General features: G+C 39.1%; 1 protein-coding gene across 3 annotated transcripts; it reads right to left on the bottom strand.

Annotated features, from left to right (window-relative positions):
* Window positions 1-24,410: 24,410 nt before the first annotated feature.
* On the bottom strand, window positions 24,411-63,951 carry COLEC10 (collectin subfamily member 10). Of its 3 annotated transcripts, XM_027617411.2 has the most exons (6): window positions 63,700-63,951; window positions 40,906-40,977; window positions 39,199-39,270; window positions 30,541-30,594; window positions 29,042-29,137; window positions 24,411-27,166 (listed from the first exon to the last, which is right to left on the bottom strand). In XM_027617411.2, the coding sequence occupies exons 1-6, from the start codon at window positions 63,845-63,847 to the stop codon at window positions 26,775-26,777; spliced, it is 834 nt and encodes a 277-aa protein (XP_027473212.1). In that variant the 5' UTR covers window positions 63,848-63,951; the 3' UTR covers window positions 24,411-26,774. The 3 variants fall into 3 exon arrangements, with proteins under 3 accessions (XP_027473212.1, XP_027473218.1, XP_027473225.1); XM_027617417.2 differs by lacking the exon at window positions 39,199-39,270; XM_027617424.2 differs by lacking the exons at window positions 39,199-39,270; window positions 40,906-40,977.
* Window positions 63,952-72,089: the final 8,138 nt, after the last annotated feature.

Raw genomic sequence — 72,089 nt, 5'->3', positions numbered from 1 at the left:
GCTGTCATCCATTGATTTATGAGTTTCCAGGCAATGCATATACTGAGTTATTTAATTCATTTTGATAATAGTCTCTCAGACTATCTCTCCTAAACAAGGAAACTTTTGCACTCCTTGCCTGTGTTGTTTTAAAAACAAAACCTTTGAGCAGTGGACTTACCCTGGTAATAAGACATTTAAAGGCTTAGGATAAAAGAACAAAGGTTCTGATCCAAGTTTACTCACACAATCAGAACGTACAAAGTAAATGAAACAAATTCAGGCACAAATTTCTCACCACTGAATAATACTCTGGAGAGATCAGTGCACTTAATGAATGAATAAATGAATTCAGTAAGCAGAATAGAAGTTTAATTATGAGTGTACAGTCCTGAAATACATTCTTTAATTTTAGATTTGTCACATATTGACTTTATAATCTTTGGCAAGTCATATTTTATCTCTTTCACTAAGATTTTGCTCTTTCAAAACAGAAAATAATTAGAAGCAAAATTATGCGCCTTAAAGTTTACAAACTACATCAACTATTTTGAATGAAATTAGGTAACAAATGTGAGAAATAAAATTATGAAATCTTATAAATTTCAGTTTTACTTGACATTTAAAATAGCTATGCTGCCAAATATTGAAGAAATAAACAATCCTTAGATATCATGCCATATATTATATTGTTCAAAGGAGCTACAATCCTCTTTAAGGCAGAGACTATCTTATTGGTCCATTTTACTTAAAGACAATAAATAAATATCTTTGCAAGGAATGAAGTGATTTTATTTATAGTTAATTGAATAACTAATGAAGGACTTTTTCCTAATACATTTATGTATGTATGTATGCATATATTCGTCTACATACCCAAGCGGCCCGCCATGTGTTTTGAGTTTACACAGAGTTGACAATCATTCTTTCAAAAGCTCTTTTTGAGCATCTGCTGTATGCAGTCCTAGGCTAGGTGTGGAGAGGAGGCAAAGATGAACAAGATTGGTCCCTGGTTTCAAGCAGTTTACACTGATTATCAATTATTATTACAATTAAGATCATTCTCTAAATATCATAAATTATGTGAGTCATTTGTTTGCTCAAAGACACTAAATTTTCATGGCTGAAACCATGTAATTCATGTAATTTCATGTAATTTAGACTACCATAGACTAGTGTGGGCCAAATATTTCTTCAAATAATTTTCAATATTTACATTGCAATTCTTTTATAGTTGAAATGTCAGAATTTGAATTGTAGTACTGCCATCAGTCTAATATTTCTCTATCAAAGTCTTTGTCTTGGTTTCTTTCTTAATCTCACTCACTTTACTATATGTTCAAGTATATAAATATAGTTATAATTGTTTATTATTAAATCATAAGCTACCACACTTCCCTTCTTTATAATATATACTTTATACCTTATACTATGAGTGTGTGTGTGCACAGCACACACACACACACACACACGGTGCACACACACACAAATATATTTCCACATCAAATATGAGGCTACCTCTCTACACAGGGCACAGTGAGATGCACAAAAATGAGTATGAGCAAACAAGTGCATAAGAGGGAGAGAGACAGAGAGAGAGATTTACTGAGAACCTAAAATAACTGGCAAATAACACAATCTAGAAAGCCAATGAACTTGACTACAAGGTGGCTTTAAGCTTTTAGTCTTTAATTCCAGCTTACACACAATTCCTCTTCCCTAGAAAATAAGGTCATGAAAGTGTACTGACCAGTCAGTGAGATCATAAAGTCACTAAACCAATAATAGGAAAGGATAACTGGTAACTCAGCATGAAGAAAGCTAATGATTATGATAATGATGACAATAATAATAATAATAATAATATCCTGATACAAAAATTCTGAAAGCACAGACATTTGGATTAGGGAAAAGCTCCAAATACTTTAGAAGTCCTCAAGACATTCTTATTTTGTAATACAATACCATAATTATATTCATAATATTCACTTCAACTATCAAAAATGTTTTTACATTACATGTGGCCTTTTGAAGAAGAAATGTGATTACAATAATTCAGTGTATAAAGTTGTCCTCCAAAATAGTTAACATTGTTTAAGTTTGATCACTGCATAGGGAAAGTTCCATCAATCTAGACACCCTTCTGTGAAATACTTCATTCCCTAATATCTGTGTAAATAAGACAATCACTCACTTTTCCTGGGCACTAATCCTACACATCTCTTTCTTTTTGAATCTTGGTAATGAGATTTATTTAAACAAATGTGGTATTCTAAGCATCAATAAACAGAAAGATTTGCCTCTGCTGTGCAATGGGGTATCACTTTAAGTTTGCCATACTTTGTGAATGACAAAGTCTTTAAAACTTCTTATCATACACATTGTATTTTGAAAGTTACTCCACAGTCAAGAGTATGAGTAGATCATATGATCTTCCATTTGTGGTGTGCAATTCCATTTACTCGAAATTCAAAAATGCAATTCCATTTTTACTCCATTACTTTTTTGTTAATGTATCCAGTTTCTCTGAATGACTATAACATTTCTTGGCTAGTGATACCACCAGTCCTTCTGGAACTCTGAAACTTAAAAGCATAAGAATTTATACATCTTTTTAAAAAAAAAACATTATCTGGGGGCGTCTGGGTGACTCAGTCGTTAAGCGTCTGCCTTCGGCTCAGGTCATGATCCCAGGGTCCTGGGATGGAGCCCCACATTGGGCTCCCTGCTCCGTGGGAAGCCTGCTTCTCCCTCTCCCACTCCCCTGCTTGTGTTTCCTCTCTTGCTGTGTCTCTGTCAAATAAATAAATAAAATCTTAAAAAAAATTATTTGTTAGCCATTTGTATATCTTCTTTGGAAAAGTGTCTGTTCATGTCTTCGGCCCATTTTTTGACTTGATTATTTGTTTTTTGGGTGTTGAGTTTGAGAAGTTCTTTATAGATCTTGGATATTGGCCCTTTATCTGTAGTGTCATTTGCAAATATCTTCTCCCATTACGTGGGTTGCCTCTTTGTTTTTGTTTTTTTTTAATTTTTTATTCTTATGTTAATAACCATACATTACATCATTAGTTCTTGATGTAGTGTTCCATGATTCATTGTTTGTGCATAACACCCAGTGCTCCACGCAGAATGTGCCCTCTTTAATACCCATCACCAGGCTAACCCATCCCCCCACCCTCCTCCCCTCTAGAACCCTCAGTTTGTTTTTCAGAGTCCATTGTCTCTCATGGTTCGTCTCCCACTCCGACTTACTCCCCTTCATTCTTCCCCTCCTGCTATCTTCTTCTTTTTCTTTTTTCTTAACGTATGTTGCATTATTTGTTTCAGAAGTACAGATCTGCGATTCAACAGGCTTGCACAATTCACAGTGCTCACCATAGCACATACTCTACCCAATGTCTGTCACCCAGCCACCCCATCCCTCCCACCCCCTCCAGCAACACTCAGTTTGTTTCCTGAGATTAAGAATTCCTCATATCAGTGAGGTCATATGATACATGTCTTTCTCTGATTGACTTATTTCACTCAGCATAACACCCTCCAGTTCCATCCACGTCGTTGCAAATGGCAAGATCTCATTCCTTTTGATGGCTGCATAATATTCCATTGTGTATATATACCACCTCTTCTTTATCCATTCATCAGTCGATGGACATCTTGGATCTTTCCACAGTTTGGCTATTGTGGACATTGCTGCTATAAACATTGGGGTGCACGTACTCCTTCGGATCCCTACATTTGTATCTTTGTGGTATATACCCAGTAGTGCAATTGCTGGATCGTACAGTAGCTCTATTTTCAACTGTTTGAGGAACCTCCATACTGTTTTCCAGAGTGGCTGCACCAGCTTGCATTCCCACCAACAGTGTAGGAGGGTTCCCCTTTCTCTGCATCCCCGCCAACATCTGTGGTTTCCTGACTTGTTAATTTTAGCCATTCTGACTGGTGTGAGGTGGTATCTTATTGAGGTTTTGATTTGGATTTCCCTGATGCCGAGCGATATTGAGCACTTTTTCATGTGTCTGCTGGCTATTTGGATGTCTTCTTTGGAAAAATGTCTCTTCATGTCTTCTGCCCATTTCTTGATTGGATTATTTGTTCTTTGGGTGTTGAGTTTGATAAGTTTTTTATAGATTTTGGATATACTAGCCCTTTATCTGATATGTCATTTGCAAATATTTTCTCCCATTCTGTCAGTTGTCTTTTGGTTTTGTGGACTGTTTCTTTTGCTGTGCAAAAGCTTTTTATCTTGATGAAATCCCAATAGTTCATTTTTGCCCTTGCTTCCCTTGCCTTTGGCGACATTTCTAGGAAGAAGTTGCTGCGGCTGAGGTCGAAGAGGTTGCTACCTGTGTTCTCCTTTAGGATTTTGATGGACTCCTGTCTCACGTTTAGGTCTTTCAACCATTTGGAGTCTATTTTTGTGTGTGGTGTAAGGAACTGGTCCAGTTTCATTCTTCTGCATGTGGCTGTCCAATTTTCCCAACACCATTTGTTGAAGAGACTGTCTTTTATCCACTGGACATTCTTTCCTTCTTTGTCGAAGATTAGTTGACCATAGAGTTGAGGGTCCATTTCTTGGCTCTCGATTCTGTTCCAGTGATCTATGTGTCTGTTTTTGTGCTAGTACCATACTGTCTTGATGATGACAGCTTTGTAATAGAGCTGGAAGTCCGGAATTGTGCTGCCGCCAGCTTTGCTTTTCTTTTTCAATGTTCCTCTGGCTATTCGGGGTCTCTTCTGGTTCCATACAATTAGGATTATTTGTTCCATTTCTTTGAAAAAAATGGATGGTATTTTGATGGGGATTGCATTGAATGTGTAGATTACTCTAGGTAGCACTGACATCTTCACAATGCTTGTTCTTCCAATTCATAAGCATGGAACATTTTTCCATTTCTTTGTGTCTTCTTCAATTTCTTTCATGAGTATTTTATAGTTTTCTGAGTACAGATCCTTTGCCTCTTTGGTTAGATTTATTCCTAGGTATTTTATGGTTTTGGGTGCAATTGTAAATGGGATCGACTCCTTGATTTGTCTCTCTTCTGTCTTGTTGTTGGTGTATAGGAATGCCACTGATTTCTGTGCATTGATTTTATAGCCTGCTACTTGACTGAATTCCTGTATGAGTTCTAGCAGTTTTGGGGTGGAGTCTATTGGGTTTTCCACATACAGTATCATATCATCTGCAAAGAGTGAGAGTTTGACTTCCTCTTTGCCGATTTGGATGCCTTTGATTTCTTTTTGTTGTCTGATTGCTGTGGCTAGGACTTCTAATACTATGTTGAATAGCAGTGATGATAGTGGACATCCCTGCTGCGTTCCTGACCTTAGGGGGAAAGCTCTCAGCGTTTCTCCATTGAGAATGATATTCGCTGTAGGTTTTTCATAGATGGCTTTTATGATATTGAGGTATGTCCCCTCTATCCCTATACTCTGAAGACTTTTGATCAAGAAAGGATGCTGTACTTTGTCAAATGCTTTTTCTGCATGTATTGAGAGGATCATATGATTCTTGTTCTTTCTTTTGTTAATGTATTGTATCACGTTGATTGATTTGCAGGTGTTGAACCAGCCTTGCAGCCCAGGGATAAATCCCACTTGGTCGTGGTGAATAATCCTTTTAATGTACTATTGGATCCTATTGGCTAGTATTTTGGTGAGAATTTTTGCATCTATGTTCATCAAGGATATTGGTCTGTAATTCTCCTTTTTAATGGGGTCTTTGTCTGGTTTGGGGATCAAGGTAATGGTGGCCTCATAAAATGAGTTTGGAAGTTTTCCTTCCATTCCTATTTTTTGGAACAGTTTCAGGAGAATAGGTATTAATTCTTCTTTAAATGTCTGATAGAATTCCCCTGGGAAGCCATCTGGCCCTGGGCTTTTGTTTCTTGGGAGATTTTTGATGACTGCTTCAATTTCCTTAGTGGTTATAGGTTTGTTCAGGTTTTCTATTTCTTCCTGGTTCAATTTTGGTAGTTGATACATCTCTAGGAATGCACCCATTTCTTCCAAGTTATCTAATTTGCTGGCATAGAGTTGCTCATAATATGTTCTTATAATTGTTTCTATTTCTTTGGTGTTGGTTGTGATCTCTCCTCTTTCATTCATGATTTTGTTGATTTGGGTCATTTCTCTTATCTTTTGGTAAGATTTTCTCTTTGTCTCTGAGACTCGTACGTTTTACTATTAGATGTCAGGGTGTTGACCTATGTTTATTGATTTTGAGAGGGGTTCTCTGTGCCTCCTGGATTTTGATGCCTGTTTCCTTCCTCACCTTAGGGAAGTTCTCTGCTATTATTTGCTCCAATATACCTTCTGCCCCTCTCTCTCTTTCTTCTTCTTCTGGGATCCCAATTATTCTAATGTTGTTTTGTCTTATCGTATCGCTTATCTCTTGAATTCTGCCCTCGTGATCCTGTAGTTGTTTCTCTCTCTTTTTCTCAGCCTCTTTATTTTCCACCATTTGGTCTTCTATATCGCTAATTCTCTCTTCTGCCTCATTTATCCTAGCAGTTAGTGCCCCATTTTTGATTGCACCTCATTAATAGCCTTTTTGATTTCGACTTGGTTAGATTTTAGTTCTTTTATTTCTCCAGAAAGGGTTTCTCTAATAACTTCCACGCTTTTTTCAAGCCCAGCTAGTATCTTTAAAGTCATGATTCGGAACTCTAGGTCCGACATCGTACTAATGTCCGTATTGAGTAGGTCCCTGGCTGACGGTACTATCTCTTGTTCTTTTTGCTGAGGTGATTTTTTTCATCTTGTCATTTTGTCCAGAGGAGAATAGATGAATGAGAGAACAAAATGCTAACAGTTTAACAACGTTGCCAGCAAATATACTCTATACAAATCAGAAAAGACCTGAAACCAGGGGAAAAGAAAGGGAAAGAAAGAAAAAAGAAAGAGAAAAGAAAGAGAAAAGAAAGAAAGAAAAGAAAAAGATAAAAACAAAAACAAAAACAGAACAATACAAAAAAACAGAATATGATCAAATATGATCAGGCTAGTGCATAGATCAGTGCTACACACTAGATTTTGGGTGTATTTTGGTCTGTTAGAAAAAAGTGCCTCCTAAAATTTTAAAGGAAGAAAGATTTATATATGTACAAAATAAGGGTTGATACAATGAAGGGATGGAAGATGACTGTAAAGATGAAAATTATAAGAGATTTTATAAAAGGAATTGATAAGAAGTTGTTTGAAGAAAGAAAGAAGATTTAAAAAAAAAGAAAAAAAATGGAGAGAATGTGATCAGGCAGGAGACTAGAACAAAGCCATACATTAGTGATTTAGGGTATATTTTGATCTGTTAGAAGAAACTGTATCTCAAAATTTTAAAGAGAGAACAACTTATATATATATATATGCCAAAAATAAGGGTAACTGCTATGAAGGGATAAAATATGACTCTAAAAATGAAAAATAAAAAATGTTTTTTTAAAAAAACGGATTGATAAGATGTTTGTTGAAAAAGGGAAAAAGAAAAAATTAAAAAAACAGTTAAAAAATTAACTTTGAAAAACTAATGAATCATGGTAAAAAAAAGCCATGAATTCTATGTGCAGTATTCCCCTAGCGAGGGAGTTCTCCCGTTCTCCTTGATCGGTAAACTTGGTCTTGGCTTGCTGGCTGTTCGTGCTGATCTTCTGGGGGAGGGGCCTGTTGCTGTGGTTCCCAAATGTCTTTGCCGGAGGCGGAATTGCCAAACCCTTGTTGTTCCGGGCTAAGCAAGCTCCTTGGGTTTGCTCTCAGGAGCTTTGGTTCCCTGCAAGCTCTGGTACAGCTTTGGAGGACCAGTGTGAAAATGGTGGCCTCCCAATCTCCACCCAGAGGAGCTGAGAACTCGGGGCTCCGCTCCTCAGTGCGCCCCCAGAGAAAAGCAGTCACTCCGGTGTCCCCAGTCTCCGGCCGCACTCCGTGCTCACCCGGCCTGTGACCGAGCATTTCTATCTCTGGCACCGGACCCCGTGTGGAGTCTCCAAACCCAGCAGATCCCTGTGGTGTGCTCCCGCGCCGCTCCTCCCGGGGGAGGGAGGGGAGTCTCCCCGGATCTGCTGCTTGTTGGGTCCCTGCTGGAGGAGCAGTGGCCCCACTGGGCCGCGGATCACAGTTTATGGCAACCCCGAGCTGAGAGCCTGCGCCTCGGCTCCGTCTCTGCAGCCGGCTTCCCCGTTCCGATACCTGGGAGCTCTGCCGCACTCAGGCACCCCCGGTCTTTCTTGACCCCGAGGGTCCTGAGACTACACTGTCCTGCGAGGGTTCCACCCCCCGCTTAGCCACTGGAGCGACATCCCTCAGCGGAACCGACTTCTAAAAGTTCCGATTTTGTGGCCCGCGGCTCTAGCACTTGCCAGAAGCAGCCAACGGAGGCCCCCTCCCCCGCCGTCTATCCTCCCGAATATCGCCTCGGATTCACTTCTCCGCACGTCTTACCTTCCAGTAAGTGGTTGCTTCTCTGTTCAGAGAGTTGTTGCTACTCTCTTCTTCGGTCTCCTGTTGAGTTTGTAGGTGTTCAGAATGGTTTGATCCCTATCCAGCTGAATTCCTGAGACCAGACAAAATCCAGGTCTCCTACTCCTCTGCCATCTTGCTCCGCCCCCTCCGAAAAAATGCGCCTCTTTGTTTTGTTGACTGTTTCCTTTGCTGTGCAGAAGCTTTTTATCTTGATGAAGTCCCAAAAGTTCATTTTTGCTTTTGTTTCCTTTGCCTTTGGAGACATGTCTTGAAAGAAGTTGCTGGAAATTTAAATCAAAACCACATTGAGATACCACCTTACACCAGTTAGAATGGCAAAAATTGACAAGGCAAGAAACAACAAATGTTGGAGAGGTTGTGGAGAAAGGGAAGCCAACCCTCTTACACTGTGGGTGGGAATGTACAGCCACTTTGGAAAACAGTGTGGAGGTTCCTCAAAAAGTTAAAAATAGAGCTACCCTACAACCCAGCAATTGCACTACTGGGCATTTACCCCACAGATACAGATGTAGTGAAAAGAAGGGCCACATGCACCCCAATGTTCATAACACCAACGTCCACAATAGCCAAACTATGGAAAGAGCTGAGATGCCCTTCAACAGATGAATGTTTAAAGAAGATGTGGTCCATATACACAATGGAATATTACTCAGCCATCAGAAAGGATGAATACCCAAATTTTGCATCAACATGGATGAAACTGGAGGAGATTATGCTAAGTGAAATAAGTCAAGCAGAGAAAGTCAATTATCATATGGTTTTACTTATATGTGGAATGTAAGGACTAGCAGGGAGGACATTAGGAGAAGGAAGGGAAAAATGAAGGGGTGTGGGGAGTCAGAGGGGGAGATGAACCATGAGAGACTATGGGCTCCAGGAAACAAACTGAGGGTTCTGGGGGGGGATGGGTTAGCCTGGTGATGGGTATTAAGGAGGGCACGTACTGCATGGTGCACTGGGTGTTATACACAAACAATGAATCATGGAACACTACATCAAAAACTAATGATGTACTGTATGGTGACTAACATAACATAATAAAAAATAAATAAAAGTTTGTTTTCCCACAAAAAAATTAAAAATTAAAAAATTTAAAAAATTATCTAATGTCTGTTTTTATTTTAATTCTTTACACAACCACCAAGTTTGATTATAACTTGGTGGCTTATTGCTTACGTTTTTTAAATTTTTCTTTTTCTGTACTTCTGAAACAAATAACGCAACATATTTTAAGAAAAAAGAAAAAGAAGATAACAGGAGAGGAAGAAAAGGGGAGTATGTCAGAGGGGGAGACGAACCATGAGAGATGATGGACTCTGAAAAACAAACTGAGGGTTCTAGAGGGGAGGGGGGTAGGGGGATGGGTTAGCCTGCTGATGGGTATTGAGGAGGGCACGTTCTGCATGGAGCACTGGGTGTTATGAACAAACAATGAATCATGGAACACTCCCCCAAAAACTAATGATGTAATATATGGTGATTAACATAACAATAAAAATTAAAAAAAAATTTTTTTCTTTTTTTCCTTTCTTCTACTTCTTTTTTTACCCTGGTCATTTACATCCATTCCTCCTTCTTCTGTGAACCCCAGCTGCGCTTGGTACAAACCACACTAAGGGTAATGGTGGTGGGATTCCATTAGAGTTCCTTGGCCTTCCTTAGCCAAGAGGGGGTCTAAAGCCTCAAAGACTGAAGTGTAAATTTGCATAAATGAGTCATATAGGAATGCAGAAGATACAGGGTTTATACTTTCCACAAGGGACACGATAGGTAATATTTTGTCCTTCATGTGCTAATTAGGTGATTATCTTTTATGAGTTATTCCTATTCTTCCCTAGGGCAGATGGCTTCCTTCATGCAAGAAGGAGAGATTTCTGTGAAAGCTCTTGTTTCCATAACTGTTATTGTTCCTAATCCCAGAGAAAATAGACTCATAATCTCTCCCATCATCCATATATTAAACCTTGAAAAAAAGTAATAGGCCTTGTGCTGGAGTCATATGGTTCTTTCTGAACCAATCACAGTAGTTGCAGAAAGAAGTTGATCTGATTGGCCAGTTTAGCGCTTGTCCCCACCCATGGCGAGAAAGAGGCTGATTAATGTTTGCTAGCTGGATCACAACCACATAGAAGTGTTGAGCTAATTACTGATGTCCATTATAGGGACTATATATACCAGGGCACTATTTTAGTATAGACCTGGCTTTGTTTGTAATATTAAACTCACAAATTCTACATTTAAAAAGTGCTATCTTGTGTCAAATGTCCATTGTTTAGACCTACAACTTTGTAGTAAATGCTTTTCTAAATGGAACATGGTATATTGTCACCTTGCATGCGGGTTGACTTTTTTAAAAATGGAAGCCTGTTGATAGTGCATAACAATGACTAGTAACAACACATAAACAAGGAACATGAAAATCAAGATCACATAAGAGCAGAATCATATTAACAGTAGTGAAATCTATTTTAAATCCATTAGAAAAGCTTCAGTAAGTACGAGTAATGAGTTTTAAAGCACCTGGGTCAGAAACACCAAACAAGCTGCTAGTTCACCACCCAGGATTCATTAATCATTTATGTTGCCTGCAAAACTGGTCTGTTAAAATGGGCCGTGCATGCAATGGAGGAGATGCTGATCCATGAACTTTTCAGACATGAATACTGCACAGATGTTAACTACCAATAACAGCTTCAATAAGAAACTGAAGATTTTTGATACGACCAGGAAGAAAAGATTCGGAAAAATGACTTCTAGAATATTCTAGATGGACACATATTTCTCCATTAAGGTTCCAAGCAAAATAGTCAGATGCTCAGCATAGAACTTCACGGAAGCTCTCTTTTCTGCCCTTTAACTCTGATTTGCTGGTTTTACAGATGTACTTCCTCACTTCGTAAACCACAATGACCCATTCCTCTGGCCACTAAATTCCTGCAGAGACTAGGCACCTGTGTTATGTCTGCATGCTTCAGCTATTAGCCGTTGATATCTGTGCTTACTGGGAGTCAAATGTGTAATGTGTTTGTGCCTGAACCTGGTTTCGCCAGTTCACCTATTACTATAATAAAATAATTAAATATTAACAGACTGAAGTAATATTCATAGTAAAGGAGAGTTGTTTATGTGAAAATTTGGTTAAAAACATTGTAAAATCTTGGCTAATACAGTTTTTTAAGTGCTGTATAATTACGTGCGTGCATGGATTTTAAAGTGGTTACTTTGGCCATCTTGTTTTCCACTCAGACTCATTTTCCTCCATTTTTCACTGTGATACCTTCTGGTGCCCCCCCTCAAATTCACTCATTTCTTTTTCCCATCTTCTTCAGTTCTTTGGGAGGCTGACTCATAAGGACTTATTTATCAATGGACTCCCCTGATCTCTGACTTCTGCTTGTTTTGGTCAGTGAGAATCACTGGCAGGAGATCAGAGTGAGGGGGGTATTGAGTATTTCTTGCCCTGGTTCCTTCCCGGTGGGATCAAATTAGGTTGAGTACACTCCTGGACCAAAATTCCCATTTTCTGACAGGTAGCCTTCTCTCTCTGGCTCCTGGTAACTACTCCTTCTCTTTTCCTGGCACACCTCCAGGTAGGAACTGTCATCAGATCTTACCAGCCCTTTTGTACTACATTATCCCTGGTGTCTCCTCGTACTTGGCCCACATTCTTATTTGTAGTCCCTTTTTAGAACTCACCTTGACTTACCCCATTTTGAACATACTGGCTGTTTCCTGCCAGTGTTCTGGCTAACATGCTGGAGGAGTGAAGAGAATGGCTCCTGACTCAGGACAGTCCTGGATGCAAATCTTAACTCTTTTCCTATAGTAAGTGGAGAATGTAGAGCACCATTGGTTCTTCAAACTCCACATTCTTCTTTATAAAAATGTAGATAATAATAAAAGCTACTCCAAAGACGCACAATCTCCTTCCACTGCCATAGCAAATATCCATTATTTACAGCTTTTTTGTTTAACTCAGTGTCTGGCACATACTAAATGCTTATTTAAGTTTTGATACATGAAAAAATTATTTTATGAATGAAAGACAATCTTTTCTCATACAGACTCACTTCTTGGTAAATTTGGCAGTCGTTAATGAGATAATTCCTCTAGAATGTTTAGAAAGAATATTCCTTGAGTGAGACCTTTCACTAATGTCTCATCCTATTGGTTTAGCACACAGTCTAAAATAAATCCTGCAAAACTGAAATGAGCTAAAGTAAAAGGACAAAAAATGGGTCATGAAGGTATGCACTATTTTGGCTTTAGAGCCATGTGGGCTAGGATTTTAAAATGTCTGGCTTCCTAATCAAATAGACTTTCTATAAAATGGCACATTTGCTAATTATCCCAGTGTGTCTGTAATGAATATTAACAATTTGCTATCTAACACTTATATAACCTTATACAGTGCTGTGTGCCAGGCTTATTCAGATTATTATATATATATATATATATATATATATATATATATATATATATATGTAAACTTATGACCCCCCCAATGTAGTTATCCTTTTATTATCCTCAGTTTACAGAGAAGGAAACGGAAGAACACCAAGGTTAAATAACTTGCTCAATGGCCAATACATGTTGAAGTCAGACCCTATACACTTAACTACCAGCTTGTAGTCGCCGATAGCAGAGAAAAAGTCATGTGTTTACTACACTTCCTCTTTTAGGTCACACAGAAAGGCTGCATTTCCTAGATTGTCCTGCAACTAGATGTGGCCCAATAACTGAGTTCTGACCTGAGGAATGTAGGCAATAATGATGTAACCCCTTTCCAGGCATGGCCTTTGAAATCACCCGATACAGTCCTCCAGCTCTTCTCTGACAGCTTAGGAAGCCAGGGCCTCCTCAGGGGACCACTACAAGATGGCAAAGGGCTGCCCGACCTATTTTCAACTGTGACATGAATAAGAAATAAATTTTGATGGCATTATGATTTAAGGGTATATTATCCACTAAGACGTAGCTTAGTGTGTGCTAACAAAGAATTGGTCTTTTGAATCAGACTGCTTTAAAGTAAAACAACAATATATGGCATTGGCCTCATTGTTAGGCAACAATAAGGTCAATATGAGAGATGAGGATATATAAGAAACTAGTTATCCGTTTTATAGTGTGGAAGAGCAGCTGGGAAAACTGTTGCCTTTAGTAGCTTGGGAGACAAAGTAAGTATCTTTAACTTGTACTTTTAGAAGAAGTGTCTGAATAGGATAAGAGAACTTGTGTCTATTAGCTGCCTTGGCAAGGTTATTACCAAAAAAAAAAAAAAAAAAAGTCAGAAAATAGCTGGCTAGCATGTAAATAAAATTGAAAGAGAATAGATTCTGGAAATTGGGGTCTTGCTGTGTTAGAAGATGCCAAATAATTAAAGATGAGATTTTAGAAAACACTCAAGAAAAGAATCAGACTTCAAAGGTTATAAAACTCCAAAAGAAGGCGTGGTCTCTAACACCCACATCAGATTGTGTCCAAGGAGCATAAGGAACAACGAGGAACTTCCCTGCAGAGAGAAGCAGGGGTGGTAGAAAAAAATGGTCAAATCCATACCCCCTAGGAGTGGAACAAGAGTGTGGGTCAGCAGAACAAAAGGGCACACACACTTATTCTTGCAGCCTTAACAACTTCACGTCCTCAAATTGGCTGCTGGCCCTGTTCTATGGCCAGGTACAATGTGTCAGTTTCACAGAAATATCTCCCCATAAGTCATTTAAAAAAGCTCTTTTCATCTCAAAAATGCCAACCTGATAAAAAGAATAATAGACAACAAGACCACCATGGACATCACAATAATTTCAAATATCTCATGGCCGTTGCTTTTTGAAAAACTATAATTGCTATTTCCTCATTTGGGAAATTTCTAATAATTGTCAAAACACTTAGGGAAACTGAAATTTCAATGAATATGAAAGTGACACTGGAACAATAGTATTGATTTCTGACTGGCAGTTATATCCCTATGGGCTTACCCAAGTTTAGTTTCTTTGTGAGAGAGTAAGCAGAACCTTGCCTGTTGGATTTAGGTATTCAGAGCAGTGTGCCGGGGATGGAGAGGTGCCCTGCAAAGAAGAAATATGGGGGGGTATTTCTCTACTACCAGTTTTACTTAAATGACTGGTAGATGCATTGTTTCACATTAGAACAAACACGTTGTACTGTGGATTAGATTGGAACATTTAGATGAATTTTTGAGATAAGATCTAGAACTACAAATAAATTTATTTTCGCCTCATCGACAGGCTTCACTTGCCCGGGGCTGAATCACTTGGCAGGGACGAGTTTGTGAGTCTGAGTTAGCCGAGAAGCTGGGAGGTGAGAGGGAACAGAAGGAAAGAAGGGGTGTAGGAGGCATCCTGCAATTTAACAAAATGGGTTTTCATGCTTCTTGATATTTAGATCTGAAATCCTGGTGGTCTTAGGCCACTGGAAAGAAGAGCAATTTCAGGTCTAGGACTTCTGAGGGGTGAATGTTCCAAGTAATTGGGATGTGTAATGTCTCTGGCAGAAAGAAGGTGGAGAAACAGGACTCCCTCTGCTCTTTATCCTTTTTCATTTATTTCCCTTTCTCTCATTAAGCCCTTCAATTCAATTCAAGTTAACATAATTCAAAACGCTACTACTCCAAACAAAGGTATATTTCTTTACAGGTAGATCAGTGGGTGGATGTATGGATAGAAAGATGGGAAGAAAAAGAGAGGCACAGAGAAAGAGATTCCATGAGTTCATGATATCCTTACTACCTCCAGCCTGCCCGCATCTCACGCATGCTCCTGCCACATTGGTGGCACCAGACCAAGACCGAGCTACTCGGGGACCACAACAGGACATTGTGTCACAGACAGAGGGGCACTCCATAATTTTTTTGGAGCTGGTGAAGTGGAAGAATGGGGATTTGGGTTGACTCTTTCCTATCCTGGGATGAGTCTGTAGAAAGGAGCCCAACAAAGAGAACCCAGGAAGGCCGAGCCTTTTCGGCGCCCAGATCTAGATGAGCCACAGTCCAGCTGCAGCCCTGTGTTTCCTCCTTTCTTTCCCTGCTTCAGTTAGTCTGAGTTGAGTTTCTGTTTCTTCCCATTAAAAGATTCTGGGCTAAAGCAGCACAAAAGGGAATCTACAAGAACCGGTGGTGCAGAGGGAACAAGGGAGATGTAGTTCTAAAGTAGCCATTACTTTTCCAAATGGCCTTTTTCTTGGTTGAGCTGACTGTGATTGAAAATAAAATCTTGAGTCATGTCCTAGGTGTTGAGATTTTATTAGAATGCGAATAGACTTTACAAAAACCCAACTTACTGGTAATTTTTTTGAGGTATATAAGAATATAATTACATATGTTATAATTATATTTAATGCTATACTTAATTATAATTATACTTATTTTATATTTATAAATATAGCATATAATCATATTATAATTAACACATAATTAATAATATCAATTAATGGTTATAATGGTGCGATTAATTAATTATTGATATATAATATTAATAATTTATTATGTTATTGTATTTTATGTTATATACGCACATATACATATATATCTCCACTTTATAAGCATGATGGCTGTGATGTCAAAGAATTTCAGAGTCTTGTGGATATCTTCAAAAATAGTTCTGAAGGATTTGGGTCGCAGGAGAGACCTAATAGGCCTGAGATGCCAGGATCTGCCAAGGCGGGGACAGCAGTCTTAGATTATGTCTGGCCCCTTTGGCTTTAGGAATTTAGAGAGTTCCTAAAGTTAGGAGTCGTATCTTAGTCCTCTTTTTACCTGCCAAAACAAGCTCTGCAGTCCTACCAGATCCTTCTTCACCTATGAATAAATCTGTATATATTTTGAAAAAAGGCGCTACAACCGTGTTGTTTTAGAGAATTTCTCCTGGTCACACCTTCTATTTTTCATTAAAACGCTCCTGTTCAATTCTGGGTTCTTGTCCCATTGCCTCATATCTGGTTTCCACCTTTCTGCCTGGCTCTTTACCCTGATACTTTATTAGGACCGCCCATATTAATCCTGGCTGTCCGCTGTTTGTTGCCTTTCTAACACTGAAGCTCTTCCAACTTCTTCATCGCATCCTCGTTCCCAGAATAAGCCATCATCAGACTCTGCTTGCTGAAGGAGAGAGTTTGGACTCCACTTTCTGTGCTGAATATCTTTGTTTGACCTTCAGTTCCATCTCTGTGTGGTTCCACCATGTTGGAAGCCTCAGGGGGCTGAATTTTACAGCTTCCAAAAACTGGATCCTTTCTTCTCCGGCTTCCAATTGGGATTGGCCAAGGGGAAGCCCTTGTGAGAGAACAGAGAGCAGTGGGAGACGTGAGTCAGATAATGACCTCCTGGCTTCTCTGGGGTCGCAGTAGCAGGTTGTTCCCTCACTGCTGAGGTCACAGGTCCCATCAGGTGGCTCTCACATGGGGCTCTCTCTGGGTCTGGTAACCTGTCCCTCCCACTGGCCCTACAGGCCCTGCACTTGCTGCCCTACATGCGTCAAGACCCCTTGATGGTTTCCCTTAATTCCACCTACACCTCTGTATAAGGTTTCCCTTTTGAGTCTTCTCAATTACCTCATTAATGTGCGTCATCTCTCTCCTGCAAGGACCTTGATTAAAACACCTCTGGTTCCTAGAGTGCTGCCCTGAACTTAGTAGGACCAGGGGGCACCAGGACACCTTGAATTCCATTCCTGGAATCGCCACTTATAAGGTAGTTATTGAACAAGCATGCCCTGGTTACTTGTTATATCCTGGACACGTTGCCTTTGTCTTTAATCCCTGTCCTCAACAGAAAATGCCGTGACAGGAATATGGAGAGCAGAGCCTATGGAACAGAGGGAGAAGCCCTGGGGGCCTTTGGGAGGCTGAGACCGTGAGCCACATTTCATTGGATGAATGAGAGGTTGCAGCACAGACAACAGGGAATTATACATACAGGCAAAATACACAAATCAGAGAGATGAACCTGTTGTGGAAATTTCTAGCACATGTGTAGACTTGGAGGTATGCACCTGGAAGTGGGTAGCAAAAGGAGGGGCTTAAAAAGGTGGGCCAAAGTCGTATTGCAAAGAGTGCATATTCATTCATCAAATATCTATGTTTGATAATACATTATATTATGAATTTGTGGCTCTATTCTATAGGACTCTAAGAGTGGGAGATAGGATTGGACACAAGACTTAAGTGACCGTATACCTGCAAAAGTTAAAAAATTGTTGCCATCATGGAATACATGATATTTCATTCTTAAAATTAACTAAACACAACATAGCCTGTTACATACTTCACAATAATAAGAGAGGAAAATAGGAGTCATTTAAAAGTTCTGGGGAGTTGCTTGTTCAGTCGAGAATACTATCTCTACAGCAGAGAGACATGAATGCTTTCATAATTCTAAACAGAGGACTTGACGTCCTTACCTCGTGGGACCCACAGGCCATGCTTGCCTCCAGAGGGATTGGCGGTGTCCTATAGGATGATCCTGTGCTCTGCATCTTCCTGTCACACTCCATCCCTGGATCACATCACTTTAGCCTAGCGGGCCCTAATTATGTCATTTTTCCTTCTCTCGGTCAGAGCAATTGCTCCTCAAGGTTCTTTTCAGAAACTTCATGTTTGACTTCAAGTGTTTTCAACCAGATCCCCCTGGAACACTCTATCTCCATTAGAATCTCCTCCTTTATGTGAAGCGATATTTTTCCTTGCCTTCTGAGGGACAGAAAAAAAAGAGTTGTCTTCAGAATTCTTGAAATTATCTATTTATTCCCTTTGGAGAATGGATGAAATATTCCTAAGCTTCCAACCTATTCATGACTGATAGAAGTGTTGTGAAACAGTCGTGTTTTTGTAGTTTTCCCTCTTTTCCATGCGTCCAACAATATGTGCATTTTACACAGATAACAAGCTTAGAAAAGTTAAGTGAGTTGTGAGCAGTCACATAGAACACGAGTAGCAAGACAGAAACTCTGGACCTTCCAAATATGCCCATGATCCCAAGGTGAGACGGACTAGTGCAGTGGTTAATAATGCAAACACTGGACTGGACTGCCTGCCTTGAAATCCCAGCAGGGTGACTTTAGGAACGTTACTTAGTCTTTGTGCCTCAATTTACTCATGGGCAAAACAGAGATTATAATAGTATGTACCACATAGGGGCGATTTGTGGATTAAATTAAAGCCACATGTCAAATGCTTAGCATTACACTCAAATTATATCAGTTATTACCAATATTTTGATTGACAATGTCTGACCACCACTCTTGATCTTGTTGCTTTAACTCTCCTTTACAGGAAAGCTTCCTGAAAATATTTCCCATCACAAGGTATGACTTTCCTCTTCTGTTAAATCCCATGGTTTTAAATTAAAACCTGCCTCTCACATGGCACTTTGAAAAATGATCTAGTTTCTGGAATTCGGTATATTGGGATGTTTTCTGTATATGCCATCTCTATCTTCTTACAGCCCATTTCCCCATCAACCCAACTGTACTTTGTCTTCTGCCTCCATCATACTCCGGAGACTTCTGCTAAGTTCCTGGATGACTTCATGCCGACAAATTCATCATCATTGGGTACCAGTGGAAAAAAACCACATTAAGAGTGAAGGAACTAAGGACCCATAATCCCAATAGCTATGCAGTAATTATATTTCAGCAAAGGATGAGGATGTTTTCCAACAATCATGGCTAGGAATTCCCAGGAAATAATGGGACATAAGGATTGTTAAATGCAGGGATGTTTTAGAAACCCAAGCATAGCAAATTATTTAGGAGTACTTGCAGACAATTTAACAGTAAGTATTTCCAGTATAAGGAGTTTGCATACTAGGACCCAAATATCATGGAATTTTTGTCCATTTGGATCTGAGGGCCTATTTGTGGTGATTAGAAGAGCACATTCCTTACTGTGTATAATTTCACTCTGTAAATACTATCTTGCTATTTCATAGTGGTATGAATCAATGAGGCAAGAGCACTAGTGCAGATCAAGCTACTGAAATTTTGAAAATGTAAGAATGAGGGAAACGTAACACAACATTTTGAAAGACAAGCAGTAGTATCATGTCCCATCCTGTTCCCAATAAGGGAGTATCCGAAAAAAGAAGAGTTTAGCTATTTTTCCTTTTGCACTTTCAAAGGTGGGGATACAAACATATATATTTACCTCCTTCCTTACTCTTTTTATAAAATCTCCCTATGTATAGCTGTTTGGTGTTAGGAAACCCAGAAGGAATATTTTCAAGCTTCTTTAAAAACTGTGCTCTTTGATGCTTTATTTTAGTGTCTCAGTATGTAGTTTTGGATCTATCAGCTTATCTCCTTGTTCTCAGATGTAGAGACCAAAATTGGAAATAGCCTCTTGTGTTTGCTCACTCTATTCTTTAAGTCCTAAGGTCCTTTAGGGCAAAGAGAATATCCCTATTCCGTGGAAGGGAGAATTATGGTGCTTGTAAGTGCCAGTACAGGAATCCTCATCCATCCTGGGGGTTGTGTCCCTGAGAAGCACCAAGATCCGCAAGTTCCAAGATAAGATCATACAAAATAGGGAATTGGGGAAAAAATGTTTTTCAACATAAACATCCCCAGAAAGCATCCACTTATAAAACACTTATGTTTCTCCTGGTAGCCTTCTCCAGAATCACCTTCTCCAAGTTGATTTAGGAAATATCCCTGTGAAATTGTGATCCGCTATGGGAAGAGTCTCCCATAATTCTATGTTATGCTGACCATACTGAGTAAAAATATCCATCTAGACTTTATTGGATTTAAGTTAAATGTGTTTGCGATTACATCTCTTCTTACCTTATTTTCTCAAGACAGAAAATGTCCCTGTGCCTGCCTGTGATTTTCACACATCGTGGGAAAGCTTATGAGTACTCTTCCCTGGGGCTGACATTCTATCAATATATGCAGGAGTTGATTGTACACAGTCCTCAGGTCCTTGTCTCCCTCCCCTCTCCCGCGGGCCCACCAACCAGGTTTACACAAAGAATAAGTGTTAACTATTGACAAATTAGTCTGCTTCAGGGTTATAATGTGAAAAGAAAAATACAAATGCCAAAGGGTTATATAGCTTTAAAATTGTATGGACACACATTAATCTCCATGATCTCCCAAATGCAGAGGCCGACATGGTGATTAATTTGGGGTTGCTGTACTCACATTTTAATAAATTGTAAAATGGCTGACTCACTTCTCCTCCCTTCCTCCTGTCTGTTCTTATTTTACGATGAAAGTGACAATCTGGGGGAAATCTGAGTTTCACTGAATGTCTGGTGTGGGTCGCCAGGAAAAAATAAGGCAAGAGGACATTTACCAGGTGTCAATGCTCATTTATGCACAACCACAAGGATATATTCTATCTTTGTTAGAAAATGGTGTGGCTGAGTATACACACTGGTGTAAGAACTTTTTGTTCACATCAAAATGAGCCAATGTGTACATGTATTCAAAGAGAGGCGTCTATGTTGCTCTTTGAGAAAGGGTAGTGTGGTACTATTACAAAAAAATTTCCTTGTTCAACTTATCTCAATACGTCTTTGAAGAGGTGTTATGTTGAAGAGAAAGTACATATAAAAATAGGACAGGTTTATGCATTCCATCCTTGATAATGGAATAAATCTTGGGCTTCAGTGTGGTAGGCTTGGTGTTCAGTGAGCCTGAGGGGAGTTCTGCCCATGAGTCTAGAAACCTGATTCAACTTATTTTCCAATGTGTCTCCAGCTCTTATCATGGTGCCACGTAACACATATCCAGTGCCCCACAAATATATTTAATGAATTAATGAACTCTCCTATCCACCCAAGCCAATTGCTCATCATGTAGGCTTGATGCACATGGACTCAGATTTTGACTTCATTCTCCCACTAGCACTGGACACCTGCCCTGAAGCCTTTCAAAGAGGGATTATCAAACCATCTACCTTTTAACAGCCTCCTCTCTGGGGGTTGAACCCTGTCCACCATATACTTTCCTAATAAATAGATTTTTTTTATGATTGAGATGCCCCAGATGACTTTGAATACCATTCATACTCTACATCTGTGCCTCTCATGCCTCATCAACAAAATTTGAATTCACTGGATGTGGGGCATACCATCTAGGTTTAGAGAAACGTATAAACTGGATGTCTGGGATGCCTGGATGGCTCAGTCGGTTAGGCGTCTGCCTTCAGCTCAGGTCATGATCCCGGGGTCCTGGGATGGAGCCCCGCAACAGGCTTCTTGCTCAATGGGGAGCCTGCCTCTCCCCCTACTTGTGCTCTCTCTCACTCTCTCTCTGACAAATAAATAAATAAAATCTTTTAAAAAAGCAAACAAAACAAAACAAAAAACCGGATATCCATCTTAGTAGTCAGTGCCGTAATGAGAACAGTTCTCCCTGCCTCGATCCGTACTTTCATTAAGAGCTGGTTCCAGCTTGTCTCTGGGCCAGAACTCTCAGAGTTATAAAGAGCAGAGAGCAGAAAAGGACAATGGCTGGGAATTAGAAGGAAGCATATTTTAGTTCACCATCAGGACAATCTCTCTAATGGGGTTAACAAATTACCAAAAACCTTCAAATATAAATTGCATGACTATGTATTAGGAGTGCAGTGAAAAAAATTCCTATATTCATAACAAGATTTGTGTATACAATATCAGTGGCAAATGGTTCCTCTCCTTTCATCTTCCTTCTTCTTTTTTTCCCCTCAAATTTTACCAGCTAGATTATGAAGGTCTTACAACCTCAGGGTGGTGCAAGTTGATGGTTTAATTTTTAAGCTTAAAAAAATAGTTACTTTTTATGTGTTAAGCATGAGTTCAGATGAACTGCATCTTAGAAAAAGTAGGAATGGTTTTAAAGTCACTCTCAACGCTAATTCTAACCAGCAGCGCATCTTTTGGCAGATTTATTCACTGCCCTGAACATGAAGATTTTATCTAGAAATGGGGATAAAAAAAGTGACCTGTCTGTGTATACACACAGAGAGACACATATACAGCCTATTCATATATACATACATATAGTGTATATGCTAGATACGTATAGTTTCTCACTTAAGGACGTTTTTGTATGTAAGTTCACATTACGCCACTTTGCTTTTACAGAAGACCTGCACTGGTACCTGCTTTCACTAACTGAAAGACATCTGAAGAGAATTTTCACTTTTATGGGAAAATAGACTGAAAGTGAATATAGGGTTCAGGGTTGGTTTGGCAGCAGCTGTGTTAGAGGTAGCTCCACCCCAAGTAGCCACAGTCGCCCCACCAAGCTCCTTCCCCAGGACCTACACTCAGCATCCCAGCATCAACTGCCAGAGTTCTGACCTGTGTCTGTGAGCATCTGTGCTTTACCTCGATTTATTTCGTGCATCATTAGCAAGATGTGTCCTAAGGTATCAGAAAAGCCTAAGAGAGGTGATTTTGGGGGGGCGGGGTGGGAACGCTCAAAAATGTTCCATATAAATTCATGGTAATTGTTTCTTTGCTTCACATCATTTCAGTTTGCAAAAGGTTTCATAGGAATGCTCTACTTTTGGAGAGTAGGGGGAACCCTATATCTTAAAATATGACGTTTCTTTTCAACAGGTAGCTGGTAGTAATGGTTAAGTTTTATTGTCCCCATATAATGTGTCTGGCTGGTACCCTGTTTCTTACCTCATTACACATTACCTCTTTAATTGTCACCGTACTCTGTGAGGAGGAACTATACAGATTAGGAAAACAAGGTTTAGAGCATGGAAATTTTCCCCTAATAGGGCTAATAAGTGGCACAGTTGACATTGGACTTGACAACATCATGACACGAGATCTAGATTTTTTACTTTTAAAGTGATACACTTGAAGTTGCAGGCTACTACATGGAATGCTATCATCATGATTTTCTTCTTAGAAAAAATACCCACAGATGTTCATTCTCAATCTATTAATGATGCCGTGGGTGCTGTTATTTAATTAATCTTTCCTATTCAATAAATATCTTATTGTCTCAAATTATGCAATCCAGAAAGGTGAAAATTAGTTGGTTAATAACAAATCAGCCCATATGGTTATGGTTTATGGTTAACATAAATCTAAGCAGGACTCTCTCTCTCTCTCTCTCTATATATATATATAATTTTAGTGCCAACAGTTTTTATGGGTGAGTTGTGCAAAGTGTGATCAATGTCTGTTATATCTGTCTCAATACTGGGTATACACCTGTCCACAGTGTTTGGGCAAGAACTCTGGACATAAGATATTTCTTCTTACCTAGGTATGGAATGTGTTGCTTTGGGAAGGCAGGGCTGTGAGGTTGTAAATGTATTGATTTTCTTCCCCTGAAAACTTTATGTAGTCCTTGAGAGGTACACCGCTGTATCCCTGAAAAGTTGAGTTTAAATTTAACTTTTTGAGAATAAAATTGATTTTAAATGCTAATCATTCAAGGGAATTCTCATGAATTTCACGGGGCAAATAAATTATGTCCTTATTTTTATTTTGAGCAAACCTTCATTTTCATATATCTGCTTTGCTTTCCCTGTATCTGTAGCCACCTGCTGAACTAGAGTGAGGCGCTACCGAGTCACCTCCCCAACACTCATGCCAGGTAGAGACATGTATGATTTCAAAAATAAACCAGGGAACACCAAATTTGTAAGGTAAGTTTCCAAAGCCCCAGTATCTCTGTTAATTACCTCTACTGTTGAGCTTTGGAAAGTAATCAAGAGAGATGAGTTGAGTTCCTGCTATCACGAGAGAATCGTGGATGAGCTTCCATTTCATACGAGCAGTAAACAGGCTGGAAAGAACACTGGCTTGGCAGTTTTGATCAGCAGGCTGGAGTCTGCTTTTCTCCCAAAGGAGTTGACTTTGGTAAATTGCTTAGCTTCCTTGGGCCTCAGTAGGCTCACTGGGAAAATGGCAGTAAAAACGTCTTCCCTTCTTACCGCACAAAGTTCATCAGGATCAAATGAGAAATGATGTGTGAGGGTATTTATAAAGCACAAAGGGCTTCACAAATTTAAGTAAGTTTTACAGTAAATCTAATTAGGTGTGTGGTGCCTTAGATACTCTGTCGTCTTCTTTCGGAAGCACTGGCAGCAAAGATGAGTCATTAAAAGAAATGCTTTAATAATAGTAGTAGTCTAGAACAAATCGGAACGCAGATCCCACTGCCACTTGCCTGTAAGCAATGCTTGCTGTGCATCCCCTCTCTTTTCGGCTTATCCCTTTCTTTTCCTCCAGCCGTTCCTAGGTTCTTATGCCTCATGCATTTGACTGGTTGGCATTCCACCCAAGGTTACTGGTTTTGATATCGTGTCCTGCTTTATAATTTTTATTAAACTGACTTGCCTTCAAAATATCATATGCCACATTCTCAAAACTCTGAATACGTAACTAGTTTATTAACCTGACAAATAGCAAACATTGAACAAATTCCTGTAATTGAGCTGAACTGACTGAAGTATAAATGGGAGACCTTGACTTTGATGTCACTGTATCCTAATGACATTTGGCATGGTTAGAATCTTCAGAACTTTTCCCCAGAGATGAGAAATGAAAATTTCACTTTTTTTTTTTTTTTTTTTTTTTGGCTAATAGACTGTTTTGTGTAACTTAAAACTTGGGCTAAAAATTGACTAGTTGCCAATATTTAAAAATATGAAAATATATCATAAAGTTCCATGTTTCTGACTTCTCCTGAAATATCAGAGCATGCCGTGATATTGGATCCTCTGTAGCAAACATAGCAGTGCATTGTGGGGCGCGGGGGGGGATAGGGAGGGGAGTGTAGAGGAGGGAAGCTGGTTCCTTTAGAAGAATAAGCTGTATTCAGTACTAGGATCCCCACCAGTTCCACTGGATTTATTTGTGTCATCTTGTACAGCCCCTGTAGGACCTGAGTTTGTGACTCTCGATAAACCCACAGAAATAACCTAATTTAATCTTATCTCATAACCAGTTAGTCATGGGTGAAATCATGGACAGATGGTTTAAGGTGAACATATGTTGTTGATCCATTTCTCTTATTTCATTAACCATTTGCCAGCATTTTAAACAGTCTAATCATATGTCACAAACTATAACTGGAGCAGCAGTTTATAAGGAGAAAATCTAGAGTTTTGTTGAACTATATTATTTTCAAATTTGAAACGAAAGCTGCTTTGAGTTTTGATTGGCAGATCAAAGTAGAATTTTACCAGCTCAATAAATGTGAGTCATAGGCATGTTCCAAACTCCACACCTACCACATTCCTGTGATGTCAGAGTACCTCAAAGGGCATCTCTGGTATGGGGTTTTTACAAAATACGGTTACGGAAAGTAAAATGCCTCCCATGAAATGTCACCATAAGTGATATATTAAAGACAGGGAGGAGAGGACTTGGCGACTTGACACTGGTAGCACCTTGAAACTTCTAGAGTTTTCTGAAAGCTTCACGAACTCCTTCCTTCATTCCCCATGCATAAGGGGAGAAAAGTTGATATGGCTAAACCCAAGACAAGGAAAAATGGGGCCATATTAGTAGCAGGGGGCAATTTAACAGGAGGATTATAAATAATATTATTCGGAAAAAATCCTCTCTCTCTTTTTTTTCTTTTCAATTTCTAAAGCTCCCCTTTCCTCAACTCAGAGTTAAAACCTGGAGCCCTGGGATTCAGCTGTGGGCCTATCGAAAGAGACCAAGGCAACTGCTTGGTAGACCTCAGTGAAGGTCATCAATCAGAAGCATAGAAGTTGTCTGTGTGATTCCATATGGTCTGGAACAGGTCACCGACTAGAAGTTTCTCAGATAGAGGTTTGGGGTTGAAGTATTTTTATATATGTGCAAACAAGAGGACATTTCCAGTGTGGCTATAGCCATGGTGAATGACCAAAGAATAGGGGATCTTGGCTTCAAAGACAGATAATATCTATGCATTCCCAACAGAAGGCCTTCCCATATGTCTGGCTTTGAGCAAGGGCAAGTTAGCCTAATCATCACCAACCAATTGTCCAATTATCCACTGGGCTAAATAGACAGTGGCTTAAGGGTCTAGGGAGAGGAGGCAGAGCAAATGCCAAGAGAACATTTCATTTGACACATAGACAACCACATCCTGCACAACTAGTAATTCAAACTCTCTCTGAGGATCCATGTAACTTGGTGAGCTATTGGCTCGATAATATACTGTGTATGAAAATGTTCAAAATCATCAAAGAAGACCATGGCAATGGGGATTCCAAACCTCAGTTCAGCATTTTCTACTTGTCTTGAGTCAGAATGAATTTGGTGTAATTAGAAAGAAAAGGATGTATAAAAATAACTGCAATGATAGTCACAGAGAAATAACAAATGTATAGCATCTGCGGAGTTACTTTTTCTTCTTGACAAACTCACAGACAAAGTACATGGTAAGATGGCACTCTGTGTCATTCCATCTGCCTGAGCTCAGCATTTCCACACAGTCCTCGTGACCGTAGGGGTCACTAGGCTCCCCCTCTCTCCAGTTGCTGTAGTTCTGTAGCGGAGTGTTGTCCGTGAACACATACTGTCCCTCCTTCTCAAGGTCATTCACCCCGATGAAAACCCGGAAAAAGCCACTCTTGGCCACATAGTCAGCGATGAGTGTGTTGGCAGCTTCGTCCTTTGGCATGGCCAGCATCCCACCCCGGATCCGGCAGTGGGTCAGGGATTCCCTATAGTTCTTCTCCTCTTGCACGATGTAGTAGAATTTCTCCTCAGTTTCCCTAATCCCTGCTATGACTTTGCAGAGAGGAAAAGATGAGCATGATTAAGCATCTCAAAAGGAGAAAAGGCAAGTATATAATATTGCTGGATTTAAATTCATTTATTTGGTGTTCAACAATTATTTTGCAAGTCCCTAGTATGAGGTAGGCACTGGTTAGATATTTTTATCACCTTTGTAGTTATCAAATGGAAAACAAGTTCTTGCCATTTGTCCTCCCTGTCCTTCCCCCTTAACTTCCCACACAACTGTGGAGAAGAGACTATTCTGACAAAGGTTTGTTATATGAGTTGCCACTCAGCTCCTCTCAGACTATTTTCCCATCCTACTTTATGCTTTGCCATACTTAGAGTCCCAAGAGCATGCCCTTCTCTCTTCCATTTCCATGACTTTCATGGCTGGAAAGTCTTCTCACTGCTTTACCTGGAAGACTCCTACTTGTCGTTTAGATCCCAGGGGAAATATTTTCTCCCGTAAGAGCCTTTCCAATGTCTCTGGACAGGCATGGGGCTCTTGTGTACACTCGCCCATGTTTCCATAGCTCTTCCTCTTCCTCTTCCTCTTTTGTATCACTCAACACATTCTAGTCTAATTGTTGGTCTGCATGCCTCATGTACTAAACAATGAATGTCTTGGGGACAATGACCATGTTTTTACCACTCTGTAGCCTCAGAGCCCACAAGAGTGCATGGGATGGTAAAAGCTTAATGAATGGACATAGGAATAGAATAGAAGTTTGTCCCCTTTGGGCTGAATTCCTGGGCTATGAACATGTACATAGATTGTGTTTGTCCATGTTCACTCCATGTACATGAGGTACTAAGCTACTGAATAAGCTTCAGGACAGAATTGGAGACTCAGAGTCATCCTGAGCTCATAATATGTTAAATATGTTTTAGGCTTTGGGAGCATCTACATATATTTCTTTGGGTCTATAAATCAAAAATTTACCAAGAAATCTGTGACCATGCCAATAAATGTCAAAAACTATTGCTCTATGTGGAAGCTCTACAGTCTGTTTTTTTCTTTTTTTCATGAGAATCCAAGTCATGTCAGAGACAGCGTCTCAGTATTAATTATAACCAGATTTATAATTAAGAGTATTACAAGATGAACATGAACGCAAGATGGCCTGTGTGTGTTTCTAATAATGTACAACAAACATAGCTGGGTTTCAATAAATAAAAGAACCACAAAAGAAGACCAGTTTCAACTGTAACTACAATAGATTCCTCATTCATACTGTTTCAGAAGAGAACACATTAAGCCACTTTAAGGGCTTCACTGTTAACTACAGTGGGGAAGTGGCAAGGGGTAACAAAAATGCCTAATGTGACAAGTTGCACAATTCAGAGAAACGCATAATGTTCTGTTGATGTGTTTTGAGGGTAGAGCCATCTGTGAAACCAGTACTCGAATCCCTGATCCCCTGTCAATTAGCTCTGTATCTATGCGCAAGGTAATTTCTCTAAGCTTCAGGGTAATCACAATACCTACACCCTGGGTGTAAATTCAAGTACTCAAGAAAATAGCTATTGTTTTTACTATTACTTCTCTTTTCTGAGATGCTAGCTCTGTTGGACTCTTCCTGTCCCTTTTTATTCTTAAGGAGTGGCTTGCCAAACTCTACCCTTTTCTCCATTCCCCTCTCTCCAGAAAGTATCTTTTTCTATCCATAGGCAATGTAATACATGTGAATATATGTAGGTAGTGTCCCAGCGTGTCCTGGAGTCTGAGAGGAGAGTTAGCATGTTGAGACACCTGTACATCGGTGACACCATCTCAGTAGGCCTTTGCCTGACCCTAGGTGTTCCCCACTAGGAATACTGGAATTGTAATGTCAAAAGAGATTAAATTGGTAAACAGCACAAGGCAAAAGAGGATATACTCACCATTCTTGACAAACTTCATAGATGTTTTGAGGCGAGCAACACTAATATCCAGTTGTCCAACAACTTTCCGGTACCTTCCGCAGTCACAGACGGTGCCTTTTAAATGACAAAAACTGTGAATTCATGTTGGAGCACATGAAGATCAGTTGGAAAGGGCAGTTGCTCTCTTCTCGAACTTTACTATCTTTTCCTAGTCTGGTTATATTTTTCTGTGAATGGCTATGCTTTTAGTCTTTTACTTAAAACAAGGCTTCTACATTACATTGTCTTCAGGAATTTACAAAATACCTTTTTAAGTATTTTGGATGAGTTAAAACACAGCTCCAAACCAGATTTTTAAAGAGAAGAATAAATATGGCCAACCCCTGCACACATACCGTGGACCATTTGGCATTTTTGTTGAACACAGAATGTGTCCATCCAATCTCAAAATAAAATCTTTACAGCTTTCTTAAAACAAATTTCTAGCCAGTCTTCTCTTCTCTTAACTGCATTGCTCACTGGCTCACACAACTCTCCCAAGACAGGAGAAAACTTTCATGATGAAACCAAATGATAATTCTGATTATGCATTTCAAGTACAGCTTGAATGATCCTTGAATGTTTCAAGGACTAAGTTGAAGTCTTGTGAATAGATTCAACTTATAATTTCAAGAGCCAGTTGTCCCATTTGTGGATTAACTCTGATTTTAATTTCTGCCATTCATTCCCTCTTTGCTCATTTACCTTTTCAACTACCTGCTGATACTGTGACAGAGAAAGAAATGTAAGGAGAATGATGTGAAATTCAAATGATCCCCTTTTTCTATTTAACGGCTGCTTCATGTAATCAGTCCCTTTTGCTTTCTTCTTTGGCAGTTGAAAAGCAAAAAGAATTTTATTAGCCAAAGGGGGGAAGAATCTGTGGCTTTATTTACCCACATTCACAGTTAAATATAAGAAATTTAAAACGGTTCTTAGAATTAGTCTTCACTACAACTCTGTGACCTCCCCCAGAGCAATCTACTTTCTTTCCCTGCACATAGCACTGGAAATCAAATTCCTTCAGGACTCAGGGAGACTCTCCCTAACCACTGAAGGCACATTCTGTATCCATGGGGTCTTTCCAGATGGGGCCAGTTTGCTGTGGGCAAACTGCTGGCTCCTGTTTGGTTGAGATGCTGGTGGAATGTAGGGCACACTGGTACAGTCCTACTGCTGAGGCCATGGTGGATTTTCCTCTGCTTTAGGACAATGAAGGCTGTTTCCTGATGTGCTGGGTTTGCTTCCTCCCACTAAGCATGACTAGGATGGAATGTGCCATCATTCCCTTCCCCAGGGCTTGGAAAGTCACCAGCAGATAGAGAGGAAAGTTCCCTTCTTTCCTTCCCTCTAGCCCAAGCAAAATAAGGTTAGGCATTGAGAGGACTATTGTTTTTTCATAAAAATGTATTTGTTTTTAAAGATGAATACATTTGGAATGATGCTAGAAATTTAAGAGAAAACTGAACATGCCGTACCTGCTTTGCCTTTTCCTCCTGGCACCCCGGGCAAACCCTTTTCCCCTTTGTCACCTGAATAAAAACAACAGCCATGAAAAGAACAATTAACTAAAATGGTGGAATCATTTCTGGCAGACGATATCTTCTATACCTAAAAACATAGGAAAGAGTTTTTAAATTTCATTTACAATATCTCCAACTAATATTCCCTGGTTTTATATAAATAATTGGATTTTGAGTTGGCTGCATGGGTACAACTAATCAAACAAGTCATAATTTATTTAGATTGAATGTGGAATTCTGATGGGGGTCAAAGAAACATTTAAATTTGTGTCACCTGTCCTACTAACATGGCCTTCTGAGAAAGGCTAATACAATTCTCTGCAGGCTTTTAACTTTCAAAGTACCCTTGTTTTGTATATCTGAATTAATTGATTAGTACATTGCAGTGTCTGTATATTTATTATGCTCCCAAGTTCTTCCATATGGCTTTGCCTTGGATTTTCAAACACATATATTGTGCTTTTTCAATTTAATTCAAATATTTACTATTTATTACTTACTCTATGCAAGACAAAAAGCTTGGTACTTTGAGAGGATATAAAGAGAGACAAGATTAAACTGACTTGAAGGGGTTTATGCTTTTGGAAAAGATGTGATGTATGCAAATATCTGTAATATAAAGTTGTGTCAAATATATTATGCTGAAATATCAGCCTTGATAGTTTTCCCTTCTGCTCTGCTTTGTATGTGGCCATTTTCTTATGCAGTCAGAGACATCCACAAAATAATCCTCAGAGAATCAGGATTATTAAAGCAGAGAGAAAAAAATGTTGATTTTTTTTTCAACTTCAAAATAAGCCCTTGAAGCCTACATCAGACACAATAATTGAAAGCAAAAGCTTTTGATTTCCAAGAGGAAATATTTGGCTGAAGTTCTTGAGAATCAAAAGAGAAGATCCTGATGGTCGTATAATAGAGTTTTAGGCTTCAATTGTGAACTGGAAAAAGAAAAAGAAAGAATTTGGGAGGAATGAATATAGGATGAAGGTCATCTAGGCTAGAAGAGTATGGGGTCTTGCTTACCTTTATAGGAGTTTGGCGAGGCCAGGGAATTAGTTTTATGCTCCAAGGGGGCAATATGAGGGGAAACAGAGTCAGGATTGAGGTTCTGCCTAACCCCATCCTTTACCAGCAAAAGGGAAAAAAATGGGAGGCACTCTAAAACCCATAAGGTAGCCCATGTTGCCTGCTCATTACCTGTTCTTTTTATTACTGTCTGCTGATTGCTTGATCTTCCAGGAAAGCCTGGCTTGCCAGGGCCCCAAGAATTTACTGAGCCTTTCCAAATTGACCAATGTGGACACTTCTCTTTACAGTGATGGTGGACAATCATGAGCTCCCCAAAGAGAAGGAGAGATCCTTGAAATTCAGAATGCAATTTAAATAGTAGGAGGAAGCCTCAGAACTTGCACTTGAATGAAATAAGACAAAGGTGGAAATCCATGACAATAGAATGTGGTAAATACTGTGAGATATTGAACAGAGATAATATACTCTGATAGGGAGGTAAATGACAAAATGCTTCAGCTGAAAGGAGGAAGGAAGCCTCTCCTGGCAAGATAGCACTGGAGCTTAGTTCTGAAAAATTTCAGCAGATGAAGATGGGAGCAAGATAAGGGGACAATGCACAACAGAGGTACAGTTGGAAAAAAACATGGAAATATGCCATGCACCCTGACGAGGAAGATTGATCTGCTCACACCTAGGTTGTGTCCTGCAAATTCCTCAATTTCTTTCATATGTAATTTGTTAAAGATAAAAATAGATTTTGAGAATATAATGGAGGATCATAGAGGCAACATAACTTATTCAAGGACATCTAGCAATTCAGTGGCAGTGCTGGTATTGAAACCCAACAATTTCTGGCTCCCCAGTTCATGGTGTTTCCCAAATGAGTGAACCAATGATTTAATGAACGAAGGCAAAGCATTAAAAAAATCTTATCAGTAGTTGTAAGGAATGCCAAGTCCTTGTCACCACCAGAAACAATATGGACTTAAAAAATCATATGAATATAGATTAATATTTTATCTTTTGAAAATAGTGTATTTTCTTTAAATGTGGATCCCTTTTAATTCAATGTGGGCTGAAAGTTGATTCTAGTCCTGCTATGATCCTAGTTCTGGGCTAAACCCAGTGGTGGACATCAAAGAAGCCTAAATGGAGTATTTGTTTTATAAAAATAATGGGGGTTTTAAGGAAAACAGAGCACACATCAGAGACCAAGGAAATGGGACACTCTCACTCTGGCCTACTCACAGAGTGAAATAAAGGAAGTTCCTGCCAGGTATTTGGCAAAAATGGCTGTGGATCAGAGCAGAGAAGATGTTCTCTGAAGCAAGAGCCTTCAGCTGATCTTAATAGTGTGGAAAACAGATTTTTGAATGGATAAATGGCTTTTTTGTCTGACAAGATGTAAGCACTGCGACTACTTTCCAGTATTTTCACATGAATTTCATTCCTTTCTTAACAGATGGGAAAGTCAAGGCGCTGTGGTAGTGTGAACAACCATGGCAGTCCGAAAAACCACGGCTTGCATCCTGGCTCTGTCACTTACTAGCTAAACGTGGACAGGTTACATAATTTCTTTAAGCCTCTATTTCTTCATTTTTTCAGTGGAAATAATGGTGCCTAGAATCAGAAGATTGTTAAGGAGGATAAATTAGATAATGTCCTCTTCTCATGGGATTAACTCTGTGCTTGAGTCATAGAGAATGGTCAAGCAGTGTTAGCTTCTGCCACATAATGTAGCTGGAAAGCATGCCACATACTTAGCTGGTTCATGGCAGATGTGAGCCAATAGTGCCTATTTCCCCAAAATGAATTCTGGTTTAAAGCCATACACGAAAACTTATTTTTGCCCATGAGCGGGAACATATCAGTAATAACTGTCTTAAGGCTGAAGAATTAGAGGTTGTATTTAAGCAAACAAACAAACAAACAAACAATCATAATGCTTCCACTGTAAAAGGATTATTGACCTTAAGTAAAAACATTTATTTTGCTATGAGATTGAATTTGTTTGTACTAAATCATTCTCTCTTATTCCTAAAATGAAATATTGACATCCAGAAAGCTACCTTGTCCATGCAAGTGACAACATTAAGGTCAGCCCAGAAAGTTGAGATTAATCTGAGTCAGTGAAAAATTTAGAAGGGCCACTGACAAAACGAGGACAATAAATTTCAAAGTACAGATTAAAAATGAGATTAATCCAGGTAAGCCAGAACACTAACCCTCAATATTTTTTTGAAATTCCAGGACATGCTCATAAATATTGATGGCATATCTCTGGAGGAGAAAGAAATCTTAGTGAATGATGGAAATTAATGTTAAGGGACAGTAGTACTTATAAGAAATAAAGGGTAGAAATAGGGCCACATCATAGGAAATAATATATTTTATCATTCACTTTTTTATTCTTAATGCAATAAACATTTAGAAAATTTCCACACATATGAGGCATTAGGATCAAATGATTAAAAAGTAGGGTCCCCACATAGAGCTTATATTTATTTAAGCAAAAAGACCCAATAAATCTTTCATTCATTTCTTCCTCCAGGAGTTCACAATCTATAGGGGGAAAAAGACAAGCTAATAAGCCATGACAAGGTGTAAAATTATAGAGGTATGCAAATATGGAATTGGCGTGAAGAAGTTACGGTTAGTTAACCCAATCATTTCCAGACTGTTACTTTTTCAACATTTGTGGAAGTTCATCCACTATGAGGCTCAGAAAATCATACTGAGCTCTACTCTTCCTGTCTCTGTCATCTACCACGCCCCCCCCCCAAGACACCTCATCTTGTTCTATGAAAGGCTTAAGACTTGACTCAAGATCATGAACGCCAACTCTCTTAGCTGGAGCCTCATCTGTATTTGACACATCTAAATCTAGGCAAGTGTACCGTCTAAAATAACTCATTGAAAAATGAACTTCTTGAATTCTGGACGTGTTCATGAGAGTGGCTCCCCCTCCCCCTCACACTTCTGCTCATCTCCAGGGCGATACTTGGGATCTCAACTACATGGAACATGGCTACATCTCAGAAATCTTAGAAGTCCAGCATCCCACTTTCTGGCTACATCTTTCCATCCCTTAACCAGTTGTTACATGAAGCTGGTACAACCAGGGGCAGATCCACGATGCATTTTATCTGAACTTATGCAATTTGAGGAGCCCTCTTTAAGAAAAAGTATTCCAATTACAAATGGAGAAGTGGTATAAAAATGAATACTTATAAGAAAAGAAACAAAAGTAAATCACTGAATTTTAAAATTAGACACCACATTACAAAATTCACTAAGAATCATAACATTTTAATTAATAAATTTGTACCTCTATAATTCTTTTTTCATACTTGTGGGCTGCATATGTTTGGCTGCATTCATGAATATGCAATGGATCTAGCACTACGTATTGATAAGTACATCATTTCCCATTGCAAAGTAACATCAACTTTGCATAACCAAATTTAGGAGTCTTCCTGCATGTTCCATTCCCTTTCATTGATGTATTTATCTGTCTCTGCATAAATTAACACTATCTTAATGATCGTAGCTTTAAAACAAATGTTTAAATTCAGCCTTCCAGCTTTGTTTTTCTTTTTTTTTAAGGTTATCTTTAGGTATTCTTGGTTCCTTTCATTTCCATATACATTTTGACTTGGCTTGTTAAATTCCAAGAGAGCTACTTCTGGGATGTTGATTGAGATAGCACTGATCTACACATAAATTGGGGGTCATCTTAACCATATTGATCATCTTAACCCTATTGAGTCTTCCAATCTAATGAATGTAGTTTTACCTCCATTTTCTTAAACATTCTTTAATTTCTCTCATTATCATTATGTCCTGTTTGTTGTGGAAGGCTTAGACACCTTCCTTTTTAGCTTTATTCCTAGAAACTTAATAATTTTGATGCTGTAATAAGTGGCATCTTTTTAATTTCATTTTTATTGGTTTCTGGTATATAGAAAGAAAATTGATTTTGTACAGCTAAATTGTGTAAAAAACAATACAAATAGTTAATCTGTAGATTCATTTGTATTTTCTGGATATGCACTCACATCATCTGCAAATAATGGCCCCTTTATTTCTTTGTTTCCAATTATTGTGATTCTTATCTCCTGATCTTGCAATTTTTCTCTAGCTAGAACCTCTGCTATGATGTTGGTTAAAACTGTTGATGAGGGCTGTGCTCATCTCATTCCCAACCTCAGGAGAGAAGTGGTCAAGATTTCATTATTGAGTATTATTTTTAATAGGTTTCTATTGCTGTTGTTGATATTCCTTTTCATATTAAGTATGGTACCCTCTGTGTCTAGCTTGCTATTATGTTTTGAAACATGAAAGGGTGTATGTTTAATTAAATGTTTTTCAGAATTTCTGGAGGCCTAACTGAAAATGTTTATTTTTGAAGAGAAAAAGAGTGGCATTTTTCCTGGTCACTCTTCTTTGGCAGGCCTTGAATACCAGTTCAGTTTGAGCAACTTTCTGCTTGAGCTTCTCAGTCTCATAGCGCTGCCTTGCTTATGAATTGGTGAATGACTTGAAAGGAAAAATAGTACAGAATGCATAGCTCGCCTTAGTGTGGTTCTCTTCTCCGGACCAAGCCCCTAAAGTCCTATTCAATTTGGTAGCTCTCCGGTGCCTTCAAATTTGTATCTGTTTTTTCTTTTGTCTTGCCTTTTTTTTTTTTTTTTTTTGACTCAGGTAGTCATTCTTAACAGAAGGATTAATGCAAGTGAATTTCTCAAAGCTTATATGCAGAAATCTGAATTTTGTTTTATTATTAATGGTGTAAGAAATGTCTTTCCCCTTTAAAACTTAGTATTGATGATTTATGTAAATTAAGAATATTTTCAAATTTGAGAATCCTTCTCTAACTTCTTTTTCATATATGAGCTGTTAGATTTGGAAACATTTTCCACAGCCTAGCTCTGACCCTGTACATTTCAAACATTGTTTCTTTCCCACAACTCACACATTTCTTGTGCTGGATGCCCCAAGACACATTCTTACGATGATCTGATATCTGCCCCTGCACTTTTTCACCATGATTTTGGATAGATGTACACAGTAAGTGGTAAGTATATTCTTGGAAACTAGTCCTAGATTGAAATTATTGGCAATAACTATACACGGAAGTAACTGCAAACTATGTAAGCCTATCCCATGCAAGTCCAAACTAAATGTTTCCCCCACTCAAGTTCCTCCTGGTGAGCTCCCAAAATACTTGTGTCCACTCCCATAACCTGCTGATACAAAGAGAAGTCTGACAGAGGGAAACTGGAGCAGAAGGATACAGTAGTGTTAAGCTGTGCATTCTCAATGAGGACAATATCTGCTCAAGGATATAAAAGTCGGTTCAAGGGCGGTGAAAAATCTTACTCTTTTATACATAAATCAAAATAGACACACAACGCATAACAGATATATAGTCCATAGGTGGTATTAAAATTTCATAGGGGAGGGCAATTAGAAAAAAATACATCTAAAAAGCTGGTTGGGAGGCAGTATGTCTAAAAAGGCTGGTTAAGGAGGAAATAGTTTTTAAAAACATGTTGAGAGGCACTCTTTTAACCAGTTGAGGATAAAATGCCTTACTTCACAAGCTCTACGAAGACATGGCCATGTGCATTGATAAGGGCTCCTCTCAGGGTCTTGGGAAGGACCCCAATAATTGGGGGGCTCTGAAGCCAAAGCTTCATTAGCTTCATGGTAAAACCACCCAAAATCCATACTACGGAAAGAGTCATCATCTATGAGGAGTCCATCTAGCTCTTCCCCAGCTATGAGAATTTCAGTCACAGATGAACATACGCTATAGGCCACGGAATCAGAAATAAGCATAGCAACTTCTTTTCAGTGGTACTACACTGTCCCTGCCCTCAAATGCAGGCAGAAGGAAAATTCTCAAAGGAATGAGTTGGGAAAGGACAGGGAGAGAAGAAATACCAAGCTACGGGTTGAGAAGTGAGGGCCCACAACGTCAGCTTACACTGCACCAATCAACCCGCCCAAGAACACACTGTGGGTGATGGGAGGCACATGCCTGATCATGCAACTGCTCGGGCATGTAAGGAAGGAAGGCTGCAGGGTACACCTCAAGGCTGCATACTTCTGTTACCTGTGGCACTGAGTTTCCTCAGCTCTGTACCTTTGCACAAGTATCTCTTGCCAGCCCTCAAAGGACTTTCCCCCCATTTCCATAAACATGTCACTGTTCTTCAAGACCTAGCTCAGGTCTTTATATCAATCTGGCCTTACTCTCCCACATGGTTCCTATAGTAGTAGTCATTTAGTTACTCAGTATTCTAATTCTTTCTGAGAAAGTCCTATGTCCTATCTTCCGAAATAGTCTATGAGCTCCTTGCAATAAAACTGCGATTCTCATTCGGCTTTGTATCTTCAAACCAAGTGGAACAATGCCAGTATGAACTGCTGACCATCAGGAGCCACTGGAACCTGCTATCATTGTGGAGCTTTATGAGAAGACAAGCGGCAGGAGTGCTTAGATAATAAAGATGAGGTCACCTCTGTTTCATAATAGAAAAGCAGTAATTTTGTGAAGGATTGGGACAGGACAGAACACAAAAGAGTATGAATATATATACTTAAAGTTTCTAGTATGTTAATAAATCCCAGATGCAGAATCATCACTATTTCGCTCAGTTTGGGAAAGAAAATTATGTGGGGGTGCCTGAGTGGCTCAGTCAGTTGAGTGTCTGGCTCTTGATTTCAACTCAGGTCATGGTCTCGGGGTCATTAGATCAAGCCCCAAGTCGGGATCCATGCTCAGCGGGGAATCTGCTTGAGATTCTCTCTCTCCCTCTGCCCCTCCTTCCTGCTCTGTTTCGCTCTCTTTCTCTCGAATAAATAAAATCTATAAAAGAAAGAAAGAAGAAAGAAAAAAAGGAAAGAAAGAAAGGCGCCTGGGTGGCTCAGTCATTAAGCATCTGCCTTCGGCTCAGGTCATGATCCCAGGGTCCTGGGATCGAGCCCCGCATCGGGCTCCCTGCTCCACGGGAAGCCTGCTTTTCCCTCTCCCACTCCCCCTGCTTGTGTTCCCTCTCTCGCTCTCTCTCTCTGTCAAATAAATAAAATTTTTAAAAACATCTTTAAAAAAAATAAAGGAAGAAAGGAAGGAAGGAAGGAAAGAAGGAAGGAAGGAAAGAAGGAAGGAAGAAGAAAGAAAGAAAGAAAGAAAGAAAGAAAGAAAAGAAAGAAACTTCTACTATCCTTTGCTGTCTTAAATTTTAATAATTGTTTTCTACCACTGAACATGCTTCATGGTCTTGATACCCATTTTAGTTGTATCAAGGATTACAACCAACAGATTCTAGGACATATAGTTCAATACAGAAAGTACCAAAACTTTATGTTTGATTGTGTCCCTGAATTTCTGTTTAATCTCGTTCAAGGCCTTTATTTTTTTAGACACATTGTTTATATATGAAAGGAACAGCGAAGATACGAAGAAAGAGAAAAACTCCTATTTTAAAAGAAAGAAAAGGTATCATTTTCACGATACAGAACGTTTCAGAATATATCAAGGTTATGCATGATTTGCTTCAAATTACCACTGGAGAAAAGGAAAATGCAGCTTACCCTTCTTACCAATGGGCCCAGTCTTGCCAATGTTGCCCTGGTCTCCTGCATCACCCAGCTCCCCCTTAAGTCCTGAAAAGCAAAGTATGTCATCTTTACATGCTAAGGTTTTGTGCTCCCCTTGAAGATGTGGCTAATGCATGATAGTTACTGGAAAGAAATACCAAAAAGTGCACTCTTCCATCTGCGGTATGGGACATATATCCTGGGCTTCCTTATCTACTTTAATCACATTATAGTGTATGTATTAAAACTAAATGTGGGTAAGTATGAAAATCCTGGACCCAGTGATACTGAAACGCTTACCAACACGATATTTCTAAAAGGTCTATAGCAGAGGATGTTTAATCTAAAGGTCAAATAAGGGGCTGAGTGGAAGAATTCCTACATTTTATTCTAATTCTGTTCCTCTGTAGATCTATTTTAGCTTCACTTTGGGAGTCTATTTATTTCCTCCCTAAGATCTGACTATATTAGCCGTTTTAAAAAGGGGAGGGAACGTATCATAAAACCTAGTGATCAAAGGGACATCAGAGAGTTTTTATTAAAAAATATATAGAGAGAGATATATATAGATATATATGATCAGGGATAACTGAGTTCCTCCAAAATTGTTATCTATTCTGTTTTTTTCTATGATGACCTAAAAAACATTTACCCTTTATAAAGCTGTATCCCTGTGAAAATAATTTTGCAACTGAATTTGAGAAACAAGACAGAGGGTCATAGGGGAAGGGAGGGAAAAATGAAACAAGAAGAAACCAGAGAGGGAGACAAATTAATCTCAGGAAACAAACTGAGGGTTGCTGGAGTGGTGGGGGGTGGGAGGGATGGGGTGGCTGGGTGATGGACACTGGGGAGGGTATGTGCTATGGTGAGCGCTGTGAATTGCGTAAGACTGATGAATCACAGATTTGTACCCCTGAAACAAATAACGCAGTATATGTTAATAAAAATTAATTAATTAATTTAAAAAAGAATATTGTACATATTTATAGAATAAGAAGAGTTTAAATCGGCATTTCTCAAACTGAGGTCTCAAAGGCCTGTGAGTCTTTTTTTCTCTTTAACATACTAAAGATTTTGAAATCAGTGGTTTAGGGCCACCACCTTGTAGCACTTGGCAGGAAAGACACACACTTACACATCACAGTCTAAAACTGTATTTTGGGGAGGTTGCTCGTGGCTTTGTGAGTAAAAACACTCCCTAAAAGCCTTTGTGTCATTCTCATCTTCTTTGCTCTGCTCTTTCTCCCACCCCACCATTTGCTGACAGAACTTGGAAACAGATGGATAAGTCAATGGAGCAGACAACTATTTCTGTTCCTTCTTATTGTTCTCCTTACGCTCTAGGCCAGCCAAAATGAGTTGCTTAGCAGTGGCTTCTGAGAAGACACAGCTATCAACCCAGCTGTGTTTCTAAAACTCACAGTTTCCTAGAGATTTCTGGAGACTACTACTCCCTAGGCTCCTGGAGTGTCCCACTCCTGCCCACCCTAAGGAGGTAGCTTGAGAAATGTGTTGAATCTTGGGGACATTCAGGGTCATAGGAGCTCTCTGGTGGTGAGTAAATTCATGTCTGAAATACACGTCATTCATCTTTGGAGCAGAGAGTGTTAAGAAAGCTGCCAATTTCCAGGGCAAGGCCAGTAGAGAGAGGAAAGCAATTCTAATATTAGAGTGTCAAATTCATGTCATTGCACTTACCTTTTGGCCCCATGCGTCCCACTTTGCCATGTTTCCCCTCCTCTCCTGGATCTCCCTTTTCACCATCATCTCCTTTTGAAATGGAAAATGAAAGAGTGGAGCAGCTCAGATAATAACATAGCACATCCTCCCCAGGATATAGTGGTGAACATGGCTGGAATCCATTCCTCAGCCCAGTGCTTGCCCTATAACTCTGATGTGACTATGTGTACAGGTGCACATGGACTGGACATGCAGGGAAAGAGAGGACACTTCTGGTATCTTTTGCCTTTCACTCTTCTCCAGATTGTTGGGGGAGATCCATTGAGGGGATGTGAGTGCCCACTGACCTGTGAACTAGACCTCAGCAGTCGATCAAAAGCTCTTCACCCCATCCCCTGTCTTGAAATGTATGAGCTGTCCACCATTCCCACAGTGGGAACCATTTCAAGGATGCAGCCTTGAGTGGGTGAGGTGTCGTTGAGACCATCTGACTGGTATATGTGACTGAACCCTGATGAGTTCTATATGAACTTTTGAGATTCTGGCATACGGGTGTGGAGACCTCATCTTGCCACCACCAAAGACAAGCCTCATCTGTAACTTCCTTTGCTTATTAACACCACCACCTACCGATCTGGATTGGTCTGCCTCTCTCCTTGGTCTCCCCTTGCCCTCAGTGTATGGGGTGGGGGTGGGGGACCAGTGTCAAATTTTCCACAAGAAATTCCCAAATTGCAAACCTATTAAGTTTATGTTCGAAGAAATATCTCTGCTGGTGATTTCCTGAGAACTTTATTTGGTTTAACAAATCTTTTTTTTTTTTTTTTAATTGAAGCGTAGTTGACAATACTACATTAGTTTCAGGTTACAACATACTGATCTGGCAAGTCTATAGATTGTGTAGCCACCATGTGTCATCATACAATACTACAGTATTACTGTAGCAGCAGTTACATTCCCTGTGCTGTGCCTTTCCTCTCTGTGATTTACTCATTTCATAACTGGAAGCCTGTACCTCCTAATCCCCTTCACTCATTTTGCCCATCTCTCCACCTTCCTCCCCTCTGGCAACCACCAGCAAGTTCTCTGTATTTATGGGTCTGTTTCTACTTTTTGTTTATTCGTTCATTTTGTTTTTTAGATCCTATGTACAAGTAAAATCAAATGGTATTTGTCTTTGTCTGTCTGACTCATTTAGCATAATACACTCTAGGTCCATCCATGTTGTTGCAAATGGTGAGCTCTCATTCTTTTTTATGGCTGAGCAATATTCCATTGTGGGTGTGTACACATATATATTCATATACATTATATGTGTATATATATATACACCTATGTGGGTGTGTGTGTTTAGATAAAACATCTGGTGTGACAAGTCTTTATTTTTGCTGGAGAATTTGGCCAGTTCTGGAAGCATGTACATGTACAAATATGTATATTGATGTGTGATACATATATAAATAATATATATATTTATATATAATTAAATACATAAAAATATATAAATGATAATTTATACTTTATAAATTACTACTCTCTGACTGCATGCTTGAGAGCCCCCAAATTGTAGGCATAGACCAGGAAGCTAAGAACAGAAGACAGCTAGGAATGGGGAAGCAAAGCAGTTCTGTGTGAGCAGCAGCTCTCTTAGTCATAGATGGGTCTAGCTCTGGTACCTGCCCAGTCAAGGACTGAATGAGTGTCCTAATGAAAAGTATCCTGGAGGGACACCTGGGTGGCTCAGTCATTAAGCGTCTACCTTTGGCTCAGGTCATGACCCCAGGTTCCTGGTATCGAGTCCCGCATTGGGCTCCTTGCTCGCCGTGGAGCCTGCTTCTCCCTCTACTGCTCTGCCTGCCGCTCCCCCTGCTTGTGCTCTCTCTCTCTCTCTCTGACAAATAAATAAATAAATAAAATCTTTAAAAAAAAAGAAAAGAAAAGAAAAGAAAAGTGTCCTGGGGGTGCCTGAGTGGCTCAGTCAGTTAAGCATCCAACTCTTGATTTTGGCTCAGGTCATGATCTCAGGTCTTGGGATTGAGCCCCGAGTTGGGCTCTGTGCTCAGCAGGGAGTCTACTTGGGATCCTATCTCCCTCTCCCCCGACCCTCCCCCTGCTCACACTCTCTATCTAAAATAAGTAAATCTTAAAAAAAGAAAAAGAAAGAAAAGATAAGTGTTCTGGACTATAAATCAGGAGCCCTGAATTTTCACATCATGTTAGTCACTGATGGGTTGAGCAAACCTTCAAAAGTCACTGATAGAACATCAAAAACTAATGATGTAATGTATGGTGATTAACATAACTATTAAAAATTTAAAAAAGAGAGAAAAAAAAGTCCCTGATAGAGCTTACTGGCTTTGAAGTAAGACAGATCTGGCCTTTCTCAGCTTGACCACTCATTATCTGGAGAAAGTTGGGTATGTGACATCCCTTTCTGAGTCTCATTTTCCCCTCCTGCAAACTGAACTAATAACACCTACCAAAGGAGGGCCCTTGTCAGAAGTTTAATAAGATAAAATGCGTAGGAGATATGGAACATAATCATGCAGTGGTGGCTATTGTTATTCTTCACTTAATGTTTTAGTTTCCTCGTCCTTAATGTGGACTTTATACCTGCCCTCCCTTCCTCTCTCAGTTGTTTTAGGATCAACAAGGTAAGTATGTGAATGTGCTTTGAAAATAAACAGCACAACACACACAATATTATGACCAGCTACCTACATTATCACATAGCAATCTCAGGATATGAAGGAGTCCCGTCCATCACCAGTGGAAAGAAACAGAAAGAAGACTTCTAAAGACAAGAGTGAAGCTCCTTAGACAGTTCAGGAGAGACAAAGTGAAGATGTCATTTATTCATCCAGAAAAAAACATCATCAGCCATTCTCTATTTTTTCTGAGAGCAGAATGTTAATATTTTAAATGAAAGCATAAGCCAAGTATGGAAGATTTGGATTTCCAGGTCGTGAGATTGGTCAAGCATTAAATCACTTCACATGTGAAGCTCTAAAATCTCCTTCTGGGGAAGGCTTTCAAAAAAGAACACACAGAAGATTTGTGTGATCAGACAGGAGGGGTGAAGTGGATGGATTAAGTAGCATTTCTTTAAATAAAGTTAGTAGCAAATGTTTATTGAGTAATTATAATGTGTGCCAACACTGTTAATCATCATACCAATTCTAGGAGGTGGAAACTATTATTGTGCCATTTTATGAATGGAAAAGCAGACTCAACAAGATTAATTGCTTGCCTATTGTCATTGAGCTTGTAGGTGGTAGAACTAGGATACAGCAGGTGTATCTCTGTGCCTCCAGATCTCTACCAATAAACAATTGTCCCTTCCAATCTAGGATTTTTGTGACCCTTAGCAGATTTTGGTTTAGTTTAGATAATTTGACATTGTGCCAAATTTTTCAGTGGGGGGGGGGGGGAAGAGGAGATCCAGAAACAATGACTGCTTTTTTCTTTTTAAAAAAGAAAAACAATGGGGAAGGGAAAAAAAATAGCCTAGTATCTCAAGGACCCAATTCACAGGGAATGTATCCTTGAAGTAGTTCGGGATCACTGAGAGTTGGCTTTGCCACTCACTAGCTGAGGGAACTTGGGAAGTCCTTGACTCACTCATTTGTAGAATGAACAAAATACTATCTTCTTCAGAGGGTTTTAGGAAAGGTAAAATTAGAAAAGTGTTTTCTTTCAAGAAGCCCTCTCTAACATTTTCAGGCTAGGCTAAATTCTCCCTTTAATTACGTTGATTGTTGAAAATAATGAACTTTTTACAGAATGAGCCCATTTTTCAGTTCTGTTCCTTATACTCATCTGTCACCTGTGGGATGGCTGGGGTCATGGGGGATTTATTCTAGCAACCCCATCATTTGACACAGTGTTTGGCTCTGATGTTTAATAAACGTAGTTGAACTGGATATATCTTGTGAGCCATAAAACATTTTACAAATGTAATGGTAGTGTTTATTGAATACTATGTGCCAAAGGGGTTCTTAGTTCTTGATATGCATTCTGTCATTTGGTCTCTTCAACAACCTTTGAGAAGAATACTATTCTTAGCTCCACTTTACAGATGAGGAAATGGGTCAAAGAAGGGTTAAGTAACTTCCCAGCATCGCATACCTTGCAAGTAGTAAAGCCAGGATTCAAACCAGGGCATTTGCCTTCAAAGCCCTTGCTCTAAACAAACTTGATGATTGGGAATACATTCATTTCTGGGTCTGGGATTGCTCTTCTGTATGATGGGACTAAAGATGCATGTCCTGCTCACTAAAGGGCAAGATCAAACACAGGCATATATGTGAAGCACCTTGTGAATCACGAAACCACATGAATGTGAACTTTCGGTGCCATTATTTCTCCTCCCTCCACGCCGCTCCCCCTATGAGTTTTCCCATTCATTTTCAAGCAAGTATCTAACTGAAAGCAGCCAGATGAGTGAGTTAGTCATCTACTGCTCCCTGGTGGCTCCCGATGGAGACCTGGGAGGGTGAAAATAGGATTATTCTTCTTCTGACTTGTGTGCCTGCCTCCTAGCCTGGTGGTGAGCAGGCTTCTGGTAGAGATGAAGTAAACAACTTGTGCCCTTGCCTTCAGCTTGTACCCCAGGATCATTTGATATTTGGGTCTTGCTTTAATGAGAACAGAAGAGAGGTATAAAAGCAAGCTTTGGAAAGGATCCCCCACATGGTTCACAGTTGTCTGCTTTCATCCTCTTGGCAATATTTCATTGGGTTAGTAGTGCAATTTAGACTTTCTTTTTTTCTTTTAAAAATAGCTACTTACATTTTAAAATTAAATGAAAAGCTATCAGTTGAAATGAACTCATTTCAATTTTACAAAAATGATTTGTTTCAGCTCCCCTAGGCCACCAACTTGCTGTGATAATCTTTCCAGCAGAATTCCAGCAGAGCACACAGTTGACCAAGTTTTCTTAGGTAAAGTTTTTTTTTTTTCCCAACAAGCAAAACGTCTTTTAAAATTAAATTCTAGTTTGAAATGAAATAGCTGAACCTAGGTCAGTACCCCCTGCTCAAAGGAAACAATTATTAAAAATTAGTGAATTGGTTTTGGAAATGCTAAAGAAAATTCACTAGGAGCTGAATTTTTCTCACTGCCAAAATAATCTTATGGACTAGGGAAAAGTTGTTAGCGATCCTTTTCCTGATCAGCCTTAGAGCTGAGTGGAGTGGATGGCATGATGTGCTTTATTAATGGGGCCAGGACTCTTCCCTAAAATATATCCTTCCCATCTCTAGTTACCCTTTCTTGCCTATTGCATTCTCACTCTTGGAAAGCTCTGTAGTCATATCGATTATTCCCTGGACTGCTCATACATACCAGGTATATCAGTATGGTCATAAAATGGACTATCTCCCAGTGCTTTGACTTCCTTGATCACAACCTCACCTTTTCACTGAAATATTCGGCCATCCTCAGGAACTACTATGTTTGCTTTCTCTCCATCACTTACTTTATCAGTCCCTCTGTGCCTTTACCTACCTCCCTACGTGTCCTGAATTCTTTCAACTCAGTCATTCCCACACAGCTCTCCCGAAGGCAAAAGGAGTTCCCTCCTTTGGTGAAGAGGGCTCTGGAGCAAGTTATATCATTTTTCTGAGTCTCCGTTTCATCCATTAAATGGAGAAAAAATAATCATCACTTCATAGGATTATTGTGGCCTAATGGGGACAATGCTTGAAAAGTGTTCTGTGCAGTGCCTGGTGCTTGGTAAGGTTATCTGTTCTTCTTTTAATCAGAACAGAAAGGAGGTATAAGAATGATCATCATCATCATCAGAAAAGACATCTCTTTTTAACCTTCCCTTGTATTCACTACCTCAATCCTTATCCTATAATCATCACTTACTTTTGTACTTGACTATATATACTAAGTAAATTTTCGCACAATTAAAGATAAATAGAAATAAATGTATACCCATTACTGAGACTTAACAATTGACATGTTGCCATTGCTTCAACTATGTATTTTTACTGACTTTTTTAAAAAAGTAAATTACAGACATGATGACATATCTTCCTTAAATACTTCAGCAAATCTCTAAAAGGTAAGAACATTCTCCTATGTACACATAATATCATTATGCCAATCTTAAGTTCAACTTGGCTACGGCGATTTGCTAAAGTCACCTTTATAGAGCTCTGTGACCTTGTTCATCTTGAGCCCATACTACTCTGCTGTATATAAACTCATGAGAAAGGGGTGAGCCTTTAGAAAAAGGAGCAGACATTCAGAGGAGTAAACCTGGGTTCGGTGAATACAAATTATGACCAAAATTCCATTTTTTCTTCAGGAAGGACTACTAATAAGTCAAGAAGCTGCCATGACCAGAGTGTCTGGAAGAAGACACATGTCCATTGGTCAGTTACAGAAGAATACAGTTTCTGTGATGCTGGGGTGATATATTGGTGAAATCCGTGGGCTTCACTCTTACAGGTCCTGAATTCAATTCCTCATTATATCCCTTTCCAGCTCTGTGAACTTAGGTGTGGTATTTAACCTTTCAAAGTTCCTGTTTTATCTGTAAATGGAAATAAAAGAGGACCTAACCTGTTTAGTCTCCCAAATTGAGGGCTACTTGCTTACTCTAAGACACATGGTATTTTGATTCATTTTGATAGTTTTGTGGTGGAAATTGCTGGTAGAGGAAGAACTCAATAAAGAGTTTGCTTATTTCCTTTTTTCCCCATCAAATGTATTGCCGGGTAATGTGTAGTGTTACCTGGACTGCTCCTGCCCATTCCCCGAAGGTGGGATTTTTCAGCTCTCCAAGGGTCTTATGCCCTAGAACTGGTGCCAAGCACTTGGTTGACAGGAGCCAGCAGGAGAAGGTGATCTGTAATTTAAAACCAGGCCTCTGCAAGCATGGCTCACTGACCCTCAAAGATAGCAGTGGTCATAAACTGTGGAGAGATTACAGGCCCGTGGTGGGATTTCATCATGGCTCTTTCCTCATTTGAGACACTGAGGGGTTTTTCTTCATATTTATTTTAATGAAAGCATAAAAAATGAGCAGGCATGGTTTCTAAAAGAAGAATGATTTGTAGACATTACTTTGCATCTTCATTGCCATGAGGCAACTGATCTGTGGTCAGGGGAGACAAGACCTTGGCTAACCTGGCTTAACAACAACAACAACAACATAATAAGAAACACTATGTTCTATGAATAGAAAAAAAAATCTTTCTATGACAGTGGGGCAGGGGTCCTCTAAGAGATTTTCTGAGGCTCTTCCCTAACACACCCTCACCTAGTTATGAAGAGTGTATCCTTATGAAACACCTTTCCTAATACATTTAAAGCATTTGCAAAATGTTTATTTTGGTCCTAGAGCAGGGATATGGTTACAAAAGAACCAAGTTCATTTTAGTCCGTAGGAAACTGCCTGCCTCTGAGGAGAAAAGCTGTCCAAGGGAGAATCTTATGTGGAAGAAAGCAGCTCTTAACCAAGATGCAGTTTGCCAAGGGTTTCAGCCTTTGGAAACACAGGTCTTTGGAAAGTTGGTGCTATGAGCAAAACAGGAGCTTTATAGTCTGTCATGGCTGGATTGTTTCTTCACCCCCAAAATTCATATATTGAAGCCCTACTCCCAGTACTTCAGAATGTAACTGTATTCAGACAGAAGGCCTTTAAAGAGATGATTAAGTTAAATTCTGGCTGTTCAGACAACCCTAATCCAATCTGTCTGGTGTCCTTATGAGAGGAGGAAATTTGGACACACAAAAAGGATGCCAGGGATGAATGCACTAACCCCTGAAAAGGTCATGTGAGGACACAGTGAGAAGGCAGCCGTGTGCAAGCCAAGGAGAGAGGTCCTAGCAAAAAGAGACCAAATCTGTTGACTCCTTGACCTTGGACTTCCAGCCTCCAGAACTGCAAGACAGTGAGTTCCTGTTGTTTAAGCCACCCAGTTTGTGGTATTTTGTTATGGCGGCCCTAGCAAACTAATTCATAGTCCCAGAGACCTGGGCTCAAATCCTACATCGCCACTTAACAGCTCTTTAATATTATACTAAATATGTTCTCTCTCTGCTTCTGTTTCCTAAACTAGAAAACTGAGGTAGTTACACTTTTCTTAGGGGGTTGCTTGAAGTTTAGATGATATTATGGATGGAAGAGCTCACAGAGGATCCCTGTGCATTGAGTGTGCCCTTATCAATCCACTAAATATGAAGTGTGGAGTGGGAACCTACAGGTTTCACCTTCTTGGTATCCTCGATCTGTGCTTCTGGTAACAGCTCCACAAATTTCCATAGGAAACCACACTTGCTTATTCTTAGTCCATGTGGTTTGAACCTAACCCACAGTGATTGGCTCAGCAGTGGGCACGGGACCCAACAAGAGAGCCAGTGAGTCTCGATTTGTAGATAAGCCTCCTCAATAACTCGAGTAGTTACAACTTTCAAAAAATGGAGACTTGCTGTTTCTGCAAGGGTTGCAGAGAAGACAAACTGTTATTGAAGTGTCAGAATCTGTTTTACCACCATGAAGGGAGAACCTTCTTTAAAACGAAGGCATTATCGAGGAAAGCAGAACCAAGGTATGAGGCTTAGTCCTGAGCACCTGATTCCAAACCGGATGTAGCACAGCTTGAGTCCCTCCCTGTCACATGAGGCTAAACATGCCCCTTCTCTCCTCTCTTTGCTTGTTTGATTAACCAGTGTAAGCTTGGTTTGTATTTGGTTTCTCTCACCTGCAAACACGTTTCCTTACCTTCCTTACCTAACTACTAGACACAGATCAGGAAAAAGAAGGGCCTTCCTCTGAGGAGATGGAAACCTCAGGAAAGGATGGGCACGTAAGCCTATAATTACTGGGATAAATGCTGGGAGAGCAGCTGTTATGGAAGTGTGAAGGACAAAACACCTGCCTCTACCTGCTCACACCTGAAACTCTTCCCTGGTCTTTCTCAGGAAGAAGTAAATGGGATCCCTTGCATTGGGCTCCACCAGAATAAATTTATATCTTCAGGTAAGTGAAAAAGAAAATAAGTTAAAATACAAATCTGTCATTAGATGAGGGCAGGGTGGTACTAAAACATTCGCATCAAAAAAAGTTCGTGTGGATTTTTATCTTCCATCCAAACCATGCATCCTATGGGTTTGGCTCACACGTCACCTCCTCTCCCCAGGAGTCTGCTCAGTGCAGACTTTCTTGCTGCTGCTGCCATCTCCCTAACCATCAGGAGAGTCTCATTCCCTGGAGGGAACAGCCCTTGTACTTCGTAGCATCCACCACACCCTGTCAGATGCTGGGAAAAGTCAGGGAGGATACACTATTTCCTTTATATCCCTAGCACTTGGCACAGCCACTCAGATGCAACAGGTGCTTTCTCGATGAAGGTTTTCAAAAGGAAAGGAACAACACCCTTAAAGGGAAGATCGATAAATGTGAGCTTAATGACAATACAGTCAAATAAACTAGTCATTGATTAAAATGTTATTCTCACAAATGGCTGATTAATGAATGGACTTGAGCCAGCCGAGAGGTCTGTGTGAGGGCTCGTAACCTAGGAGGGCAGCCAGCCTGGCTCTACTCTTCCCTCCACCCCATGCTTTTGTTTCCTCCTCTTATTTGCCCATCTCTCCCAGTGTCACTGCCATGCTCTCATCTGCCAGGCTCAGTCCCCAAATGGGTTTTGGCACTTCCTCCTTCCGAATTCCCGCCTTGATTCTTACTTTTTTTCACATGCGTCCTTTCTTTTTCCTCTCGCCCTGCTGCCATTTTTCTACCTTTCCCTGGGCTAATACTCTAATCCCCATTCCTTGCAGGTGGTCCCTAAATGGTCTTCCTGGTGTTTTATTCACTGGTGATCCAAGTGCCTAGAATAGTGTCTGTTCAATGTATAATTGTTGAAATATTAGTTTCCTTAGATCTGAGCTTCACTTTTTCAAGCCATCTTGCAAACGAATCTTGATAAAAATCACATTTTCATTACAAAACTGTCCCATTCAAAACATTTCAGCAGTTCCTCTGTGTTTATAGGCTAAGTCCAAACTAGTTAGTCTAGCGTTTGGATTTTCACAGACTGGCATCAATGGAACTTTCTGGTGTTATTTTCTGACATTGACTTGCATAACCTTCTATGCCTGTTCAACTTGTTTATTCATTTTTCATTAAAAGGTCTTTCAATTCATTCCACCATTGAAAGGCTTTTCTCTCTGTTTGAAGTTCATCTCTCCAGAGGAAAAAAGCAGAAGTCATAAAAGGGAAGAAAGACATATATGACCACATGAGAAATTAAAACTTTTTATATGGTAAAAGAAGTCACATAACTATATAGGGTTTATAAACAAATATATGACAAACAAGGAAAAAATCAAGCCCTAAGACATATATAAGGTGATTAATATTCTTAACATGTGAAAAGCTTTTGCAAAAAGACAATAAGTGAAATAAAAAGATGATCTAAAAATATAAACAATAAATGATAGATGAACAATGTCCATACTCACTATTAGTCAGAAAAGTAATATGGAAATGTCTATTATCATATGTTGCCATCAGATTTAGTAATAATCTAAAAAACTAGTAGCATTTAAAGATGCCATAGATGCAGACAGCACTCAGTCATTGCTTCTGGTAACACATGAATTGCTACAGCGTTTCTGGAAGCTAGTCTGTCAATAAGGATTAAAATAAAGAATCCACACCTTCCATTGTATCTTAGGGAACCTATTTTATGAGAATAACTGTAAGAACTAATGTATATACATGTGTGTGTATTTATATATATGAGAATGTTTATAGTGGCAAAAACAAAACCATAAACAATCTGAAAGTGTATCATCATCATGAAACTGAGAAATATTGTGCAGTTGCCAAAAATAATGAGTTCGAGAAAGACCTCTGAAGAAGGTGTGATCTCCATGTTATATTATATAAAGACTGTCTCTTGGAGAGTCATTTGCATATGATCCCATTTAAAAGAAAAAATAAATAAACAGAAAAAATATAGAGAAACATGTTAATACCAAGCTATTAATGATGGTTACATAGGTGGAGTGGTTCGGAAAATGGAAGAGTCACAGTGAAAAGTGAGATCATTAGCTTTTTCTTTACACATTTTTATTCTGCACATATTTACACATGTTATATGGTATTTTTAAATTAAATTGTTTATTTAAATTCAATTTAGTTAGCATGTACTGTATTATTAGTTTCGGGGGTAGAATTTAGTGATTCATCAGTTGCATATAACACCCAGTGCTCATTACGTCAAGTGCCCTCCTTAACGCCCATCACCCAGTTACCCCATTCCCCTACCCACCTCCCCTCCTGGAACCTTCAGTTTGTTTCCCAGAGTTCAGTGTCTCTTATGGCTTGCCTCCCTCTCTATTTTCATTTTATTTTATTTTTCTTTCCCTTCCCCTATGTTCATCTGTTTTGTTTCTTAAATTCCACATATGAGTAAAATCGTATGGCATTTGTCTTTCTCTGAATGACTTATTTCGCTTAGCATAATACACATGCTATGTGTTTCAACAAGCATGAAATACTCTTGCAATTTGAAAAATAAATCATAAATAATTAAAGAAACTGTGGATCTTCTCTCCTTTTGTAAATTTTACCCATGAGTCTCGTCTCAAATTCTAAATTCTCTGAATTTATTGATAGAATTATTTCCTTGGTAATTCACCATCTGGTTCCTTGTTACTACTCTCTAATTCCTGCCTTAGGGTATTATTTTAAAGCACACTGTTATTTAACTTTTTGTATTAATGTCAACTACTCAATTAGAGTGCAAGTTCCTTGTTTTGAGGGCAGGTATTTTACACTTTGTTCTCAAGAGCTGCTCAAAACTTCACAATTTGCTCACTCACTCATTCATTACTTGAACAAATATTTATTGAGTCTCTACCAGCTACTAAGTCCTGTGTTGAGTCCTAGGCATACAACACTGTCTCCGACTAGACATGATCTAAGCCTAAAAGTTTGGTGGGAAGGAGACACCAAACAAGGTCTTATAAATGTTATGAGTACTATGAATGGGAAATTATCATGTGTGTTGTTGGCATCTAACAAGGTGAGATTTTGAAAAGATCAATGATCTCTTTTCTTCTCCCTGGTAAGGAGATTTGGCTTTTATTCATCTATAGGCTCTCTCCTCAGATGACAAGATGATGTATCAACTAAGGAAATAGAATAGAAATGCTTTTTCTATATTAATATTCTAAACAATGTAAGGAAATATAATATGTAGGGACATATATTGTGATTAATTTAATAACAATATCAATGACAATATTGATGACAACTATGTTTCCTAGGTGCTTCCTATGATCCAACCCAGGTTGTTGATGTGCTTGACCATGATGTCAACCAATCCCTTTATTGTGCCCCATCAATCTCAGAGTCCCCTAAACTTTATTCCCCCTTCAGCTAGTTCCTGTATAACCTAGCAAAAAAAAAAGTGAGGATTTCAAGGATCCTGCAGTGTTTCCTACTTGAATTACAAGGCACCTCTTCTAAAGGATCTGTACTCAGAAAACTATAAAATACTCATGAAAGAAATTGAAGAAGACACAAAGAAATGGAAAAACGTTCCAAGCTCATGGATTGGAAGAACAAACATTGTGAAGATGTCAATGCTACCTAGAACAATCTACACATTCAATGCAATCCCCATCAAGATACCATCCATGCTTTTCAAAGAAATGGAACAAATAATCCTAAAATTTGTATGGAACCAGAAGAGACCCCGAATAGCCAGAGGAATGTTGAAAAAGAAAAGCAAAGCTGGCAGCATCACAATTCCGGACTTCCAGCTCTATTACAAAGCTGTCATCATCAAGACAGTATGGTACTGGCACAAAAACAGACACATAGATCAGTAGAACAGAATCGAGAGCCAAGAAATGGACCCTCAACTCTATGGTCAACTAATCTTTGACAAAGCTGGAAAGAATGTCCAGTGGGAAAAAGACAGTCTCTTCAACAAATGGTGTTGGGAAAATTGGACAGCCACATGCAGAAGAATGAAACTGGACCAGTTCCTTACACCACACACAAAAAGAGACTCCTAATGGTTGAAAGACCTAAATGTGAGACAGGAGTCCATCAAAATCCTAAAGGAGAACATAGGTAGCAACCTCTTCGACCTCAGCCGCAGCAAATTCTTCCTAGAAACATCGCCAAAGGCAAGGGAAGCAAGGCAAAAATGAACTATCGGGATTTCATCAAGATAAAAAGCTTTTGCACAGCAAAAGAAACAGTCCACAAAACCAAAAGACAACCGACAGAATGGGAGAAAATATTTGCAAATGACGTATCAGATAAAAGGCTAGTATCCAAAATCTATAAAGAACTTACCAAACTCAACACGCAAAGAACAAATAATCCAATCGAGAAATGGGCAGATGACATGAAGAGACATTTTTCCAAAGAAGACATCCAAATGGCCAACAGACACATGAAAAAGTGCTCAACATCGCTCGGTATCAGGGAAATCCAAATCAAAACCTCAATGAGATACCACCTCACACCAGTCAGAATGGCTAAAATTAACAAGTCAGGAAACCACAGATGTTGGCGGGGTTGCAGAGAAAGGGGAACCCTCCTACACTGTTGGTGGGAATGCAAGCTGGTGCAACCACTCTGGAAAACAGTATGGAGGTTCCTCAAACAGTTGAAAATAGAGCTACCATACGATCCAGCAATTGCACTACTGGGTATTTACCACAAAGATACAAATGTAGGGAGCCGAAGGGGTACATACACCCCAATGTTTATAGCAGCAATGTCCACAATAGCCAAACTGTGGAAAGAGCCAAGATGTCCATCGACAGATGAATGGATAAAGAAGAGGTGGTATATATACACAATGGAATATTATGTAGCCATCAAAAGGAATGAGATCTTACCATTTGCAACAACGTGGATGGAACTGGAGGGTGTTATGCTGAGTGAAATAAGTCAATCAGAGAAAGACATGTATCATATGACCTCACTGATATGAGGAATTCTTAATCTCAGGAAACAAACTGAGTGTTGCTGGAGTGGTGGGGGGTGGGAGGGATGGGGTGGCTGGGTGACAGACATTGGGTAGGGTATGTGCTATGGTGAGCGCTGTGAATTGTGCAAGACTGATGAATCACAGATCTGTACTTCTGAAACAAATAATGCAACATATGTTAAGAAAAAAGAAAAAGAAGAAGATAGCAGAAGGGGAAGAATGAAGGGGAATAAGTCGGAGGGGGAGACGAACCATGAGAGACGATGGACTCTGAAAAACAAACTGAGGGTTCTAGAGGGGAGGAGGGTGGGGGGATGGGTTAGCCTGGTGATGGGTATTAAAGAGGGCATGTACTGCATGGAGCACTGGGTGTTATACGCAAATAATGAATCATGGAACACTACATCAAAAACCAATGATGTAATGTATGGTGATTAACATAACAATAAAAGATAAAAAAAATAAAGCACCTCTTCTTTGTTTTCAGGTTTATTTGGTTTAAGAAGAATTACTACCTGGAACCTGCAAGTTTTTTGTAGTCATTGCATGTCCGAGTAACAGGGAGAAAAAAGGAAAACAACTAACATTGTACTTAATGAAAAATACAATATTAAGTTTTGTTGGGCAGATTTTCTTCCTCCTGCATATCATTCATTATTAAAATGCACTCACAGCCAAGTCAGTAGAAACAAATGCAAGGAGGAATCCCCTCCATCCAGGACAAAGTGGCATGCTTCTGCAATACATTTTTATTTTGCAGTAGTTAAGAGCAGAAGATCTGGGATCTGAGGGCTTAGTTCAAGTGCTGGTTCCATCACTGGCTCACTGGCAACCCACTTAAATTCTGTAAGTCGAAGTTTCCTCACTAGTAAATCAGAATATTGAAATATCTCCTTCACAGTGTTTTTGAGAGGAGTAAATGTGCTAATGCATATGAAGGGTCGAATGGTGCCTGGAATGCAGTGAGCGCTCGAGAAATGTATGATATGATAGTATCATCCACTAGGCCACCCAGAATTTCTAGCCTCTAGAAGTCAGAGGGATACAAAGAAGAGGCCAAGGGCAGGCAGTGCCTCTTTAGCCCATACCTTGGCTCTGCAGATTTGCAACTCCCTGGCTGATGTGTAGTTTTGCTTCCAGAGATTTGTGCCTCTGGTGTTGAAACGTTTACAGCACTCTGTAGATGTAACACACAATATTCTGTCTAAAATCCCTTTCAGTACAAAGTGGGGCAGAAGCTAATGTAAAGAAAAAGAACAGCATTATGAGTAATAGCTATGCGATTATATCCCAACATCCCAACCCGTGGACATCCCACCCATCTGTGAGAATGACAGTGTCCTCCCTGATGATTCCACTAAATGAGACAAGTTACAAAAACCATGAGTCAAGACAAATAGTGTGATTTGTTTTTGTAGAGAAGAAGTGCCTAAAAAATATTTATGATCTCTATTTTCAACTGCTTACTGGACTTTTCCATATGGATGTCCAGAGGCAGCTCAGACTGTTCAGAACTCATCATCATCTGCCAGTTTTGCTTCTGAAATCTCTCTCTAATCTCCCGTCTTTCTCCCTATCCCAACAGCCCTAATTCATCTCTCATTTTTAGTTCATGTCCCACCAGGATCTTCTCACATCCTTTCAGTCCTTCAGCCTATCTTCCGCCCTGCCAAGAGATTTGTCTACCTGAAAAAATATCTAAGTTCCTTCATTCTCCTACTCAGACTTCCATTGACTCTTCTGGTTTAAACTGTCATTTGACTAGTCAGACCTGATACAATCTTAAAACTTCTACAGAGTAGCTGTGAAAAGCAAAACCAGAAAAAAAGAAGAAGAAAGAAAACCCAAGGTATAATGAAAATTAAGTTAACAAAGTGCAGTAAGTTTCCATTTACAATGAAGCCATTGGAGCTAGAAGAGGGAAAACATTCTGTGCTCCACCTTATTAAAAGATTGAGGTAGAATAACACTTAGTTTCTCCACCATTGGACACCCCTGTTGTAAGAGTAGGTCTCCACTGACCTGAAAATTAAGTCAATAAATTTGTTGCATTAGGGATGCATTTCGACACGGCAGAGTACTCTGCCCTAACCTCCCACATCCACCCATATTTCTAATTCCAAAAAGTAAGATAGGAAGAAATACAGGAAAATAAGCGGTAAAATGATGCATTTTGGGCGATTCGGTTCTCAATGGTAAAGCCTTGTAGGCAGGTGCAGGAATACCCTGGCATCAATGAATGCCAAGCATTTTAATTTTGCATACCCTCATCTGTGCAGAGCTACAATGTTAGAGAAACAGGAAGAGGGATCAGGAGAAAGTTCCACGTTAGCATGGCTGGGTCACCTTAGAATAATACCAACATGATACTGCGTCCCTTCAGGGTCCTCTAAGCTAAGAAAGAAGGTCATATCCCTTGCCTTTGTCCACTCCATGTGAGCATTATTTCAGTGTATTTGGTTTGTGGGACTTTGCCCCAAGATCACTGGTGGCATGGTCTAGCCTTGCTCTTCAAGGGCTAAGATAAATCCATTCTAGAGACCTTCCTTTGTAATATAACCAAGTCCCTCCTTCTCTTTGGAGACTTTCACTTTGGTCTGCAGCATATTGTTACACTTGTGACATTTTTCCATCTCCCAAGCTCCCTTTGGACATAAGGGCCTCTTTGGACACTCAGCATGTGGTCTAAGGGGGGGGGTACTTTGGCTCTGAATGTCAAAATCCTTTTCTAGATTTTTGTTCATCTCAAGCAAGGCAGAACAACATCATTTAAACTATTTTCGACTGCACTCCATACTGTAATGTCTTGCACATACACTCATCCCTGGCTGTTGTCAAATAAATGACCCTCAGAAGAGTCACAGGCAAGAGTAGTGGGCTTTAGTTCATTCGTTAGTTCATTCGTTCCTTCCTTCTTTCCTTGCTTCCTTCCTTTATTTATTTATCCCTCTCTTTAAATAGGGATAATGATTCCTATAGTATGTCAGTGGAACTAAAAAAATTAATTGATAAATCCTTGGTAAATTCTAAAGACTCATACTCATATCATTTGTTTAACAGATATAAGTGTTCTCAAGTGGCCACAAGAGACCTGAAATAATGGTTCTAGAGTTTTCAAGTCAAGACCAATCACAGTAAATAATTTGAAAACAATTAAATTCTTTAGATGCGACTTCAGTTGAGTCTCTGAGTGTCAGATTTTTACTGCACATATTTATAATTATAATTTATAAAAGAGCAGAGAATGTTCTAGAATATAATTTAAAGAGTTTTGTAAAATTATCAATATTACAGATCAAATATGTGGTGCAAAAACCAAACAAGATTGCTTATGGATCAGAATATCCAAAAAATATGTGAAAAGGCCAAACAACACCATTTCTAACAGATGTAGAATTTCATAAACACAAATAAAGAGTGAAAGACTTAAGTTGTATCTGGCCTACACATATGGTCGGTGACCCAAGGCCAACAAAACTGCCTGCCTGGGGCACAGGAAAATATTCCCTAAAGGACGAAAAAAGACCAGAAAGCAGGAAAAACATTCTCATTTTCTCTTGAGTTTTGCTAATCCATGGTTTTCGAATATTTAAAGGGTCGTTGGCAATATGTCAGGGACAGTACTAAGTGCTTTGTGTGGCTTAACTCATTTCTCCTCACCAAGACCCCTTAAGGTAGTCACACTTATCATCCAATCTTTTATTACTAAAAAGAAAACTGAGGTTTGGTTTTGTGGATTTTAGCTCATTTAATCCCATTACATCCCTAGGGGTATTTATACTATTGTTATTCCTACTTAATTGATCAAGAACACCAGACTCAGTCGGAGAACAAGGGAAAGAAGGCAACATGAGTGAAGAGAAAAGGGGATCTCAAGTTTGTGAACTACTGACAAGAGTTGACTTTGCAGGGGAACTGCAAGAGAAAGGAAATTGCAGCAAGGAGCAGAAGGTGGTGGCATTTCCTTGATGGATTTCTATTTAAGGAGCGAACTTTACAATCTGTGAGCCTTTCATTAGGGATGTGGGGAGAGAGGGAGCTTATGGTAATGGAAAATGGAAGCTAATGGGAAAAATGAGGAGAGCTAAGCTATATGCTACATGTTTTAATTTTCAAATTAAGCATTTGAGACAGACAATAACATTATCTCTATTTAAAGAATGAAGACACTGAGGCTTAAGGTCTCAAAGACAAAGTAAGTGGCAGAGCTCAAATTCAAAGTCCATAATCTTTGCCAACATGCAAGTACCTACTACTACTATGGCCCTAGCGATGATAGATGGATAGCCAAGTTATTGTGCAAGGGAGTTGAGGAAAGGGGGAGCCTGGGTAAAGGATGCATGCTTATTAAAATGAAACAAACTAAATTTTTTTGAATGTTATCATCATATCTCCTGAATCATCTTTGCTCACACCTTGATTGACTGGAGTTTTACTCTTCCCTTTCTGGTCTAACCTTGAGATGCTTTCTTGGTATCTACCCAAAGGGAAAAGGAGAGGAAAAAATGGTTTGGAACACCCTGGCCAAGCCACTTAAAATTTCGGCCTGTCTTTATGCATAAAATACATATTAAAACTCTCAATGAAAGAATATAGTGAATTAATATAGTTAATATAAAGGTCTTGGGAAAAATACCTACTTGCTTAACCTCTCTGATAAAGCCACCAGAAAGAAATTAGCAACTTAATTTATATCAAGGTGACCGAGCTAAAACAATTCCGTATGATGTTTATGCATTTACCTCACAGAACTCCTTTTCTAATGTTAATTTAGAAAGCTAAAGGAAGGATCATTTCATGCTTAATGAGACTGATGAAACGTGAGGGTGATGATGTAACCTGGCAGAATGGAACAATGACTGGCCTGGTGATTGGAACAGGAGTTCCAGTTCTAGTCCTACTGTCAGTTCATCAATGTATGACTTAGAACAAGTAATCTTACCTCTCTGGGCTTCAGCTTTAACAAATGCAAAAATAAATGGAATTAAACCAAGTTACCTCTGATAGTTACATTACAGGTAGTGAGACTTCCAAATTGGCTGTGAAAGTGATCCAGACATTTCTGGGCATATCTGGCCATCTGTTTGGGGAAGTCATGAGAAGCTTGTTTGCACTGGAGGCTGAAAAGATTCCTGGAAATAACTTGATATAGCTAGGATCCAGAGAGTAAGGGGGTATCCAGTAGGGCCTACTGTGCAAATGGCATTTGAGCTAAAACCTAAATGAGAAGGAACGATCCTTGGGAAGGAGGATCTGGGCTGGGCTAAGTTTAGGCCAGACAGAAGGAGCATCAAATACAAAGATCCTGGGCCAGGAATGAGAGACAAAGCAAGGATGCCTGAAGCAGACTACAGGTGGAAAAGGAGTTTGATGTGGGAGAAGTAGGGAGAAGCCAGATGGAAGGCAAAGCAACTTTTAGGCCACACACACAAAAGTCATTGAAAAAAAAAAGCTCCTAAACAAAAAGGTTAATGGAAGCCAACATGAGCAATAAGGCAAAATATCTTTAATTTCCAAGCAAACTAATGAAGTAATGGAGTTGATTATCAAAAAGAAGGCATATCATTACTTTCAGCGTATGTTAGTATCCAGTACAATGTTGAGCTGTGAGGTGACATGAATGCCATGTTCTCAGGCATTGTCGCATCCATTTCTTATCACATAGGGGTCAGTGGACTATATTTTCAAACCTGATTCTAATAGAAGCCAGTGGATGTCATAGAATGGCACTGGACCCAGAGCCAGAAGGCCAGAGCTAAAGTTCAAATTGCTTATCTGTTCTATAAGTATGTGAGAGACCGTGAGGGTTCCACTTGGCCTTGTTGACATTGTTTCCTTATCTTTTAAGTTTAAAGTAATTGCTACCACATAGGGCAATTATGAAAAATTAAACAAGATAATCTACTTGAAAATACTTTGGAAATTGTGAATCATCACTCAAATATTTCTTATTGCTCTTACATTTCTTTTTAACATTTCTTGTTAAAATTTCCTGCCACTGCTGTTCTCAAGGGAAACCACTAGAGGTCAGAATTGTACATGAATAGTTTCAAGAACCGACACAGGTGGGAAAGAGAACATTTTCTACTAAACAGCATAAAATAATAAATTTAAGGCATAGAGAGAAAAATAAAGATAGCTTTCAACAAAGAAGTTTTGATAATTGGAACATTGCTTATTCCCAAAATTGTTACTCAGCAGACAGATAAATAGGGAGAGGAAGGAAAGACAAATAGAATTATCTATTTATACTGCCTACACGGCTTAAAGTTTACATTTGTTAGCTTATATTATTCTTAAAACAGTTCTCTAATGAAGCTCCCTTTGCAAATAAAGAAACTAAAGCATAAATAGATGTAATAGCATACTGAAGATCAAAACAGATTTAGTTCAATATCTTTCTTACCACCAAGTCATGCTTGGGAAATAATGCAGTAAGAAAATGGTGAGTCTGTATTGGACAACATATTATATGACAGGTTAACATTACTTGTTTTCCACCTGCAACTCTAAATAGTTTATTTAGTTCTCAGTCTCCCAAATGAATTTAGGGAAAACTCCTTTTATTGTTTCTTAGAGTACCTAGAAGTTTCTGAGCACAGCGCTGATAACTATGGTATTGACATGATTAGCCATGGAGAAAAATACACACCAGCCTGCTCTTAGGAAAAATATATTAAACAGAAGCAGTAATTCCGTCCTTTAAATATTTCTTTAGCCATCAAGCTTTTTTTTTCCTTTTCTTTATTATTAGTATTTTTTTTTTTTAGAAATAAATATGCAAATCTGCCTTGTTCAGGGGTAGGGAGGCGCTATTACCATGTTCATGAAGGAATGAGGTAGAGTAGATGGCAGTTTATATCTTGAGAGAAGACGAAGGCTAAGTCTTATTTTTCATTTGTAGGCACGGCATCCAGCACGATGCCTAGGGTGGCAGAGAGTCGGTGATGAGCACACGCATGGTGCTCCATATGCATGAATACAGGCAATTTGCAAAGAAAAAACCAAGTAACTCAGCCCTGAGTCCAAGATTTTGCAATCTAATACAAAGCTTGAAATGTAGACATGTTCTAGGACAAGGGCTTTAATTTGAAACCTTTAGCACTGAACATGAGGCCTGAGATGTAGGAGGTATTCGGTACATTCCGTTCCAGAATTGTGGAATATTTTTCATAAGAAAGGAACCTAGAATTCATTTTGATGCAAAGTCCTCAGACTCTGGGGGAAGAAAAAAATCATACCAGGTTCCTAGCAGACTTTGTTCTGGAACCCCTGGGGTTCTAGATGACACAAGCTCAGGAAAAGAATGAAAGATTTACATTGTTTGAAATCTTAGCAAGGTTTCTAGTGGGAAGGGGGATGTTTTGCATTAAGAAATGAGGGTAGGAAGACCATGATGAACAGGCTGTTGGTATCCAATAAAAATTAATTGCCCACTCCTCCCTCCTAAATTTTTTCTTTCTCTACTGCTCATGACACTAATATATGTTATTTAATGCATCTCTTATGCCTAAAATAATGCTTGGCACTTAATAGGTATTTGATATATGTTGGCTGAATTGGAATAAACAGAATTGTTGTACTGGAATGCATGATACTTGGGATATTTTGACAACACTTTGTCCATTCTTCTTCTAGCTTGAAATTTGTAGTTTCTCTGCAAGGAAAATTAACGGTGCTATTTTCAAATGGACTCTCCCATTTGCAGGGACAAGGAAAACTTTAATTTTCAGCATTTTCCATGATACTTCAGGAATAACACAAAGTTCCTTGTACATTATTGGAAAGTCCAGTAATAGTTCTAAGTAAATACTTTTAATTCTAATCAAAACTTTCTTTCCTGAACATTTGCCCTCACATTATTCATTTATTCACCCAAGAAATTATTTGGAAGCCCCAAGGTCTCATTTTTCCTCCCTGCATTTATTTTATGGTATCAAAGGTTAAAGCTTGGATTGCAATCTTAGGAGGAAATTAATTCACTGATTAAGAAAAAGGCACTTTAAGCAATACACATTTAAATAACTGGCAAGCATAGGGCAATGTATTTCTGCTTTTTCTGAAAAACCCTTTTTTTCTATTTAAAATTTTAAGCAGCTGCAATTCTTCCACCCTATAGCCTGGAGAAACATAGCATGAATTACTAATAAGGGAGCACCAATTTGCACTGCAGTGACCACTTCCAGAACAAAAGGGTCAGAACTAAAACCAGGAAAACAACAGCATTTTTTATCAACCAGTTGCTTGAAGCACATTTAGACCTTGGCTCTACTTGAAAAAATTCTGCAATAGTCTATCACCCTTCAGCTGGAGGCACTTGGCCCCAAAGACTCCACTTTCAATAAAGAAATTTCATTTATACACTACCTGCATCCTCAACAAAAATTTTCTTCTTCATAGGAAGCCCACTCATTGAATGAAATATTCAGAAGATTTAATTTTCTCCTTACGTAGCTTTTGCCTGGTAACTTTACCAAAATCAGTGCTGAGAAAGGCGTTGGAATAAAAAGAGCCAAAGAATAGAGAAGGTATTAAGGAAAGCATTCCTGAAAGACTAACGTCTTGGCTTGTGTACTTCCCCCTGGAACAGCATGGAGGAGGGAATTTTCCCGTGCCCTGGGTGAGGTCCACCCCCTCCCAACATGCTCTTACCTAACATCAGCGAAGGTTTTTACAAAAATAACAGGCCATTGGTTTTCCAAAATAGAAGGAAGAGAAGGAAGACGCACACTAGGGAGAAGAGAAAGTCATTGAGAGTTACAGTAGGGTTGAGGGAGGAGGGAAGAGAGTTCATTTACTATATATGAACATTTTGTTTTTCTTTCCTCACCTTTGGGTCCTGGTGCAATTGTGTGTGTGGCACAGACTTCAGTGGTAGGACGGCTATCCATGTCCAAACCCAGACTTTGAATTTGCAAAAGAAAGAGCACCAGAAGGATGGACTGGTTTCTTCGAAGTAGGGCTCCAAAGCCACTCATTGCTGTGGTTCTTCAAAAAAGGATTGCCCAGAAGTACCAAAGAAGTAGCTTTGCTTTATTTTAAATAAAACTTCTGCTTTAGGGAAGAAAGTAAAGTATCTGGAGGACACATTCCAAAAAGGGCTCCAAAAACAAGCAGGGAGCATATCCTAGGTTGTTTATTTTCTCAGTATTCCGAATGGACTGTACACTGTCCAGACTGTTTATTTTCAAGTGACAACAGTTTACTGAAAATTATCTCTGAACTAAACACTTGAGAAGAAACAAGCCAGAGAATGGAGAGGATAGAGATGACTTCTGCTCAGCACATGAGCTGACAATTTAATAACCCACACTGCATTTTTATGTTGGGTTCCAGAAAGATGGAGCCAGAGATTGCTTGAATTACCTGCATGTTATGGATACACTATGCAGGGCTTAGAGCTTTTTTGTAAGGAAACACTCATTAATTGTTTGTGGCAACTGAATGCTAATGCTCCCACTGCTCTTCATGACCTTATTTCCTTCTCTTGTTACAAAGAACTGTCTTGGGATTAAACTCCAAAGGAAAGAACACCAGCTTTTCTGCAAAGCAATTTGGCAATAAGTATCAAGAATATTAAAAATGTTTATAGCCTTGATCTAATAATTGTCTTTCTGGTACACTATTTTCAGAAATTATTCTGAAATGTGAACAAAGTTTTATCTCAGAAAATATGGCAAAAGAGGAGGGGGCATCAACTTCCTAACAATACATTATGGTTGGCAAATCATAGTGAATACAAACATATGAGAGAGTATGACATGAAAACTTTATTAAAATGATGTTTGTAGCAAGTTTTTGATAAAATGGGGGGAGAAGCTTATGCTATTATTATGTTTCTTAAAAAGCAGTATAGATACAGAGAATAGAGATGCACGTGTAGACATATATACAGAGATAGAAATAGAGATTGTTCTGCCTTTCTCTATCTCCTATCTATCGTCTATCTGTCTATATCTATCATCTATCTATCATCTATCATCTCTCTCCATCCATCCATCCATCCATCCATCCATCCATCCATCCATCCACCTATCTATTCCATCAGTCCATGGCCTGTATGAATAGCCTAGGCTTAGTGAGATATTAAAAAACTAGAATTAGAATCACTTATAGGGCACCTGGGTGGCTGAGTCAATTAAGCAACTGCCTTTGGCTCAGGTCATGATCCCAGGGTCCTGGGATCAAGTCCCACATCAGGCTCCCTGCTCAGTAGGGAGTCTGCTTCTCCCTCTACCCTTCGGCTTGCTCATGCTCTCTCTCTCTCTCAAATAAATAAATAAAATCTTTTAAAAAATCACATATAATAGGGAGATGCCTTACCTTCTCTATTCTTGAGAAGCATGTTAACTGAGAGGCCAGAAGGGGTTTTAGACCTACTTTCCTTGAAATTGGAAAAGAAGGACCTTATATATCCTCATAAGGGCTAATGAAGAAATATTTCTATGAGATGTTATTACAAGTAATGGTCAATCTAAGAAATACAAGTGTATGAGTTTTCTAGGACTGCTGTAACAAAATACCACAAACTGAGGGGCTTAAATAACAAAAATTTATTGTCTCACAGTTCTGGAGGCTGGAAGTCTAAGATCAAGGTGCAAATCCATGCTTGTTCTGAAGACACCAGGAAAAGATCAATTTAGGGCCCTCTCCTAACTTCTGGTATTTGCTTGGCCATGACAGCACAGCTCTAATCTTCACACAGCATTCTCTCTGTGTGTATCTGTATGTATCTCTCTATGTCAAAATGATTCCCTTTTTATAAGCATACCATTCATAATGGATTAGCCCACCCCCCACTAATGATCTCATTTTAACTTGAAAACCTCTTAACTCTAAATACACTTACATTATGAGGTACTGAGAGTTAGGACTTCAACACATGAACCTATTTTTTTGTCTGGGAAGACGCAATTCAACCCGTAACAGGCTTACAGTATGACATAACTGGATCTTTTTAGTAGCAATACAAGGAAAGGGAGCAAAAGGAACTGGCATTAATTGAATAGTCATCATGTACAAAATAAGGTTGATCTCTTCAGTGTATCTTGGTTAAGCCTTAAAATAACCCTCGGAATGGATAGTAACTCCCCCATTTTGCAGACAAATTACTTGAGGCTCAGAAAAACTAAGCAATTTGTTTAACATCACTGTGAAGGTTAATTTTATATGTTAACTCGACTGGATTATGGGGTGTCCAAATATTTGGCCAAACATTATTTCTGGTCATGCTTATGAGAGTGTTTCAGATGAGATTAACTTTTGAATCTGTAGACTGTGTAAAGCAGATTTTCCTCCTCAATCTAGGTGGGCCCCATCCAAATCATGGAGAGCCTTACAAGAACGAAAAGGTTGAGGAAAGAAGAAATCCCTCTCTGCTTCATTGGTGGAGCTGAGATTTTGGTCTTTTCCTATACTTAGACTGGGGAGCTTTTGGCATCATCTCCCGGATTCTTGGGTCTTTGGACTTGGTCTGAACTTAACACCATTTTTTCCCAGATTCTCGGGCCTTTTGGCTTGGACTGAAACTACGCCACCAGCTTTTTCGGGCTTCCAGCTCGCAGATGGCAGATTATGGGACTTCTCAGCCTCCATAATCATGTGAGCCAATTTCTTCTAACAAATCTTTCCCTCTCTTGATATAGATATTAATATATACAGATATCGATATAGATGTATCTTGATGGTCTGTTTCCCTGGAGAACCCTGATTAAAATTCACCAATTGAAAAAGGGACCAAAAAAAAAAACTCAAATATACATTTTTTCCCAAAATTCCTGCTTTAAAATACTTGTATTCCATAAAGGTGAATAGGCTCAAGATTTGAAGATGCACTAATTTTTACACATTCCTAAAACCTCAAAATGGTTGCATTTGCCATATTAACAGTGATAGGAAAATAGTGGGAATCCATAGAATGGTGTGAGAAACTCAAATTCTATATCTATCGTAACCAGATAAATGACATAGAGCAAATCACTCAACGTCAATTGCAGTAAGGCATATAAAGTGAGTTTAGACTTGATATTTAAGGTACTTTCTGAATTATAAGATTCTTTGAAAATAGGTGTTCTTTAAGTTGCTTAAATCATTCTAAGTTTATTTTGTTTCTTTCATTTCTTTGTCAAGCATCCCCTGGCACATAGTGAAATACATTCATTACATTTATATGTAGAAATTCATTGGTAAAAATTTGAAGCAAATACTAGTCCTTAGTATTTTTCCTTGGGATATGCTATGCCTGTTCTTTCCAACCTCTCTCTCTCTTTTCAGTTCAACAAAATATAGAGACTTCCAGGGAAGATAGCAGAGTAGGAGGACCTTAAACTCAGTCATCCCACACACAGAAACACCTAGAAAACACTGGCATCAGTGAAAATAACCCAGAAAATGACCCGAAGACTAGCAGAACAGACTCTCCAGCTAAGCGTAGAGAAGAGGCCAGATTGAAGAGGGTAGGAAGGGAGAAGATGCAGTCAGGAGCCAAACGGACCCTTGGTACTGTCCATGGAGGGAGGGACACTGCAGGTGTGGAGAGAGGAGAGGACCAGACCCCACACCAGGCACCCCAGGCATGGGGAACCCACATGAAAACCAGAGGTACATAATTTCATGAGTTCTTACTATAAGCAGGGTTTAACACCTGGAAGTTTAAAATATCAGCAATGTAGGCTCTGGGAGAGCCAGGAGGATAAGAGGAAACTGAGTTCTCCACCCTTAGGGAGACAGCACAACAAACAGCCTCACAGAGAAATACAGCATAGAAGCAGCAGTTTGAAAAATGCCTGGGCTATACAGGAGGGAGATTTGTTTCCTAAGCTTAGAGTATGTGCTGCAGGGGCAGAGATCCTTGGGAGAATTCTCCAAGAACAAAGGAGCTGGTAGGCCCCATTTCCCTCCCCTTACCCTTAACCTAGATACAGACACCTGCAGGAAGCAACAGTGCACCAACACTCCTTACTTAACTTGCTAACAGACCCCACTGCACCCCCTTGTTCTCCTGCAGACACACCCCCTCCAACCAGGCCTCTGCTCCAGGACCCCTCCCACAGCAAACTTGTGCAAATCTTGCTAACACTATACACCCTGCCCCCTCCAAAATACCCTTGGCTGGAGCCAATCCGAAGTGGTGCCACAGGCCTGGCAGGGTACAAGCAGCCCTGACAGGGGCCAGTACCACTCCAAAGTGACTCCTACCCCAGTCCCACACCAGTCTGACTGCAGCCCCAGCAATGGAGTGGGGACAGATACCTGGTTGACTGCAGGCCCTGCCCACAATGAATGTTTCTCAGGGGACAACACAGGGAAAGTGCTTAGCAGTTTGGTGTTACCACATCTCTGGCAAATGTCTGGTCTGACTCAACTCAAGCCCAAGGTGGCCCCAGACTGTCCTGCTTACAACACAGGGACCAAATCCTGCCCACAACGGGCAAAGAGAGCCATTGCAGATGACAGGATTGAAGGCAAACATGGCATAGCCATGATACTAGGGCACATGCAACACACATAGGACACACCCCTAAAGTGCCAGGTTCTGATGAACAGGGCACATTACACTGCAGGGCACCATAGGAGCTCATCTTCATAAGGCCACTGCTTTCAAAAGCAGGAGAGGTAGCTGACTTTCTTAACACATAGAAATAGACACAGAGAGTTAAACAAAGTAAGGAGACAGGAATATGTCCCAAATGAAGAACAGGACAAAATCACAGCAAGAGACCTAAATGAAATGGAGATAAGTAATATGCCTGATAGAGAACTTAAGGTAATGGTCATACGACACTCAATGGACTTGAGAAAAGTATGGAGGACCTCAGTAAGACCCATAACAAACAGACAGAAAACATGAAAAAGAACCAATCAGAAATGAAGAACACAATAACTGAAATTAAAAAGACACTAGATGGAATAAATAGCAGACTAGAGGAAGATGAAGAGCAGATCAGCAACTGGGAGGACAGAGTAATGGAAAGCAGCGTTTAGTAGAATTCACTTGTGAAGTCATATAGTTCTGGAATTTGATGGGAGTTTTTTGAAAACTGGTTTGATTGCATTGCTGGTAATCAGTCTGTTCAAATTTTCTCTTTGTTTCTGATTCAGTTTGGGAGGTTATATGTCTCTAGGAATTTATCCATTTCATCTAGGTTGTCCAATTTGTCAACATATAATTTTTCATAATATTCTCTTAGAATCTGTATTGCTGTGCTGTCAGTTCTTAGGTCTCCTCTTCCACTTCTGATTTTCTTGAGGCCTCTCTCTTTCTCTCTCTCTCTCTTTTGATGAGCCCATGTAAAGATTTATCAATTTGTTGATCTTTTCGAAGAACCAGCTCTTGGTTTCATTGATCTCTTCTATTTTTTTAACGTTGTTAATTTTTAGCTTTTTAGTTTCTGTCATTTATTTCTGATCTAAACCTTATTATTTCCTTCTTTCCTGTTTGTTCTTCTTTTTCTAGCTTCCTTAAGTGCAAGGTTAGTTTGTTTATTTGAGATTTTTCATGTTTCTTGAGGTAGGTCTGTATTACTATAAACCTCCCTCTTGGAACAGCTTTTGCTGTATCCCAGAGATTTTGGACCATTGTGTTTTATATTCATTTGTTTCTGTGTATTTTTGGATTTCCTCTCTCATTTCTTGGCTGACACATCCATTAGTTAGGAGCATGTTATTTAACCTCCATGTATTTGTGTTCTTTCCAGATTTTTCTTGTGGTTGATTACTTGTTTCATAACATTGCAGTTGGAAAAGATGCTTGGTATGATTCTGGTTGAGACTTATTTTGTGGCCTAATATGTGATCTATTCTGGAGAATGTTCTATGTGCACTTGAAAAGAGTGTGTATTCTGCTTTTTTAGGAAAGAGTATTCTGAATATATCTTTTAGATCTATCTGGTCCAATGTGTCGTTCAAAACCACTGTTTCCCTGTTGATTTTCTGTTTGGATGATCTATCCATTGATGTAAGTGGAGTGTTACAATCCCCTACTATTATTGCATTGCTATCAATTACTTCCTTTATGATAGTTATTAGCTGCTTTCTTTATTTGGGTACTCCCATGTTGGGTGCATAAATATTTATAATTGTTATATCTTTTTGTTGGATTGTTCCCTTTATGATTATGTAGTGTCCTTCTTTGTCTCTTGTTACAGTTTTCATTTTAAAGTCTATTTTGTCTGATAAAAGTATTGCTACATCAGCCTTTTTTTCACTTCCATTTGTATGATAAATGCTTTTCCATCCCTTCACTTTCAATCTGTATGTGACTGAGATGTGTTTCTTGCAGGCAGCATGTAGATAAAACTTGCTTTTTTTTTTAAGATTTCATTTATTTATTTGAGAGACAGACTGAGCGAGAGTGAGAGAGAGAGAGAGAGAGAGAGAGCATGCACAAGTATGAAGGAGGGGCAGAGGGAAAAGGAGAAGCAGATTCCCCACTGAGCAGGGAGCGCGACTCAGGGCTCCATCCCAGAACGTGAGACCATGACCTGAGCCAAAGGCAGACACTTCACCAGCTGAGCCACCCAGTCACCCCTTATAGTCCCATAGATGAATGGAACAGAATAAGAGCCCAGAAATAAATCCATAGTTATATGGCCAATTAATTTTTGACAAAGAAGGCAAGAATATGCAATGGGGAAAATACAATCTCTTCAATAAATGATGTTAGGAACACTGGACAGCTACATGCAAAAGATTGAAACTGGACAACTTTCTTACACTATACACAAAAATAAACTCAAAATGGATTAAGGACCTAGATGTGAGACTTAAAACCATAAAAATCCTAGAAAAGAACAGCCATAGCAACATTTTTCTAGATATAGTTCCTGAGGCAAGGGAAATAAAAGCAAAAATAAACTATTGGAACTACATCAAAATAAGAAGCTTCTGCTCAGCAAAGGAAACAATTAACAAAACTAAAAGATAACCTAATGAATGAGAGAAGATATTTGCTAGTGACATATCTGATAAAGGGTTAATATCTAAAATATATAAAGAACTGGTACAACTGAACACCAAAAAAACAAAACAAACAAACAAAAACTAAACTAAACCTAAACAAATAATCCAGTTTAAAAATGTGCAGAAGACATGAACAGACATTTTTCCAAAGAAGACATTTAGATGGCCAACAGACATTTTGAAAGATATTCAACATCACTCATCATCAGAGAAATGCAAATCAAAATCACAATAGGATATCACTTCACACCTGGTCAGAATGGCTAAAATCAAAAACACAAAAAACAAGTTTTGGTAAGGATGTGGAGGAAAAGGAACACTTGTACACTGTTTGTGGGAATGTAAACTGGTGCAGCCACTTTGGAAAATAGCATGGAGGTTCCTCAAAAAATTCAAAATAGAATTACTATATGATCCAGTACTTTCACTACTGGGTATTTGCCCAAAATATGAAAACACTAATTCAAAAAGATATATGCATCCCTATGTTTATTGCAGCATTATTTACAAATATGGAAGCAGCCCAAAAGTCCATTGATAGATGAATGGATAAAGAAGAGGTGAAAAAACCCTAGAAGAGAACACAGGCAATAATTTCTCTGACATCAGCTGCAGCAACATTTTTCTAGATATAGCTCCTGAGGCAAGGGAAATAAAAGCAAAAATAAACTACTGTGACTACATCAAAATAATATATATACATTTATTATATATATAAATATATATATAATATATATACATTTATTATATATATAAATATATATATAATATATATACATTTACTTAGCCATAAAAAAGGGTGAGCTCTTGCCATTTGCAACAACATTGATGGATCTAGAGGATATAATGCTATGTGAAATAAGTCAGTCAGAGAAAGACAAATACCATATGATTTCACTTATATGTGGAATTTAAGAAACAAAACAAATGAGCAAAAGGGGAAAAAGAGAAAGAGAGAGGCAAACCAAGAAATAGACTCTTAACTATAGAGAACAAACTGATAAAGAAAGGGGGTTAACAGGGGGGATGGATTAAATAGGTGATGGGGATTAAGGAGTGCACTTGTTGTGATGAGCACGAGATGATGTATGGAAGTGTTAAATTACTATATTGTACACCTGAAACTAATATTACATTGTATGTTAACTGTAATTTAAATAAAAACTTTAAAAAATGCGTATAAATATCTTTCTATATGAATGGACTATTATGCCAAGATTTAAATTGCTACAGTTTATTCATCACATATTTTGTTGTAAA

The sequence above is a fragment of the Zalophus californianus genome, chromosome 4, assembly GCF_009762305.2.
Source record: "Zalophus californianus isolate mZalCal1 chromosome 4, mZalCal1.pri.v2, whole genome shotgun sequence".
Lineage (NCBI taxonomy): Eukaryota > Metazoa > Chordata > Mammalia > Carnivora > Otariidae > Zalophus > Zalophus californianus.
Note: the sequence above shows the minus strand (reverse complement) of the source record. Positions and strands in the feature narration are given on the sequence as shown.

Bases quoted from the DNA above. Each gene is read 5' to 3' on its own strand.
- COLEC10 (XM_027617411.2), bottom strand. From the start codon at position 63,847: ATGAGTGGCTTTGGAGCCCTACTTCGAAGAAACCAGTCCATCCTTCTG. The intron at 40,978-63,699 runs GTGAGGAAAGAA...CCATTTCAAAAG, and splicing joins AATTGCACCAGGACCCAAAG to GAGATGATGGTGAAAAGGGA. The intron at 30,595-39,198 runs GTAAGCTGCATT...GTTTTTATTCAG, and splicing joins TGGGCCCATTGGTAAGAAGG to GTGACAAAGGGGAAAAGGGT.